At 38.1% G+C, this 72089-nt stretch overlaps 1 long non-coding RNA gene across 1 annotated transcript; it reads right to left on the bottom strand.

Annotated features, from left to right (window-relative positions):
- Positions 1–7256: 7256 nt before the first annotated feature.
- Positions 7257–20427, bottom strand: LOC135577288 (uncharacterized). The gene is made up of 3 exons (XR_010468965.1): positions 19336–20427; positions 15086–15186; positions 7257–12449 (listed from the first exon to the last, which is right to left on the bottom strand). It is a non-coding gene; the product is annotated as an uncharacterized LOC135577288 (long non-coding RNA).
- Positions 20428–72089: the final 51662 nt, after the last annotated feature.

Here is a 72089-nt window from a genome sequence, read left to right on the forward strand (position 1 = left end):
TGCTAGATTAAAATCTGATCTGTGGAATACCTAAGCAGATCTGATTAAATACTTTTTCAGTGATGGAGCAACAATGCTGAGAGACTCTTTAGAAATCCTTAGAGACTAGGCAGAAGGCTAAGTTCAGAAAATGTACATTCACCTAACTGATTTTGAATCAGTTAAAAACAACTCTGAAGTAGACACAGGAGGTAATAAATTTCAAAGAACAAAAAGAGGTGCAGAAGAAAAGGAGTCCTCCTGTGTCATGAAGAGTAGACTAAGCTCTATAGTCCATCCTTCTCTGAACAGACCATGTGATGGAAGAAATGAGCAACTAGGACCCTTTTGCCCAGGGACCTTTTTGCATTTTCAGGCCTGAGTAGAACTTCACTTTGAGATAACACATAACATGTTTTTGAGTTACCAGAAAAAAAAAAAAATACACCTTTCTCTTGTTTTCTATTAAACATTTATCTCTATTCTGTCATTGATATGTCTCTGTATGGAGAAGTGTGCACATTTCTGTGAGGAAGAATTCTTTAATAGCTTCCTAAAAGGTTCTCTGTATGCCAAATTGACAGTAAATGAGTTAATAGATTGTTTTGAGTTAAAGATGTCATTCTTAATCTATCACCTTTGCTTTGATTCCAGACTTTGTTGCTTTAAATAGTGAAAAATTAAGCCCCAAACAAAGTAGCATCAGTGATGGAAAGTGGTAAACAAAAGTTGCTGTAAGTGCCTGAAGTGTTTCCTTAATGTGAACCAAGAGATTTTCCCTGGGCTGCCTCTTTAGGCAAGACACAGAAAACAGAATTCTTGTATGAGTCCTACAGACACATACATTTCACCTAATTGAGTCAACACACTGGATTGCCTAAAATACTGAGTTTTTAACTCTCTTGTCAATTTAAGATTCAAAATCCCCCATGATGAGTTTTAGTACAACCCTATGAAAAATAGTCTTATCATCACATCATGAAGAGTTAATTTCAATTTGCTTATTTAACTACTTTGAATGTTTATGTTTATTGATTATATTTTTAATTGTGGCTTTTCATTCTGTAGGTTAATCATACATGTGTTTGTCTGCTTACTTTTTAATAAATTCTTGAAAACACACATGTTGTCTCACTTCACCAAACTGCAACATGAGTTATGAGCTTTGAAGGCACAAGTTCACTCAGGTATTTGTATTCTTTTACACTCTGTTTCTAAATCAATACTGAAGTGTAACTATAACTACTAGTCTAAGGAGAAGTCAGGGACAAGCACTGCTGAATGAATCAGAAAACCATCATCACATTTTCCTTCCCTAACCAGCAGACACCCATATGAACTCTGAGCAACCCGAGATGACTTCTCATCCTAGACATGTGAGATTAGATTTACACTTGGAGAGCTTAAATCTACCCCTACAGTACTACAATTAATCTTCCCAGGGATTTGACTGTTGAACTTGGTGTAGCCTTGTGAAAAAACACTAGGTCAGGTTTGCTTTAAGGTTTAGTTTTGTCTCAAAAACACTGTGCTTTCAGAAGGAAGGTGGGAGAAACAGTGATGGGTCCACACAGTTTTTCATTTCTGAGCACCAGCAGACTTTGATGCAATAAGAGTGAAAAATTCACAGATTTCAGAGACAGAGATTCTTATGTGAAATACGACAGTACCAGTACTCCTCAACCCTATGCTTTTCTTCCCAAAGATGCAGCTACCCAGCTATTTGTGTTTAAGAAGGAAAATAGCAATGCTGAATCCCATCAACAGCTGCTGCCTGTGACACATGCCAGCCCCGGGTGGCAAGAGCCTCTGCCACCTTCATAGAGCCAACCCAGCATCAGTCCTGGTCTCTGTTCAACACTGCTAGAGAGAAGTCTTTGATTCTAAATCCTGTCACCAAATGTCACCTCTGGCACATTTTGACTCTGTGCAATTGGGTTATGGAACAAGTCCCAGCTCCAGCCTTTGCTACCATGCCATCTCTTTAAACAGATTGAACCTGAGGTAGGAGGTTAGGAGGGAATCTTTCAGAATTTCATGCCCTTAGAAATTATTTCTTCCTTTCCCCCCTCATCTTATTCATAGGGTCAAGAAGACACACACAAACACACAAAATTTAAACAAACCATGCTTTGTTCTTACAAGATAAAAGGGAGAAGCAAAAATTCTGGGCATGCCCATAAGTTCTGAGACCATGGTAAGGCAAAGGGCCTGAATGTTATCAAAGGTATTACAGAATTGCTGGCTGTATCTGTAGGTCACCAAAGGTTTGCCTTTTTCCCTTTACCATCTGTTCCCAGTTCAGGGGAGGGCTGGCTGCTCCTCAGATGCACCAGGGAGGAGGTCGTGTTGCAAAGTGCTGCCTGTGGCTTCTTCTGCGAAACAACAGTCTCTTCTGCTAAGCTAGGTCCATCAGTATCCTGGCTGGTGTTAAGTCTGAGGTGGGTGATGACAAACAACTTTGGCCACAGAAAAGCTTTGAACAAGCTGTCTTTTGGCTAGTTTTCAATGTTTCTTTGTTTATTTTGAAAGCTGATGGAAAACTGCTTAAAAACGGACAAGTCTGTGAAGAAGCACTGATAGGAAACCTGCCGCTGTTCGAGCCACAATGGTCTCTGTCTTGATTCTATAAAGCCATTAGGAGGAACCAAAATCTGCCACAATTATTAATGGTACCAACAACTACTGCCTTCTTAGATGATCTATAAGAAAAGTCTAGTCAAATAAGTAAGATATTTACTGTAGGTTTGTATTTTACCATATCTGGAAGTTGCAGTTGTTGCAGTTGGATTTGTAAAGCAGAGCATACCTTCAGGATGCCCTTCAGAGCAGAGGAGACCAAACATTCAGGACCTCTTTTATTTCTTCTTTTTAAGTATTTATATGTAAAGTATGGGAAATTCTGCTTCATTTTTAATAGACTCCAACTACCCCCTATTTGCAACAAGTTAAAAATTCGTCAACAAGTTTCTAGGTTGGATGCATATTGAAGAGTTGACAGGTGACATTTCAGAGGTTGGAAAAGCACCTATGGACCTAAGAAGTAAGACTAATTATGTTAGGTATTTGTAGATTGAAAGAAATATACAAGAGATTATTTTTCTTTCCAGGCCTACACTTATCTTTAAAAAACGCACCCATATTCTATTCAATGTGAAAGTATGAGTTTGTAGCTTGTTCTTATACTTCTTCCTGAACTTACGCCTCTTTAAAAATAAGCATTTAAACATAACTAACAACATTAACCAGGGGTTTCCATCTTTTTCTTCCTTAAAGTGGATCTCTATCAACACATTAATTAAGTGCTTGTGTTGCTTTTCATTTTTTACTTTTCAACATGGTATTTCTGTTAGCTTTTAAGACTGAATTTCATGTGACCCAGCTAAGTGATTAAGCTAGGAATTTTTCAAACAAACAAGTACAGTACCTTAACACTCTTAGCTGTGACATTTGAGGAAGACGGTGTCATCTGAATCTTGTGATAACAGTGATGTTAGGTTTACTCTGTACAATTGCTTATTCTCATTATTGCCCAAGCAATGGTAATTAATTGTCCATTTCTATTCATGTACTTAACTTTTCGTATTTATTCCTTGTAGAGTTAGGTCTTGAAAAACTCTATATTCTTTTAAATCGATTTGCATCCACCTCATGTTCTCCTTCTCAAAATTCTCTTTTGGTATTTAATGGCAATTGCCATGTAACTCCCTAGATTGGTAAGACAAAAAATTAGCATGTGCCCATAACTTAAAGCAATGGAATAACTAGAGTATTCAAAAGTGCTTTACTTTTAGAGAGAAATTAAAATCTCAGTCCATTCATTCTTGCACAAGTACAACAAAAATTTTTAAAGGGAATTGTTTGGTCTAATAAATTCTAAAGACTGGATCTGAATTTGCAGGAAATGTCTGTTGTTCTCTTTCCTAATTATATTAAAAAAATTATTCTTTCCTCTCATTTTTCCACACTTGTGAATACATTTACACATCCAGAATACTCTCTCTGCAGTAATGTAGAATGAAAACAGAGAAGGTAAACACAAAAAGTTACAGGGTCAAGAGTTTCCAGATAAGAACTGCCATCTCTTGAATCAAAGCTCCACCTAGCCTAGCATCCTGTCTCTGTTGGTAAGCAGGAGCAGAAACAAAGGGAAAATGACACAAAGGGAAAATAAAACAAATAAAATATGCATAGTATGATCCTTTTTCCTAGCATATATTCAGAGCATCGCTTGACTATGGTTTACAGATGCTGACTGCTGCATTTAATAGCTGTATTGGACTTATCCTCCATGAATTTCTCTAATTTTCTTTTATAAGCATGTACATTCTTAGCCTCTATCAAATTCCACAAAATACTCTATCTCCTTGATTTTAACCATTATTGAATTAAAACTTTCCAAATCATATTTTTCAGAACTTCTATTTGGTAACTAGAGTGGACTGCATCATTCTACATGTATTCTTTTATGTCACTACCTTGTTGTAAAATTATTCCACCAACATCACCCCTCTATCCCACAAGTTCATTGTTTTATTGTATAGATTTCTAGGACAAAGTTAAAAAGAGACACAACATTTGGACTCAGAGACAAGTAGATCCAACTATTTCTGTTTTCAGCAATGTCAGGGCTTGCAATTACACTTGTCTTTGTTGAACCATTCCTTAGTATATTACTGAGCAAATATGATGGTATCTCCCATCACCCAGAGACACTGGAACATCCTAAACTATTGCCCTTACTTAGATATCTTTCTAACAAGAAGTGGTGTCATGACAGCATCTTGAGAAGAAATGAAAACTCTTAGCATCTAGTGTTATAGTATCTACTGCTTGAACCAAGATTGAAGTAGGATTGGCTAAGGATTAAACCATGAGACAAGGAGAGTTGCTGACCTAATTTGAAACCTTCTGAAGCCTCCCATATGTATTTAACAAAGCAATATGAGTCGTAATTCAGATTTTCTGAAGAGACAAGAGGGAAAGTATACTGCAAACCATGTATTTAACAAACTGATTCATGTAGCTTTTCCTTTTATGAAGTATAAACAACTACCAAAACTAATGTAGCTTTAGAGACATCATTTTGTCTTGAAACTTTGCAGGAAATATAAAAAAAAAAACCCACACATATTTAAAACCACAGAAATAAGAATATGTATAAAAATATGTTATTTGCTTGTTACTTCTGAGCAGTATCTTCAGAGACCTTTCAGACCACTGAATTATGAATTGCGTAGGCACTGAAAAGAATCCATTTTATTATTCTTTCAAAAGACCATAACAACTCTTACTAAGGTATTTCAGCTTATTGGGTTAAGGCTTCTACTGAGAATCTTTAGCTTATGGATCACTGATCTGCAGACTGTAACAGCTTCAGCCTGACAGGTCAAAGTCAATGTATTATGCCTCTTTACAACCACCTCCAGGACAAAAATGACCACTATGCCCAAGAACAGAAACATTGATTTTATCTGGCTGTGTGCTTCAAGAATTTAAGCCATATTTCAGTCCAGTGTTTTATTCTCTCAATCCATTAAGTGACACTTCACCAGTGAGATACTTTATAAAAGGAAAAGTCAAATATAGCATTACAGTACCATTATGTTAATGCCAATACAAGGAAAATTATTTATTTATAGAAGCAAAGACAAACAAATATGTTGCTTTTAAAGATACAGATACAAGGCTCTGCTTACTTAAAGTCATACAAAGCAGAATTGTTTATTTTTGTACTTGCTGATAAAAGTAATTAAATGTGATTTGGCCTTATAAATTGTTTGGTGATAAATTACCTAATAGTCAAGGAAAGCATTTCCTACTCTCCACTACAGATGTACTTGGTGTTTGCATTTGCTAAATGAGACAGTAACATAGCCCCACTTCTAAGGTCCCAGAAAGTTTTTACCCACATGGACAATTTGTAGCGCTATACCTGTACAATTACCTAATGCAGTTAGCAGTTATAAGACCTTTAAATAGCTTTCTCCTCCCTCTGTCTTGGGATGTCACAAATTACTGGGTGCAAAACATGATTTTTAAAAGAACCTCTAATCCTTTCTGCCAGCCAAATCTGGATAGGAGCGACTCATCTTTGCAGAATATAGCCTTGCTCCTCAGTCCTATAAATGTCAGGACAGCTTTCAGCCCCTTGTTAAACATTTTACAAATGAACTGGCCTAGAAAACACGCATGCATACCCATTATATATTTGCCCTCTAAGCACAAATATGTATATAGCTGTGGATTCCGGTGTTTGTATTCAAGAAATGATGGTTGTATTTCTTTCCAATTTCCCTACCTGCACGAGACTGTTTCTCAATAATAGTATGTATTTAAAGAAAAAGAAAAATTAAGGAACATTATAAATCATTCAGCAAACACCCCAACTCTATTCATAGTCATACATATGTTGCCAGTAATACAGACAAATATAGAGTCATAGAAATATACACACAGACTTTGAGAAAATATGCCTCTAGACAGAAACATATTGTGCATATGCAAATAACTGTCTGGCACTGAAGCTTTGCCCTTTAGCATTCACTTAACTGTATATCTTTCCTACCCGTGTTCCCCCCCTTTTCTTCCATCTGTTTATTTCTTTCAAACCTTCACTTAAGAATACAGTACAACCTCTCAAAAATCAAGAAATATGGTCCTTCAAATATAACTGCCAGGTATAGCATATAATATTGCTTTTGGGAGGTAAAAAAAGATATAGAGGAGGCAACATTCAAATTTTCCTACAAAGGTTACAGAAAATGGGTTTTATCCGTTTCATCCAAACGATGTTCATTTCTGTCTACATTTCAGGTCTGGTTGCTATACTTTAAAGAAATTGTATAATCTAGGCCTTGCCATCAGTTTTCTTAATTTATTTCTCTGAAATGACAGGCCTGGCAAAGGCAGGCTGGCCTCTCAGATGTCTGGATTACACTGTAGCTATGGAAACAGGTGTTAAAGTGTTATGAATTTCAATTTACACTGATATTCTGCACACCATGTTCTATACTGATGACAGGTTATTCTACATGCTGACCAATACAACAGTATCAATCTTACTGATTTATAGGAGGCCACCAGGTAAGAGAGCCTCCGTGATAAACTTGGGGAGCTTTCCCCAGGTTTTACACTTGGTGTGTTCCTGTGCACGTACAGGCTTACACATGTAGATACAGAAGCAGGATGTGCTGCCACACTCTTTCTCAAGTCTTCCGGCAAAGAGGTACAGGTATCTGAAGATGATTTGCACAACCTTTCCAGCTTAATGAGTATTTACAATTTTTTTTTTTTTTTTTTTTTTTTTTTTTTTTTTTTTTTTTTTTTTTTAACCAGCTAGTAGTTCTTCCTCACATGGAGCACCAGTTCAGGGTTGAAGCCCTGCAGTCCTTTCTGTGGATTTGCATGAGGCTGTATAGAAAATAAAAAAATGCTGGAACGGAGCAGGAGACCACAACCAAATAAATGCCTTTTGCTTTAGTACAGAATTGCCTGTGCTAACAATGATCACCCTCCCTGCCTCCCTTTGTGACTTCTGTAGCAACAGCAGCATGAGGCACCAGGCAGCAGCCTACTGCCACTTTCCATTGTCCTGCAGCAAATTCAACTCAAAAAAGGCAGTGTATTGCACTACTACCCTTTCTCAGCACAAACAGTGAAGTCAAGAAATAGTTTCCCTATAATTTTACCTCCAAGCAAATAGCTACAGTACAGAAGTCATAAGTTTTCACAGAAACATTCCTGGTCTCCCCCAGGCTTGATGTGTTCATCTTCTATTTTGATACACCCTGTGTTGTCATCTACCTTCTCCCTGACAGTCATGTTGTTCTGGTGAGAGATTTATGCTGCTCATGTGTGTGGACATTCCCCAAGCAGCTCAACACCTGCTTCTTCCTTGGTGCCACGCAGTCAGTTAAATCCCTCCTGAACTTGCTTCCACCATCAGCATTGCCTTTTTTTCTTTCCTGGTATTTATTATCTTTTTGGTATCTGTTATTCAGAATAACAAAAGCAGTGACGAAGTTAGATTTGGTGTCAGAATGTATCTTCCCTCCTTGAGGTTTTGTAAACCAAAAAGCTTTTTCTCCTTGTAAGAGTCAGAAAAACTCTTTAAAATTATGGCTGAAAATGCACACTGTATTTTGCATATAAAGTGTCAAAGTTTAGTCTTAGATTATTTTCTAAAGTATGATGAAGCAATAAATACACCAAGGAGTTTAAGAAATGTGAAGATTTTGCTATTTAGTTATAAAATTCCTATATAAAAATGTAAGTGAGAAAACATAAGTGAAATTGATCCAAAAAAATAAAGCACATCAGAAATAAGGCAGCAAAACTACATTACCAATGATGATACCAGCTGCATTCTAAATTCCCCTGTCCAAAAAACCCAAACAGAATACATAGCCTGTAGAACTGTGAATAACGATAGCACTTCATATCAGCTCCAAGGCTTCTTATTGCTTTTGAGCAGCACACGCCTGTAACAGCTCAGTTATCTATTTTACATAAACACAAATGAAATAACATAGAGGCAGTTTTTTGTAAGGTGAATACCTCTTCATAGAGAATTGAAATAAGGCCAAATACTTCTGTATAGAGCATAGTTTGACTATCATATGAAAACATTTCCAGGTGTAAGTGGTCTTGAACTGATTTCAGGCTAGAGGAAAACATGTATGCACACCAACAGAGAACTTCAGAGTTATTTAGTTCCCTGAATGAAATATTTTACAAATTAAAAGCAGAAAGGATTGTTTCCAGATTTTTTTAAAAATGTGTGCTGGGAAGTCAAAGTTAAGGTGGTGAGGATAGTCATCATATTTCCCACTCTAATTTCAAGAAGGATAATATATCAACTAAAAGCAGAATGAGATAGAAGGGCCTTGGTCCCTCTTGGAAATTAAAGACGTAATTATTGAATTCCCGCACTGTTTATATTCACATTTGCATTACAAGATGAAAGATGTCAGACAGCCTTTTTCTTTTTTTTTTTTTTCTCCTTTTTAAACCCACTCTGATTTTACACTGAGGCGTCCACTTCAGTATAGCAGAAATGGTATGCAAGTCTCCTTTTCCGCACTAAGTAAAAATGAGATAGTGAAACACAAGTTTTCAGTAGTCACAGCCCTGTCTGATGACATCTGTGAACTCTCTAAGCTAATGATATTGTTTTTTCTCAGTTATTCAGATTTTGAAAAGGGTTACCCACATGACACAGCAGGGTCTGCTTTGACTGATCACAGCAGGAACAAGTGTTTAAAGGCCAGTTCAGTTTTCAGATTCTTTTCCTCATCCAAGGTCTTGAGAGCTGATGTTTCAAAAGATTTCTGTGTGCAGACAAAAGATCTTAGATCTGCTGCCTCTATGGCAACTGAAGTCTTAAAAAGCATTCATTTCTTCTAGTCATAATCCGTCTGAATGGCACTTTTTGCATTATTATATCAAATCAAGCCCTTCTTTAAAAAAAACCTGATTCTGTTACGTCCAGTCAAAATAACTGTAACACATGACACATGGTTTGCTCCAATAATTTCCCATTAATCAGCCTGCATTGGTTTAGGCACAGGTCCCAGAGGCTAATGAATGGATCATTAAATCTACTGTACAATGAATCCCCCAGAGTATACTCATTCTTTTCCATATCACTTGTTTAAGAAAGCATTTCGCTTAATGACAAAGGCAGAAAGATAAGCTTGGGAGCAGATGATGCAAACATATAATCTGTTCGAGTTTTTTTAAAATCCTCTCTGCAAGTATTTGGCAATAAGATGAGCATGAGAAAAAAAAAATAGGGAAGAAATATTTTGAAAGCTGTATCATAAACAGGTTTAACTTTTTTAATTTTTTTTTAAGGCAGCTATTTGATATCCCTCAAACACTCATACCCATTCCCTGTAGGAAACTAGAGATGCCCGGCTGGATTGTGAAAGATCTAACACACACACGAAGTGTTAAGTAAAATGTCATCGTTCCCACCTCCCAGTTGGCATCTTTAAATAGCTCACTTTATTTATGGTGTACATAGTGTTAATGTCCTTCAGTTGCTCCATTTTCAAGGATGGAAAAGCAGTTGCTAAGCATTTCTAAATGACAGCCCCAGGGTTCATTAAAAATATGGCAAACATTTGCTAAGCTCATTAAGTGCAATTTTTGTGTGTGTGTGTATCAGATTCCTCCTCTGCATGTTATGCGTGACCAAACATCTATTAACCCTAATCCCATTGATGAGTCTGATACATTCAAACCAACAATTAGACAAAACAAAAGAGATATTTATTGAGAGACTCATAAATGAGCTTTCATATTGGTCTAAGCTGTTGCAAAATGACAGTTTAATTCCCTTCTGTTAATCCCCACCTACTAGAGTACTCCCTTTGTTTGATTATAGGTTGTCAGATTTAGGGATTCTGATTGAATCAAAATTTGAAGTAAACTAGAAATACACAATAATTACACTTTCTAGGCACTGCTGCCTACTGTATAAGCAGAGTAAATGCAACATAAGTTTAAAAAAATCACAGGAAAAAGTTTTCAAGGATCAATTACTTACAAAAATAAAGGTATACACTGCATCCATTTTAATACAGAAGAAAGAAAACCCTTTTATTTTCCTGTAGTATACCACCTTTTGATATCATCACCTGCTAAATACAATTTTTCTGGAACCAAGAGCATTTCTCCACAGTCACAGAGGAGGCATCTCACCTTTCTTAAACAGAATGACCTTTCTAGCCCACAGGCATGCCCTTCTCACATGTCTTTTCAACCACTGTGAAGTACAGATGTTATTATGGACTCTGCAAGACATTTGCAGTATAAACTGTCAGGCACAGAGTCTGTATGAAAAAAAATCAGAAATATTTTTTAAGAAAACATCTGCCTGTTTATTATGTAGTGCTTACAACACTATTGTAAAACTTGTCGGTAACATTTAAGGGTGTGGGGGTTGGTGCTATTCTATAAAGTACGAACTGGGCTGCTGTGAGTTAGTAAGGAGAGAACATCATTTGCACTGTGACAAACTAATATTATGAAATTTTTGTAGCACAATGACAGTGCTTTGCAAGTGAAAACTCCTGAACTTTAAATAGTATAAAACAAAAACAACAACAAGAACAAAAAGGCAAGAAAACTGATTCAGTAGCTTTTCCTAAACTTTTTTTGTCAAGGAAAACTTGCTTTCTACTTGCTTTCTACTTGCTTTCTACTAATCAGAAGCTTCTAAAAAGTGATTGAATACACAACCTTCAGAGGAAAACACACACAGCAAAGATTTTTAATACATTATTCTAAGTTCTATGAAACTAGGAGGAAAGCATATCCTCACCTCCGAAGAACTGCAATAATTGTCTACACAGAAAATATTTGTGTACCTATATAAATAAATACAGAGATGGCATCAATCAGGTGTTTTCAATAGTATTTTAAAGTAACCTTTTTGCCCCAAAAGTGTCAATGAAATGGATGTTAATTTGCTTTCCTCTAGAAGATGCTGCTTCTATAAGATATAATGCTATAAAGCAGTAGTTTCAATCAACTAGTGTGTACTACTGACCTAAATCTTCTATTTAGTTATTCAAAAGATGTCTAATAGAAAAACATTCTCCGACATTTCTGCTACCCACTTTATATTGTCAAACCCATAGATTTATCCTGTCTCTGATGCTGATAGTTCTGTGATTCCATCAATTGTACAGGAACATCTTCCATGTAAGTTGCCAGCTTTGCCTTCCATTAGTGCAAACAGTATATCACTCTTTCATCAACAGATTTTTAGTAAATATGATAAAACTTTACTGCTTAGCAAAGGCAGCAGAAAGGTCTACAGTACACAGAATCACGGAACACCGGGGATTGGAAGGGACCTCAAAAGGGACAAAGGGACTTATGGTGCTGAAGCATATACTTCAACATATTTCAGTTTTAAAAAATTTCTAGCTTCAGATTGTCCCACTTCTTAACTCAAAAGGAAGGAAAACAAGTCAACATGGATTTCTTGATAAACCAGAATCAATAAGATACACTGAGTATTAATGCCTTAACATTTATTGCATTTAATAGTAGTTATTGTGGCAGAAAAGAATACATACATGTATAGAGCCTATATGTTGAAACAGTGATAAGTAACCTGCTCATTAAGACCAAAAACAACAAACCTTGAAGTCCCAGATTTTTTAAAACCCAAAATATTTTTTTAATATTAATTAAGCTTCTCTATTAATAACTTGCACACTATTCCTTGCCTAATGGTTTAAAAATTGTCTGGATGTGCTTTGAATGAACAGATACTAAGCTGTACACAAATGCAAACATGTACTTAAACCTGAAGACATTTAGTTCTGATGATGACAAAGCTGATGCTGTTTTCTCCTCTTGCAAGGGCATGTGCAACTGCTCCAAATCCCAGGCTCAGGAAAGTTTGTCTTTGACAGAATCTCCAGAACTCAAGAAGACTCTGACCGCTCCTGAAGGAAAGAGATACAAAAGATCAGTGCCTCAAAGGCCATGGGATTATTTTTTTCTAGTACTTTAAGTTTTGTCCTTTTTGAGTTTTAGAATAAAACTGGAAACAGAATCTTCACTGGGTATTCTTTATCATTCTTTACCAATTCTTTATGCTGTATTTTACTTTACATAGAACTTTCAAGTCAAGGTAGATTATTTACTAAACAGTTTATTACAAGGCACATGTAAAAGTAAGGTCATGTCAGTAGCACGGAGAACAGGATGTGTAATTGCTGTTAAGGGTTCAGATTACAGTTTAAATGTCTTCTATTTGCTATCTTAACCAGTCATATCTCTTTTACTTTTTGTTGTTGGTGGTTTTTTTTACTTTTGTCTTTTTGTGAGTTGAAGGAGATGGTTAACAATGAAGGAAGTCCTCAATCATATAAAATTATCTAATTGCAAAATCCAGATGATGTAACAGCACCTGTATTTGTTTAAACAAGCCATTTTTCAAACCGGTTACCTGTATAACTAAATGTTCGAGTTAGCAGGCACCAAGGGGCAAGCAAAACTCCCGAATGCTACACTCTTCAGCAGACAGAAAAGGTATGATGATATTTTAAAAGGAGAAACAAGAGAATCCAGACAATTTTAGTCTACAGAGCTTTCCTTTCAACTTACTCTTTAGCCGTAGGCAAAATGTTCCACTAAGAACCATGAAAAGCAGGTTCTGGATCCATCTCTATGCTGAGAGAACTTACAACCTTAGTTATCTGTTTTGCGAAAAGCATACAGAAAAGAGAACCTCACAGATTGAAGTTAGCTATTAACTAACTCACTTTCTGGATGTAGTAAATAACAAATTGGCCTAAATTAACTAACCACAAGATTGTTCCAGAAGGAGATAGCATATTTAATACAATGCAACAGAAAAAAAAATTGATAAAATGCTTTCTTTAATTTTCACCTACTGTTTTTAATATTTATCTTAAAAATAAATAAGCATGTTGAAAGACTAGATCATAAGATTGTTGTCTCCTGGACCCCAGAAAATTATTTATAACATATAATCTCAAGAATCACAAAATGGTTAGGGCTGGGAAGGGACCTCTGGAGATCATCTACTCTAACTCACGTGCTAAGGCAGGGACCGCTAGAGTAGATTGCACAGAAATGTATCCCGATGGATTTTGAATGTCTTCAGAGAAGGAGACTCCACAACCCCTCTGGACAGCTGTTCCAGTGCTCTGTTAACTCCAAAGTAAAGAAGTTTCTCTTCATAATCAGATGGAACCCTCTGTGTTTCAGTCTGTGTCCATTGTCCCTCATCCTATCATTGGACACCACTGAAAGGAGTCTGGTCCCATCCTCTTGACACCCACCCTTGAGATATTTATAAACATTGATGAGATCCCCTCTGAGTCTTCTCTTTTCCAGGCTGAACAGACCCAGGTCTCTCAGTCTCTCCTCACCAGGAAAATGCTCCAGACTCTCATCATCTTTGTAGCCCTTCACTGTACTCCTTTCAGTAATTCTCCGTCCTTCTTAAACTGGGGAGCTCAGAACTGGATGTAGTACTCCAGATGAGGTCTCACCAGGGTGGAGTAGAAGGGGAGGATAACCTCCCTTGACCTGCTGTTCACACTCTTCTTAATACACCCAAGGATGTCATTGGCCTTCTTGGCCACAAGGGCACATTGTTGACTCTAAGAAACTTATTTACAGATACATTTCAGTTATGATATTTTAACAACTATAATTTTTTTTTGTCTTTTGTGATGTCAGTGCTGGTTGGGACACTCTTATGTCTCACTGTTTCTTTTTTTCTTTGTTTTTCTTTGCTTTACAGCATCCTTTTGAAGTATTTGCCATGGGCATGGCTCACAGTACGACCACATTAGTCATTGCTTTCCACTGAGACTGTCTTTAGACTCTTAACAAACTGTCAACAAATAAATATCTTTATGGGCATCACCAAAATGCAAATTCTTAAAGTATATCACTACAGATATACCTTCTCAGAACTAAACATCTGAAAAGGTCTGGGTTAATGTCTTGGATGTCCCCTCCCTTTCTACTGAAGAATCTGTTCATTCCCAAATGATTTGTGGACATACTTTTAAATATTTCTAAAGTATCTGAGGTGCCATTCCTAATCTTCTGACAGAAAGAGGATTCAAAACATGAGCAAGAATCTATTCTACTGGTTTTCACACATAGGGATGTGTAAGAAGCACCACTGAGGATAAACAGAACTGTTCCTGAATTCTGCAAACTATTTGGACACCAGTTTCTCTGCTTTTCTCAGCAAAGAGAATAGCTTCACTGGGCTATTATACAGCTTTCACAAGAAAATCTTCCCATTTCATGTAATGTTGTGTTTGACACTTTAACACAGTTACATTTCAGTAATAGAAGATTTAAACAGGATTTTTGAACTCCAAAGGGTTGGTCCAGTATCAAGTGGGACTTGTGGACAGAAAGCCTGATTTGGGAATACTGAAAAGGTAGGAATATACATATACATGTAGATAACTCTCCTGTTCAGCAAGTGGTGAATTTTGAGCTGTGACTCCTACTGCCTTCCATTTCCTTCTTACCAGATACATCTGGTACTACTACCTGTTATTATTTTAGTGAAAGAGCATCTTACATGTAATGGAGAAACTTGGAGGCTTCCTCTGCAGATCCTTGCATTAGATGTTGTATTAAAAGTATTTGTGTAGCTGATTTTTTGAGAATCAATTTCCCATCCTGCTGGAATGATGATTCAATTAAAAAAAAAAAAAAAATAAACATTAGAAAAAATGCAGTAGAAAGTAAAAGATCCCCCTCCAGATCAGTTGTCTCAAAAGGGTAACAAACTCTTACATGGAAAAGCCCTCCATTGTATCTGCGTACTGATGTGTCCACAAACAACCAACTGAAGTCTAGCTATTAAGAATAACCTTTATTTTATTTTATTTTATTTTATTTTATTTTATTTTATTTTATTTTATTTTATTTTGTCTTTTGAGGTAGATGTTGTCCAATTTCTTGGCAAAATCCAGCCAAACAATCTTGCTTAAATATATATATATACACACACACTACTCAAAAAGAGCAAGAGATTGCATTTATTAAAACAACAAAACAGTAATATCTTACATTAAGACGCATATAAGGGAGGGGAGGGGAGGGGAGGGGAGGGGAGGGGAGGGGAGGGGAGGGGAGGGGAGGGGAGGGGAGGGGAGGGGAGGGGAGGGGAGGGGAGGGGAGGGGAGGGGAGGGGAGGGGAGGGGAGGGGAGGGGAGGGGAGGGGAGGGGAGGGGAGGGGAGGGGAGGGGAGGGGAAAAATTGTCCTGAAAAATTCAGATTTAGATACTGAATCTAAAGATAAAACAAGCAGTATTTCAAGAGCTAAGCTGCAGATGGAAGTCCACATTTTAATGTATGATAAAACATTTTTAAAAAATAATAATACAGCACTGAGATAGGTATCATCCAAGAAATGTTAAGCTTTAAACCCAAACTTTGGAAATAACATCTTACTGAAACTATAAGTGTGGAAATAATATGTTAGAAATGAATGAAAAGTAATAGGATTTACTTACTTGCAATGTTTTACTGCTAGTGGCATGGCAGAAACAAAATATCTAAATTAAATATACAGTGTTCTTTGGCAGCCTGTATCCAGTCTCTAAGGCCCCTTCAGGCCCAGTCATTCAGGCAAGATTTGCAGATTTTCCACTGGATTACTTAAAATGATGGTAACATAAACATCCTTCAGCTCACAGAGATCTAATATAAATGTATATCCTATTACAATGGAACATTTCTAGATCTTGATCATGTTGACACTTGCTCCACAGAAAAACAGAACAAAATGGTCCACAAATGTCCCATTCATGTTAAACCGGCTTTTGCTAAAATCACAAGTGGCTTGTTAGTCCCTGAGTTAGGCAGCAGGAAGCTCACGGTCAATGAGCTCAGGCTGCACTAGCCTGTGTCAGGGCCACAGCATTACATTCTCAGCCAGGTGCTTTTGGAGCCTCAGCTAATTAGTCAACTAAAATAAAAATAATAAAATAAAATAAAATAAAATAAAATAAAATAAAATAAAATAAAATAAAATAAAATAAAATAAAATAAAATAAAATAAAATAAAATAAAATAAAATAAAATAAAATAAAATGCTAAAATTAGATGCTGTAGCAGAACAGGTCTCAAATGTGCTTTCTGTTTAGATACAGATGTAACATTTCAGATGTACATGTCTCAGGTTAAATTTTTCTCAAAAGCGTGCACATGGAGGGTTACACATTAACAACCAGACTCAGTTACTGCTAATGGGATTTGTGCACCCTGCTTTGAAAATGTAGCCCTTTTAGGCTGCTATACAGTTAGCATACCAAGTAGCTGCTACAAACAGCCAGGGCGACTGAATGCACAATTAAATAGCTGTGTTTTCTCCATCAATAAGAACTGATGGAAAAATAAACACTTGAGCTTAATCTATTACTGTCATGTAAAATTGGCCTTCTTCCTAAGTGGCATTATGAAACTTGGCCTGACCTCTTATGTCTATGTGGATAAGTGTCTTTCAAAGAAAGGAAAATCTTCAAACTCTCTCTCCTCCAGAGTAGAACAATAACAAAAATTGCAGCATTTGACTGAATTCAGGTCTGTATGCTAAGCATATTGCATCCATTTGTGGACTTTGATTAACTGAGCCAAAACACTGTTTCGCCAGGAACAGTATTTTCTATTTACAAGCTCATCAGGCCAAAAAAAACCCTACTGTCTGAAATTTGTGTAGCCCGTGGGGTATTCATATTATGTCCAAACCTATCCTACATAACCAATTGGCACATGGCTATTAGCAAAACAAATCACTATGATTTTGCCTGAAACAAAATCAAATACACATAACAGGGAAAAATAATTTCTAGATTTGCTTAAATAGACAGCAATTTCTTTATGAGATCGAGAAGGGAATATTCTCTTGCTTGTAACTAAATTAAAACACCAAAGCACATCCAAAATGAGCCTGATATCTTTGAGGGTGCAACAGGAGCAGGAGATCAAACATCTTTTCTTTCTTCAAGAATTCAAAAAAATGCTTTAATCATACTATATGCCCAAGTAGCTTTCTTTTATCTGTGCATATAGAATAAGAAGGGAAATTATAGTGAATTAAATAGTGCCTGACTTAGGGGCAATAGAGCACATCATCATCCAGAAAAACATCCCATGATGGAAACATTTTGAGAATGAAATTATGCTCACAAAACTAAAAATTGAGTCAAAGCAAATGAAGACATACTAGCCTTTGAAATAGCTCTAAGATCCATGAGCCAGATCAGTAATTAGTAGAAATTTCTGTAGGTAAAAGTTGGAGGATTTTTGCATAGTTATCACATTAAGATACAGGGTGCACATAGCCTAGGGAAAGAAGACTTTGCAGCCAGTGGCTGATGACACCAAGCCCAGACCACACTCCTCATAAAGGCTGATAAAAAAAGTATTTTGACTCCCAAAAGGGGCTTTTTTTCCCCCTGTTTTCACAGGTCAGCCCCAACAAAAAAGACTGCATCCCAGGCTGGGCAGCATTCAACTGCCCATCATATCTGTGAGACAAAAGATATGTTTTGTGAATTATGTTGCAGGGAGCTTTCTCACTGGGTCAATAGGATTTCACAAGCACTGTAATACAGTTGCTGAACTGAAGCCATAAAGTTAATTAAAGTAAAAATCATACTGTGGCAGCTGCCTTCTTTTTTTTTTTTTTTTTTGTTTCTGAATAATGGTGGAAGATTAGGTTCTGGAGGTAAATTACGTTTTTTTATATTTCTACAAAAATGTTTCAGCATTTTAAGCCTTTCTTAAGTGCCAGAGACTTAGAATTTCACTGTTTGAAGTTTAGTAGCACAGATTTCTGTCCTTATTTATATTTTACAGGAAAATTATATCCTACAAAGAGAAACTGATGCTTGATTTATTTTTTAAAACAAAAGAGAATTCTTACTCTTTCAATGCAGTGTTTCTGTTTAAGTGGAAACCAAAAGATTGTGAGACTCAAACCCTCATCCAATACCAAATCTTAAATTACTGGAAGTCTATCTAACAGTTTGGGTTGTTTGCTTTGCAACTGGATAGAAGATTCCAAAGCAGAGTAATCATATATTATGTTTATTGTATTTATCTTTTTAAAACAGACTGACAGTCCTTAATGGCTTCATTGCTTCTCTAACTTCACAAACTCTTATCTGCAATGAGAGTTTTAGAAAACATAATAAATACTTATCAACATGTATGCAATTTTAATATAACATCTGACTTTTTATGAATGGCTGAAATAGAGTAATAAGAAATATAAGTATGCCAAAGAAGTAGTTGTGTTTCAGGCCTTATAATAGGATTTTCATATATTCGAGTTAATTATGGAGGGAGACAATGTCCAACATTTACAGTATAAAACCAAGCTATTTTTTTAAATCATCAGAGACATAACAAGAAGCCAGGGGATAGGGAGTTGGAGAATCAAGTAAACTTAAATATGGCATCAATCAAATTTCATTTTTTCTTTTTTTATTTTTTTCTGTTTTCACCCTGGGAAACACAGCACTCAGTAATTCAATTTGTAAGAGCCCATGCAGCATGAAGATGCTGCTTCTAAAGAAAACTGCCCCTCCTTTCTTGTTTGCACTCAAATGTTGCAGAGTGGCCTTATATCATACAAGGAGATACTTGTGTAAGTGTAAACTCCTACTGCATAAACACCAGGCTTGAGTACAATTTCCTCTTAATTATTCCTCCACAACAATTCTTTCAGAGCTGTTGACAAGCTTTCCCTGTGATTGCGAGGAAGTGCACACGGACAAGTACCAGCATGCATGCAATAAAATGTAATGGATGAAATACCTTCCAATCTTTGCACCTTTCCATAAGCAAGGCTCCTGAAGTCCTTATTCAGGCAAATTCCCGTTAAAGCCAATTTACATTTTGCAAGTTAGAGACATTGCCGTACTAGTGTTAAAACAGAGAGGAAGCAGCTTGTGTCTCCACTCTGAGACTGCCAGACAGGAACTTTACTCTTAGCATAATCTCTTACACTAGCCTGTGTGATGCTGGAGAGATGATGTGGAAGGAGTTTCTGTGCCAGGTCTCCACATGGTGTCTCAGACTAACCAGAGACTTAAGCTTCAGGAATTTATAGCCACTTTCTTTTTTTTTTTTTTTTGGTAGAAAATCCAAGTTACTTTTGCAATTTTTTAAAGCTCAATTAAATTTGAAGCATGCCAAGATCAGATGTGATTAACTACTGCACTGAGAGCACAGATGCCATTCAAATGTTGAAGAAGAGAGGACTTATTCATTAAATAACAGAAAATGCATCTTAAATACTAGGCAGAAGTGTGAAGAAACATCTATATTGCCACCCACATGTACGGAAATGAAAAAGAATACTTATGAATGGTGGAAAAAGGCATAGTGAAACCAGAATTGTTCTGGTGTAATCACACAGAGCCCAATATCCGTAAGGGACAGTATGTCTGACTATAGTTTTTGGCAGGTGAGAGAAAGCTTCAGAACGGCTCCCAGGGGCATGCTGGAGCAAGATCACGACCTGGGGCTCAGAGAAGCAATTTGGTCGTTCTTAAATAAACAAGATCTTTCATAATCAGCAGCTCTGTATTCTTGGCTTGCACTAGGTGCACTGTTCTTGCCAGATGCTCTGTTCCCCTTCCAAAACTCTGAGGTTTTAGCCTTTTTTTGGCTTTCCTCTCACACAGAGAGTTCCTCTGCACCGCTTCCAAATCTCTGCGTGACAGTCTTCATTGTTAGTAACTCAACTATATTTACCCCTATAAGGGATTATTTTGAAACAGATTTTCTTAACTAAAACATGAGCACAAGAAGAATTTGTGTTGTTTTGTTACATAACTAGAGACTAAGATTGGTGTACACATGGGCAAATACGGTGCACACTGGCGTTCCTTGAGCAAACAGCACTCCCAGGATATATTAACATATCTTTGAGGCAATTGGAATACGTGGGCTTAAAACAGAGAAATACTCAGGGAATACAAGTTTCAATGAGTAAGCAACCCATTGATGAAAAAGAAATATGTGGAAAGAACACAATAAAAAAAAAAAAATTATTACCAGCATCATCAAAGACAATATTTTTAATTAATGCAAGTACAGAGGAAAATATATATGCAGTACTAAAATGCCTGACATATCAGATAGATGTCAGTATCATAGTTCTCAACAATAGCTGTATACTGAGAAGAAATTCTGTGATGTTGAACTGTTAGCAAATGTGCCAGTTCACAGATTCTGTTTCTCTGATAGTCACTATGGGCATATACAGAAGGAAATTACAATTTTACAGTCATAGAATGTCCTGACATGGAAGGAACCCACAAGGATCATCGAGTCCGACTCCTGTCCCTTCATAGGACAACCCCACAGTTCACACCATGTTCATGAGAGCATTGTCCAGTCTCTTCTTGAATACTGTCAGGCTTGGGGCCATGACTGCCCCACGGGGAGCCTGTTCCAGTGCTCTGCTAACCCCTGGGTGAAGAATATTTTCCTAATATCTAATCTATACCTCCCATGGCACATCTTTCTGCCATTCTCTTGGGTTCTGTTATTGGTCACCAGAAAGAAGAGATTGTTGCCTACCCTTGTTCCTCCCTTTGTATAATGATGACAACTTTTTGACATGGCCGATATATTCAAATAATTGCTAATCCTTTGTGGCATAGGATATAGTGTGATTCTTACAAATTGTAGAATGATAGAGTTGTTTGTCTTGGAAGGGACCTTCAAAGGTCGTCTAATCCAACCCCACTGCCATGGGCAGGATCTTTTATCAGTACATCATTTTGCTCAAAGTCACATCCAACCTGAACTAGAACACTTCCAGTGATGGGACATCCACAACTTCTCTGGGCAACCAGTTGCATTCTCTTACCACCTGCATCCTTAAAAAAATCTCTTCCCTATGTCCAATCTAAACTTCTCCTCTTTCGTTTTAAAACCATTGCCCCTTGTTCTGTCACTACAAGAGCTGATAAGAAGTCTCTCTTCACCTTTCTTATATGCTCCTTTTGTATATTGAAAGGCTACAATAAAGTTTCCTCCCAGCCTTTCCTTCTCCAGCCTAAACAATTCAGCTCTCAACCTTTCATCATTTTGATGGCTCTTTTCTTGCCCTACTCTAACAGGTCCCTGTCTCTCTTCTACTGGGAACTCCAGAGCTGGATGCAATTACTCCAGGTGGTGTCTTTTAAGAGCACAAGGGGAGAATTATCTCTCTCGACCTGCTGACCTTGCTTCTTTTGATACAGCACAGGATATGAAGGACTGGCTTTCTGGGCTGCTAACACATATTGCTGGTTCATGTTCAATTTTAAATCCACCATTACTCCCAAGTCCTTCTCCACAGGGTTGCTCTCAATCCATTCATCCTGAAGTTTGTATTGATGCTGAGGGCTGTTCTGAACCAGGCACAGGACCTTGCACTTGGCCTTGTTGAACCTCATGAGGTTTGCATGCATCCACTCCTCAAGCCTGTTAAGGTCCCTCTTGATAGCATCCCATCCCTCAAGTGAATCAACTTCGCTACTCAGCTTGATGTCACCTGCAAACTTGCTGAGGGTGCACTCAATCCCACTGTCTATGTCACTGATTAAGATATTAAATAGTATTGGTCCCAGTACAGACTCTGAAGGGGCAGCATTGGTTTTTGTAACTTTTTGGACACGGCCATCTAGTCTAGTCCTTGTCCATCTAATAGTATATTCATCAAACTCACATCTCTCCAATTTACAAGAAAGAATGTTGTGGGGGATGGTGTCATATGTCTTACAGAATTACAGGTAGGTGACATCAGTTGCTCTTTCCTTGTATACTGATAGAGCCACCAAATCAAAGAAGGCCCAATTTGCCTTCAGTGAAGCCATGTTGGCTGTCTCCCTAACCACCTCCCTGTCTCACATATGTTTTGACATGTCTTCTAGGAGGATCTACTCCATGATCTTACCAGGCACAGAAGTGAGGCTGACCAGCTGGTAGTTCCCAGGGTTTTCCTTACTACTTTTTTTAAAAAATGAGTTGGATGTTTTCCTTTTTCCAGTTACTAGATACTTTGCCTGACTGCCATGACTTTTCAAATATGGTGGGGAGTGGCTTGGCTGCTACATCAGCCAATTCCATCAGGACCCTGGGATGCATTTTGTTGGGTCCCATGACTTGCTCGTGTTCAGTTTCTTCAGGTGATCTCAAATCTGTTATTCTCCTGTTGTGGGAGCCTTAATTCCCCCAGTCTCTTTCTTGAGTTTCAAGAGCTTGGGATATGTGGGAAGAGAGATTATCATTAAAAATTGAGCCAAAAAAAAATTGTTGAGTACCTCAGCTTTCTTCATGTCATTTGTCACCAGCTGTCCTGTCTTATTTACCAGAAGGTAGTACGTTTTTTTCAATCTTCCTTTTTTGGCCATCCTGTAAAAACTATTATTATTATTACTGTTGCCCTTCACCAAATGCAGCTTCAAGTGTGTCTTAGCTTTCCTAATCTCATACTTACACATCCAAGCATAGAACCTATATTCTTCCCAGGTTATACATCCCTGGTTCCACTGCCTGCACATTTTCATCTTATACTCTACTTTGACCAGAATGTCCTTACCTACTGACCCATGTCAGGCTCCTGTCCTCCTCGCCCCATTTCTTGCATGTGGGAATCAAGAGCTCTTGTTCTCTAAGAAAAATGTCCTTAAAGAGCTGCAGGTCTATTCATTTCCTGTGCTCCTGAGCGCAGTTCCCCAGAGGGTCTTACACACTAATTGCTTAAAAAAACTGAAAGTTTGCTCTCTTAAAATTTACCACCCTGACTACTCTTCACCTGCCTCATTTCTTTCAAAATTGGGAATTTCACCAGTGCATGATCACTGCAGTCCAGGCTACCACCGATCTTGTTATCCCTCGTTCTTCCATGTTCATGAGCAACAGGTCCAGTACTGTGGTGAGGTCTTCAAATTTTAGGTCTTCATTGTTAAAAATAGGAAGAAAGCACTTAAAGATATTATTTTAGACAAGTTTCAAATGAGCTATGTTTTATAGTTGAGAGTTTGTAACACAGCGTAGGTAAACAAAGATTTTAGGGTTTCTTTCAGTAAAAATCTATATACAAAATCAGTTGCAAAAGGTTGTATTGAATTAACTGTCTGGTCTTTAAATAAATTAATATTTCAATTTCCATTTTCAAGTTAATGGAAACTGTAAATCTAAATTTTTGGATTGTGGGTTTCCCTGATGATCTTATAGCAGCTATTATTCACAGAAATTACAGGGGTTTTGGGCTGACCAGCATCCAGTTTGCTGAGTTACAGGTCTTTTTCCAAGAGCCTTGCTGTTACAGAGAGCCCTCCTGGAAAGTATGGCCTCAGGGCATGTATCCCTTTTATTCCTGTAAAAAGTGGAAGTGTCACCACCTTCTAATTAACAACCTTCTGGCAACAGAATCAAGATAAAATGCACCTCCAGGCACTTTGTTTTCTAATATGTTCCCCACTTTAAATCATTCCTAGGAAAATCAACTGTAGAAACCATTAATACAAATCAGATCTCCTTCCTCTTTCTCTTTCTTTCTTGGTGCCATTTGGAAGTTCGCTTATGGCTCTGTGCAGAGGGCTGTGAGCCGCTATGGAGCAGAGGTGGCTGGGGGTGTTCTGCATGCCTGGGGTGGATGATGGCAAAACACTTTAGGGGAGGATCCGAAAGAGTGTAAAACCCACCATCACTGTCTCTCCCTTCATGAGGTACACAGCAGCTGCCATTTGTTAGGGGACAAGCAGAAGGACCTGGTCATGTCTGTAAAGGTCAGGAGCCTCTATGCTAGTCTGAGAGGGCATTACCTTCCAAAGCAACAGGAAAGTACAGTGTGGGACCATGTACAGTGGTAAAGGAGGTGAGGAGGAGGTAAGAAAGTCATTCTGGCAGCTGTTCACATTACCTGCTTGGTCATGTCACACACAACACACAACATACATTCTTGAATGTACCTTTTCGCGTGTGTCCTCTTATTAGTTTTTCAGTAGGAGGAATTAGCTGTAATTTGAATTGATCATTTAAGCAAACAGAATTTATATAGAATTTTACTCTGAGCTTAGACAGCTTCAGAAATAAAAAAAATTAAAAGACTGTGTTAGATCACCATTATTACATTTTCTAAGCAAAACTTTTCAATTTCTTAACTTTGAAACCAGTTTTCAAAGTTGGATTAGATTAATTTTTAAGAACTGTTGAAATTGGAGAAATCCAATGCCTTGTTTTATTTCAGATTAAATGAAATATTCTTATTGGGTGATTAAATTTCTCCTTTGCCTCACTTGTTTGTTTATATTTGATCCAGTTTGCATCACAAATAAATAAATAAGTGAAATTGCATGGATCTTGAATTCACCCTGACTAATCTGGTTAAAAAAATAAGTCTTTGTCAACTTTCTCAGAGAGCAGACATGCTAAATGTCACAAATTTACAGACATGGTTTGTATCTGATTTAAATAAGAAAAAATGCATAGCATTTAATGGTTATACAAGGACTTGCCATAGCTATGGTGCTCTAAGTATTAAAATGAGGAAGGGTTTATAGTGTCCGTGGCAGAGACGGTTGCGGAGTGGGCACAGCCCTTCTCCCTGCCCACTTCCTCCGCAGCCCAAGAAGTCCCTGGCACCACAGTCCCAGCCCAAGCACCATAGCAGCTCATGTCTTTGAGAGTAGTAACCAGGCCTGGGGGCCAGGGCAGCCTCTAGGCAGCTGGCATGAGGGTGCCTGGCTGAGCTGACAATCTGGTCGAGCCTCATTTTGGCATCAGCCTGCAGCCACTCCAGCACACATTCAGTATGGGAGACCCCAGTACAACTAGCCCCTTACCAAGATTCTCTCATTGCAATTTCAAGTTCAGCAATAAATCTGGTTTTCATTAATGAGAGAATTAACAAGAGAGATAAACTCATTTCAGACCTATTAAAAACAAAATTAGGTGTATTAAACAAGGTATATAAGGTGCTATGGGAAACTTTTTTCACCAGTAACCATGACGGCACCTAGAGTAATCCAATCTAAATTGCTATTGAAAAATTGCATCCCACAGTTTTCCTATTTCTGAAGGTCATCAGCTCCCTCAGCCTAGCCCTAGCTTAATTTCACTTGCATTAGTTTTACAAGACTGTAAGTGAATGGTCTTCAAGAGAGTTACTTATTTCATAAACTCATTTTAATAAAATCAGGATCTAGTTAAGAAGGTTTAATCACACAGATGTCGTTCTTGTCTCATTGACTCTGACAGAAGTTTGTGGTGTAAAGCAATGCAAGAAAAATCAGAATCAGCACCTCTGCTCGCACTGTGGTGCTAAGCATATCTGATTATGCTGAAAGGGCTAGTAGTTTACGTAGGAAAGGCTGGATTGCAAGCCGAAAATTATGTCTAAACATGACATGTAATTAGTTGCAGTTTCCCATATCTCATCTACATCCATTGCCAGTTCTGTTTTTTTTTCTTTTTTCCTTGTTACAATGAGGAATAAAGATATGGCAAAAGCCAAAAGGTTGAATTTTCAAGTTACAGTTCTTATGCAGATATGCTCATTTGTTAAAGCTTAGCATTTAACCACAGGCCATGACTGGAATTTATTAACTCACTAAAAAATGATAGTATTAGGTCCTCAGCCATTGTGTAGTGACTGCTTACTTAATTATCCATATCTAAAGAGTTAAAATGGTGGCTTTAGCTGATCTGATATTCTTCCAGCTTTCTGCAAGTGTGCAGTGTACTGTGTATTAACAACACAGGTCATTGAGTACCCACTGAAAGCTCACTCTGGAAATACCTGAAAGGCACATTGAACTCTCCAGAAATCTGTGTCATAATACTTCATGTGTTAACAGAATATGTGACACAGTGATAAATAGCAAAGGATCAGCCTGGGGTGGGCATCTGAAGTGCTCTGTCTTGCTGCTGAAAGCTAGAGTGAAGCATTGTAATTTTATTCCAATTATACTTTTAGTGCCATGATGTCACAGCATAAATTTGTACTTTCGCATGCAGCTCATGCTGGTGTGATGACAGCTCTTAAAATATTGAGTGATTGTGGGCCCGTCAGCATAAAATTATCCTAACATGGTGCCTTTATTAGTGCTTCAATAAATGCCTTTCTTCTTGTGTTCCAAGGTGGCATTTGCAAATGAGCTAATTTCTTGGCAGTAAAATAATTGTGTTGCATTTATTTTGTGAGGTGGGGGTGGAGGAGGGAGAAGAAAAATGCTGTTACATAAAAGGGGTTCTTTTGCCATCAAAACTACATTCACCGTAGTTAGGCAAGTTTAAAAAAGAACACATTAACTAAATGACTGTACAATTATTTAAATGAGCTTGGTGCTTTATAGAGCCATAGAGGGGTATAAACACTTTTTCAAGCCATATAACAAAAGATGTGACAGCCCTCTCAGAAGAAACATTACCTGAAAGTCAAGCACAAACTATGTTTGCTGACTGATGACAGGTATTTTGGGGTTCAGAATGCATCTCCTTCAACAAACTAAATCCAAACCTGATGTCAGCTATCCTAATTCACAGTGCAAAACAGATAAGAAGATAAGGTGAGGGAAGCTGGTTTTAAATTGTACCTGTTGTCTTTTGCTGTTTGTATCATGTTAAAAAATAGACAAAACGACGGAAAGAAAATGATGCATAAATGGAACTGTGCAATCATAGTGTTAGCAGGGAAGCCTCATATTTATCATTTCCTTGCTGCACACATCCAACAATTTATTTGAGAGGATTTGTGACATGGTATGGTTCTTATTTCTTGTTTAGTTATATAGTCCTAAAAAAAGAACTGACTTCCTGAAGTTGTGCTCAGTATGCATCATTGAAATTAGTTCAGCCATGAAGAGTACTCAATTTTAAGTATGTAACTTAAAAAAGATCTCACCATATGCATTTTTAAATCAATTATTCCATGAGCTAACTTACAACTGTTTTCAATGTCATAAGACTTCCTACCTTTCCTTCCTCCATCCCCAACTAAAATAAAAAGGTTATTAAATTTAGAATTTATTCACAGTCAACAAAATCTTCTACTAAATAAAACTTACAAAGTTTTGAAAATCCTTCATTAGAAAACTATCATCATCCAGCATTTCAAAATGCAGTGTTTCATAATATCTGCTCAGCTGTCCTATGGGTCTGAATTTCAAGGATCTGGCTGTTTTTAAGCCACAGCTACTCAGAATACACCTCCAGTAAATGCACAACAAGCACTTCAAATAGAATACATCTTCAAGAACTTAATTAAAGCACATTAAAGAAGAAAGTGGAAGTTCAACAAGTGAGGAGTTTTGTTTTTCTCTTACTGATGCTCGACATGTGTCTTTACTTAAAATATCAGATACTGAATAAGGCTGGATTTAACCAAAGCATAGAACAGTATTTTTTACTTTGTGACAGTCAATTATATTCTAGACCCAATGAAACACAGGCATAAAAATCAGAGAAACAGAAAGAAACCAATACGATACCTCTATTGCGTAATGCAAAAAAATTGCAGGAGGCATTTTGAGAAACAGCACAGAAGTCAGCAATCACATCTTAAGTGCATTTCTTTAGCCACTTGGCGTATCTACCTACCACTAGATATCAAAATTATTCGCATCTTGTAAATGTTAAGGTACTGCAAATATAAAAGTAAACCAATCAGGAAATTACTTTACTGTTTAATTAAATTGCAAGGCTTCTGCTACTAATTCTGCAATAACATAGGATGTTAATGACGTCTTTTATAAAGAATATAGCTTTAAAATGAGTGTAACTGTTCCATAGATAGCTGAAGTATTCCAGTTGATAGTAACACTAATAGATTACAACAACTGGCCACGAGTTTCCCAAAAAGTGTTGATTTCTGACTGATTCAGCTCTGTAAGTCTTCTGAGACTTTTAGAGTGTCAGCTACCAGTAGCAGAAATACCAATAAAGAGTGACCTTTTCTGTCATATATAATGAGTAAAAATACATAGGTAGCTATCAGTCAGTCCAAATAAGTCTGTCAGAGTTCCTATAGCATTTTTAATATTCCTTATGCAAAAGGAGAAAATTTTACTGATTAAAATGTAAACAACCAAGCTATATAAAAATACAAAGCTACCTAGGAATTTTCTCTTGACAAACTAATGAAATAACAGGTTGTCTTGCCTCCAAGATTTCAGTTTAGACATCTTGTATTTTTCCCCCCCCACTCTATATTTAACAGTATTTTGGAGCTGGGCTTAGGTACAGGTGTTTTAGTATCCACACAGATGAATCATCTGAACAGCAAGTAAATTGCCTTTTTATTACCCAGTGAAAATATCCGAGAAGGTATTGTTCCATTCCACAGCTGAGGAAAACTTGGAAGAAAGGGGGAGCTGGGACATGGGGAGGAACAAAGAAAAAACAGAATAGCTCTCAGGGGCACTAGAGTTATACTAGAGGCATTTCTGATCTTATTGTTCATACCCTCTAGTCTGCAAACTACTTAAAAACAGGCAAGGGAGCATTCAGGTCATCAAAGAAACACAGACAGGGAGAGCTTCAGTCAGTGCTTTATTGCAAATAGGGAACAAGGGACATGGAAGAAAACAAACACATAGCATGCATGATTGGAAAGATCAAGTGTAGAAGATTAGCAAAGTTATACATCCTGGCAATGCAGTAATCCAAAACTTATGCACAGTGAATAATGATGGTGTACATAAACGTGATTAATAAATTATGTATTTTTAAACAGAATAAAATTAATAAAAATTAATGTTTTCCTTGGAGTTGAAGGAAAATATGAAAGAAATTCTTCAGATGACACTCAATTATTTAACCAACCTACAAAGAAATGTTTCATTTAGATTTCCTTTTCTACACTTCTTATTCACAATTAACTTATTCTCAAATTTTATTTGAAATACTATGATGTTTGATTCTGTAAATTCTGAAGTAAGATCTTCTGACCTTTAAAAAAAAAAGTCAAAGTAACTAAAACTATTTGTGTTGAATTATGTATCTTTGTGAACATATTTTCATCTGAACTGAAACCATGTTTTTTCAGTAAATAAGCTTTCCTGCTGAAAATGATAGTGAGCTTTGGTTCACCGGAAAAATAAATCTGCAGCAGAACAAGCACGAGACTGAAAGAGTTGGGACTATTCACCCTGGAGAAGAGAAGGCTTGAGGGTGACCTTATAAAGGTGAACAAATGAGGGTGTAAAGAAGACAGAGTCAGGCTCCTACCAGTGGTGCATAGTGACAGGGTGAAAAGCAATGGGCATAAACTGAAACACAGGAGGTTCCTTCTCAGTATCAGGAACCACTTTTACTGTTAGAGTGATAAAGAACTGGCAAAGGTTGTGCAGTCTGCACCCTTGGAGATGTTCAAAAGCTGTATGGACATGTTTCTGGGCAACCTGCTCTAGGCTGCCCTGTTTGAGCAGGAGTGTTGGACTGAATGATTCCCAGAGGTCGCTTCATAAAACAACCATCCTATGGTTCTGTGATTCTGTGAATATGGAGAAAGGGAGTCCATTCCAAAGCTACAAGGTGGTATTTACCAGGAAATGGTGACATTTCCCTTGCTTTGAGAGACTGAAGTTTCCTACTATTTATGTAAAAGAAGGTGATGACCAAATGCCCTAATGATGAAGTGGTTAGGGCAGGCCATTTACAAGCCTCATTGAAGTGAGAGACGGCTGGAGATGTGCCCAAAATAAAAGTGGAATAGCAGGGGACTCCTCTGACAAAAGTTTGCCCATTCGGGAAGGCCCAGCCCAGCCATTTATCCTTAGAAACTGGAAACTCCTAGCTGGTCACTGCCAGCTGAGACACATGTTCAGGATGGGGCTCACCTGTGTTGAATTAAGGGCATTTTTAGGTGACTGAAAAATATGTGATGGAGAAGGCTGCTAGAAGAAGGAATTTAGATAAGCCAGCAATTTGGGAAGGAAAATAGTATAACCCCTGAACAAGAATGGGTGTTTACAATCCAAGAAAAGGATCATATGAAATCTTGAATTTGTAAACATCTAAGTGTCTCAGTTTGTAAGAGACTAAAATATTTAAATATTTGGTGGGTTTTGTTTTTATTTTTTCCTAAAAAAAAAAAAAAAATGTTGTGGGTCACACATGAAACACAATTGCAAGCTGCAAGTGACACTCTAGGATAGACCTAATCTGTCAGCCACAGTGTGACAGCCTTGAAGCACCCCACACACACACCTTTGCAAAACAAAAGACTCATTAATGGTATGTTATGCCTTAAACATCTGGGTTTTGCAGCTTTGAACAGGAAAAGATAGGTGGCTGGGTGGCTGGGCAGCTGTGGAGGCAGACAATCTATCTTTTCTCTTCCAAGGTTTCTGTAAAACAAAGGCATAAATTTTTGAGAAAAAGACAATTAACAGTGTTGCTGTCAAGGTCTTCTGGGATTGGGATGACCAAGATGGGTCATCTAGAGAAATCATGAACCACTAGCTAGCCCTGACGCACAAGACAATTCATTCCTGGTCAGCACTGCAACCATTCCTCTGATTTTTAGACTACCAACTCATTTCTGGAAAAATCTTCTTAATTAGCACAAAGAGCAGGCAGAGGTAGAAGATGAGCTGTCACTCTCCTATGTTACATGCAAATGGACTGGGTTATAAAACCTCACCTGGGACATTTGCGAGTCTGCCTGTTTGTGTTTTGTGAGTTTGTCTTATGTGTGTGCTGCATGGACTAACCAAGTTTTGCATCCACCACCAAGACAAAGGGTGCTGAGATCTTACCTTTTCTTCTGATACCTTAACCTATCTCTCTCCTTTTCCTGTCTCTCTCTCTCTAACTTTAGTCTAGGCACACAGGAGTAACATCTTGCAAGTTTTGTTTTTAAAGTCTTGCTAAGTTTTTATTATATAGTTCCAAACTTTGTGTTACTGGGCAGAGTATTCAAAATTAACTCATCCTTAATCTCACCTGGTGGGACAGAACACCGTAGTGACCTGCAGATACGCATATAGTCCTTTGTTCGCAACTGACTTACTGCATAAAAGGAACAGAATGATTTAGCAATGTCACTTGGCAAAAAGAAATAAAAACATCAACTCCACAGCTGCCAGGACAAATGCAAGTGGAAGAACAGTGTTAGGGCACACAAACTGAGCCTCCATGCTATTAGTACAAGAGCAAGAGAGACATTGTCCATTTTGAAGATAATATGATATCCTCAAGCTAAATTTTGCTCTAATGAGTGTAGTGAGCCTGCCTTTTCTAGTAAAGCATAAATTAAAATAGCTCTGCATTGCAAATGGGAGGAGGACGGCAGGAAGCTGGTTCTCAGTCAAATTCGTAGTCTCATCTTCCCACTTGAACCTCCTAGGAATCCACAAGCCTCTACGTTCCTGACCTAGTGTAGTTAGTCCTTAAGTTATTTTTCATTTAAATGGCAACTATTCCCCTCTAGTATAGCTATGAAGGATTGCCTTCACAGCAGAGCTGTAAATATCTAACTTTTTCTCCCACCCAATGTGTAGAACTTGCACATCGTTTTACAGGTAGAATACTAGAATATGTGCTGCTTTGCTTTGTGCTACAGAACTACCCTCCACTAATTGAGAATGTAAACTGAGCCATCTGAATGCTAACATCTCCTAGTACTTGCCCAGAGTTTTCTCTCTACTCTTCTGCCCAGAAGAACAAACCCATTTTCTGAAGACTCACTGGGAAAGAAATATTAATAGGTACCATTGAAATAGTTCAGATCAAAGGTTCTCCTAGCCTAGCAGCATGTCTCTGACAACAACCAATACTGGATGTCCAAGGAGAAGTATGAGGCAAATACGCTTCATCACAATAATCCCCTAATTCCCACTGATTTGCAGTCTCGGGACTTCATGATCAGATGGTTTTGTCTTAATCTTTAATAACCCACATTGGATTTTTTTTTTTTTATGGATTAGTACTGCAAAAGTATTCATGGAGCGACTCAACTTACTATACTAGCAAGATCCATGAGATATGGGCCTCAAAACAAACAACAAAAAAAGATACACTCTTTTGGCAGCCACTGTTAAAAACAAAACATATAATTGTGACATTTGAAATAGACTGTGGTATCTATTTAACGCTTGATCTTCAAAATGTAGAATATTCATCAATACCATCCAAAGCAGTATGATTTACAGTTGTCAACAATTTACAGAATAAAAGGGCACCTACCCTTTCATTCTTTCAGACCAGACATCAAAAAACAAGCAGATAAAATGCAATAGTGTTCAAAAGCACAGCTGAAGAAGTGAGGATCAGCAGCAGGCAAAAACGAACCTGACTATTAATTCACTAATGAAAGCCTTAGATATGCTATCTCAAAATCCATTCCAGCCCTGTGTCTGAAGGAGTTTTCCTTTTCTTAGCCACCATGTGCCCTCTGCCTTCTTCAGATTTCTCCAAACACATACCTCTTTGTACAGTTCTTCCTCCTAATTTAAATCATGACTATTAATCCTTACACGCTGCCTTTCCTGAACTGTTGTCCTGTGTTTTGCTGTGAATTTCTCATATCTCATTTAGACCATAGCTTTTCAGGTAGGGCATACATCTTGTAAATTTATGGTACTGCATGTGTGTTTAATGCTAATAATGTGCAGTGACAGGGCAGGGCAGATTTGTACGCAATGCCCTAAAAAAAAGGCAGCTATTGAATTCATAATCTGGCACTTCATATTCACAAGAGATAAAAAAGCTGTCATCTCAGAATAGGGGATCTGCTATAAAAGAAATGTTTTTTGCACTAATGGTTATCAAGAATTCATACACTCCACTTCATTATCACTTCCATATAGTAGTGACTATTTCCTAATGTTCCTCATACCATAAAGCCATTGTTTAAGTCCATTTGATCACTCCTACTTGTTAAAAGAAAGGTTTCCCAAATAAAAATTAAATTAGACCAGAAGCATATGAACATAACACCCACACATTCCTGCCCATCAAACTTCATAGTGCAGGGAACAAAACAATTTGTTATGTAAAATGAAGTAGAGAAGTACCTCAGTGACACTTAAAAAAAAAGCATCTGAGTCATACAAAAAGGGAGAAAGGAAGCAGAGTTCTGGGTGGGCTAAGTAGCGGAAATGCTTGGCAGCTGTAGTTTTGGAAGAAAGATGAAAGACTTCATCAAACAATAGGAGGACTTGTAGGAAAAATAATCTCTTTACAAAATCATTGAGGACCAAAATACAATTTTTGAAGAGCCCGTTTAATTACAGCTCTGATCTAACAAGTGCTCCTGGCAAAAGATGTTTTTGCTCGTTTTTTAGTGGTGTTGTCAGCACCAGGTGACTGCCTCTTCCAATGGCAATCTAAGAATTTACTTCAGGGTACTGGGATGATGGCTGAGAGTGCTCAGATGGTTCTTAAAAGCAGTAACTAAAGGTAGCATTAAAATCACGGAATCATGGAATAGTTTGGTTTGGAAGAGACCTTCGAAGGTGACCTAGTCCAACCCCTCTGCGATGAGCAGGGACATCTTAAACTAGATCAGGTTGCTCAGAGCCCCGTCCAGCCTGGCCCTGAATGTCTCCAGGGATGGGGCATCTACCACGTCTCTGGGAACTCTGTGCTAGTATTTTACCACCCTTGTAAAAATTTTCTTCCTGGTGCCTAGCCTGAATCTCCCCTCTTTTAGTTTATAATCATTAACCCTTGTCCTATCACAACAGGCCCACCGAAAAAGTCTGTCCCACTCAAAAAGTCTGTCCCACCCAAAAAGTACTGTGTTGATTCAGGATAACATAAACAACAGACAGAATTTACGTGGAGACTCCATTAAACCTGGCATGAAAACCAACCCCAGCTACTCCATGTTTCTGGCTTCTGCAAGAGTGCTTACATGCTTGCTTGCTGGGACTCCACAGAAAGCAGTGATATCCTCATCTGCCAGCATGAAAACATGCTTGTGAGCCCATAGGAGAACTTCCTCCATGCTCTCCACTCATACCACCCTCCCAAGATGCCTCACAAAGGAGGAGCACTTCTGGGAGGTTCCCACAGACCACACTTCCCTCAGCCTTCCTCCCTGATCATGGCATAACAGAGATTTTGAGATGGAGTTTGCCAGTAGACAAAGCTGTGGTAACTGGATATCTCATCTGTGGCCTTAATGTCATTTTTTTTCCCATTTCTTTTCATTCTCTTCCACTCTGCTAATACCCAGTCCTCTGGAGTAATTGAAATTTTTGTGTTATGGGCTACTGCAAGCTCAAAAAAACATGGAATCACATACACTCTTTCTTCTTTGTTTGTTTGTTTTTTGTTTGGGGGGGTGATGATGGGCTGGAAGTGGATGGGACAATCTGGCATGAAGTTAAAACATTTCTAGTATTCATAGTTGTGTTTTTTTTTTTCTTTTCTTGTCCTCAGATCAAGATAATAATTTGAATGTTTAAAGAAGCCAACTATAGTAATGCCAACGTATGATCTATTGATTGGCATTGCTAACCAGTCTAGATTGTACTGTGCCTCATAGGTACAGTTTTTATCCGCATTGCATACCATGTGTTTCCTAAGGAAAAAAAATATACAAGGCTAACAACAACAACAACAGGGGAAAAAGGTACAAAAAATAAATAAAATCTAGTAACGAAATAAGAATAAAAACAATGGATTGCAGAGGTAGAATAATTAATTTTCATATTACTCTCTTGATTTTCACACTTCCTAAGGCATCCCTCAGGCTTCTGTAATGATAGTAGTAGTCAAATACACACAGTTAAATACAGAAATAGTTTACTGTTCCCTGTCTTTGATACAAGGAGACTTCATTCTTGGCTTCTGCTTAGGTGTCACTGTAATAAACGTAACAAATATTTGTGGTAGTTAAGTTGTAAGTAGTTTATCAAATGTCCCCCATTAATGGCATACTGTTCATGCAATATGCAAAGTGCATCAATTAGTCTCAGTGGTATAACAGGACATGAGCAGAATTTGGTTTCAAAATATGTCTTCAGGAAGTATATGTACTACCAAAAACAGGCACCGCAACTAAACTTTAAAGAAAATAGTTGTCCTGTCTAACCTTTATGGGTCAAATTCAGCATCATGTAATGGCTCTGCAAAAGTGTCCTTGTATATCACATGAAAATATGTCCATAAATAACCTTGATTGTATGTGTTGACCAGGTCAAAAAATGTGGAAAAAACCCCAAACAAAATGAAACAAAAAAATCTTTTTTTTTCCCCTGAAAAGAGCATTTAAAAATACACACATCAAAAGCAGGGAATTTTAATTTACAACAAAGTTTATTAGGAGGCAAAGAATGAAATGTTTATAAATACTGTTCCTAAACCAAATGAACAAAATCAGACAATATTTTTGTGCTTCAGAAAAGACCAACATACAAGAATATTAAAACAATTTTTACAAGATTTTTAAAGTAATATTTCTTCACCAGTTCCGTTAATAAGTTTGCATCTATACTTCTGAAAGAAACATAGAAGTATTGCCCAAAAGAAGAAATAACTCTGCTATCATCATTTTTTTTACTCCTTCCTGAGGTTAAAACATGTTGTACCCCATTATTGCATCTGCTACAGTTTATCATCTCTGTGTCAATTAAGATGGAAACTAAATTTCCCAAAGACAGTACCAAAGTTGCTTATCTGCAGAGGTCTGCAAAAGCTGGAGTTGTGCTCAGATGGGACACTTTTGCTGATCTAACTCTGACACAACCAAAGCTGTGCTAAGGACTAGCTTGGGCTTGGTGCAGCACTAGGAAGAGTTGCTGTCTTTCGGTTCAGCACAGCCAGCCTGTACTTTTGAGCATAATAGGAGAAAATACAAAATGCAGCATAAGCATAGCGAAAGAATGAGGTAAAAAAGAGTGAATCTGCTCAAGAGACAAAAAGTCGTATACTATACTTATTTCAAAATGAGCCATCAATCTTTCTTCATCTGGGAGTTTGGAGTGAGCCAATTAAATGCTTTGTGACCAGGAAAAATACAGCAGGTGGTGGAGAGGGCCTTGGACAAATCCCAGCTTACAAGACAGGTCTCTTTAAAAGGAGGAAAGCTTATGGACATGTTTTTGAGCACGTTTAGGAACTGCACTAGGATAAGCCTGTAGCACTGGCTTGTGGTCTGAAATATAAATCAAGCAGAAGGCTCTTGACATCCTAACTCTCTTCTTTTGAAGGATAAATGGATATAAAACAGCTGAGGTTTAGCATATATGGCAACAACTGTAGGCATTTTACTGCTGAAAATTCCATGTGAAACTTTTATGTCTTTAATCACACTAAGGAGCTTTTTTTCAAGGCTGTGGGTAAAAAATTAACCACGCAGTTTCAGTTAATGTCAGTGGTAGCTGAGCAGCTGCTGGTAATTTCAAGTTAGTTCTCCATAAGTGTTCCTTCTGCAGGAGCCACTTCCATCTGCAGGACACCACAGAATAAATTGGTTCCTTTTAAACTGCAGTGGACTAGGAAATGCCAATTTGTTTTCTTCTTTTGATGGAAGGGACTTCTCTCAGGAAGTTAAAAAAGGAATGAATGTTCCTTAGCAACATATTTTCCTGCTCAGTTAAGACTCCCTATGTTACATAGTCTCAAAAAAACTGTTTCAGACTGTTTCTAACAGTTAATGCAGTCCAGTGCAGATTTCAGGAACAGAAACTTCTCTTAATAACACAAACTCAAAACAGAGGGTAGAACTGAAGTCTTCTGCTTTGGCACCCAAGGCAGCATAGTTTCTGCTACTCCTTGCTCCCGGCACAGCCACTTATTGGTGCCATTGCAGCTTCATGAATTTCTTTCCATAGGTAACAGGTTCTCCAGTCTCTTCTCTACATGAGAAATATGCTTCCACTGTAATACACTTTTTTGTCCCCATCACCACCTCTTCCCTCATGGAAACTTACCATAGTATTTTTATTTAAACACTGTGTGGGCAAGGCAGAGACAGAAATGTGATGGATCAGCTGCCCCATGATGAAAACAGTCACGTAAGAGCTAGTGACAGATCAATTAGTTGGGCTTCCTAAAAAAAAATGAAAGTGAAGCTCCTCCTTGCAATAGAAACAGACAGCAAGTACTGTTGAAAGGTATTGCTCTGCTGCTTAGAAACCCATTCTGTTTGTAAGAGGATTACACTGTATTCTTTCAAGCAGGTACGGAGATGTAGAGAGTCTTCACTGCCATTAGAAAATGAATGTGCATGTGGAAGGCTGTCCTTTTGCTCGAAACCACCCATGACTGCTGTGCATTTAGTTAAAATATGGTGTCTTTACTTTTTAAACAACTGTTTAAGTTTAACCAGGTCTTCCTTTTGAGTAAGGGAATCAGATTAAAAAAAAATCAAAGGACAAAAATGAAATGTATTTTTGAGGTGTTTTCAGTTTACCTCTGATAAGGAAAAAATATCTTCAATCCTGCAAAAAGTAGCACTTGTGGTTAGCTATTGACCTAGACAGGTTTTTGTAAACAAAATGAGAATACACACTTATGAATGCAGTTTACACAACATGAAGAAACAGCCAAAATATTTTCTTCTTCTTTTTAAAAAATGTAATTCTGATTTTATTTAGCACCATATCAGAAACTTTAGTGCATACTGTTCTTTTTTGCTCCAGAGTTATCTTTATGGATGATGAAATGAAAATTCTGTTTATAATGTACAAAGCTAGAATAATTATTTCAGTAATTCCTCTTCTCATGCGCTATACTAAATGAACTAGACCATATGTGTTCAGGACATTACAATGTAGCCTAACATTAGGTATAGCGAAACTTTAACTGTCTTTCAGATTCAGAGGTGTTCTTTATGTTGTTGTAAGCACCATAAAAACAATTAAAATTGTAATTAAAGCCATTATAAAGAGTAAGTATATAATAAGTAAATCTGAGGTAAAGTGAGATGACAGCTTGCCAATGAAGTCAACAGAATAAGGATGTGCTCATATAAATATAAACAATTAAGTAAGAATATTTTTAATAAGCTAGATACAGTACATCGTTTGAGAGTCCGTTATAAAAAACGGTGACAAATTAAGGTAAACCATTTTGCTTTGCATTCTCAGTAGACTAGAGACACACATACTCAATCATACAATAGGTATGAGTGTAGAGGAAAAACGCTTTTAATATCTTAGGAGGATAGGTCTTGACATACGAACTTCGCTGTTTGTAATTATGTGACTGTTTATGCCCTCATAGGAGGATAAAAACCTCTACCATTATGAGTAGGGTTGAATATCTTGTTTGTGTAATTTTTCCTTCTGATTAGTACTTCACTGCATCTATTTTAACATAAGATATACACTCATGAGCTCATAATGAGAACAAGATTCCACTATTGTAAATATTTGGGAAACAGCATGGCTTAAAAAATGCATTAACAGTTATTTGAAAGCAGAGTTGAACCAAACTTTGAACTTTTCCCTGCAGCCCCAACTTCCTTTGTGTCTCACAGGAAATATTGTATTTCTCATCTCACTATCTCATATCATGCAGTTTCTTCAAACACCCAAAGACTGGTTTACTAACCTGATGATGGAGATGAACAGTGTAATAGAGACTGTAATACTACACTAGTCTAAAGAGATGCTGTTCAGTAAACTTTTGTCCAAAGACAAGTTTGTCATTCATGAAGTCTGTGTTGTCAATTAACCTGCTCCAGTGATGCTCTGCTGTCACAGCATAGCAAAACATGAACCACAGACCCAGGGTGTAATCTTCAACTCATCTTCACTGAAGATCTTGTTTGTTGGTATGGCAAAGATGATGACTGCTATGAGAGCACCTTGTACTATCTTGCCACCAGAGAAAAGGGGCTCTTTTCCTCTTTCCTGTGCAGTTTTTTCACAGACAGAAAAAAAAAAAAAAAAAAAAAAAATCCACATACAACTACTTGGAAAGTAAGTAAAGTAAGTACATTCCCAGTGTGGTGGAGTGGGTTGCACCTGGGATTCTATCTGGACTGTAATACTGGAATCAAACCTTGACAAAGTAAAGCCTCTATTCTGTCATTTACCACCTGTCTCTTTTTTATGCTTTTTAAGTGAAGGGGTGAGTACTGAAAAACGAGATCTCCCACTATTATCAGCTCACTGCTGGAGTATTTCACTAAACTGTCTTAATTGTTAAAAACTTGCATCTCAATACCTCATAAATACTATCTAAAATCAATTTGTGTCAGGGAACAGCTGCAATATTCACTGTAACTGGTTTCCAGAAAAAACAGTTAGTTCTGAAAAATGGTAATAGTTTCAGCCTTCAATTGAAAGACATAATAATCAACATTTTAATTTACTCTGCCTTCTTCCCCACAAAAAGTTTTAAGACAAGTTATCCTGTCAAGAGCAGCATTGCTACTGATTCAGCTGAGGCAAAGGAGGTTGTGCATCCTCATTATTACCATAATTGGCATCTGGAATCTGTTCAAAAATTCTGATTTACTTTGTAACAGAGGATTATGGCTGAATTTGTAGTTCGTTATGGTCTGTAGAGGCTTGTGAAATTCAAATATAAAACCTGTCATTTAAACATTTCATGAAAAGCCCTACCTTATACTATTCCAAAGAAACATGAACAAGTGCTTGAGGGGATGAAAATCCACAGTATGTTTTGGTAGCTTACCACTTAGAGAAACATTAACATTGTTGGGCAGGGTTGCTCTGTGAGCTTCTGAAGTAACTTAGGAGCCAGCAGGATTCAGCTCTTAGCAGAATTCCAACACCCTGAAAAAATCGTCAGTCAGAAGCCTCTAGTATTTATGAATAATTAATGCTGGCTTTCTCTTTTTTTTCTTAGTTTTGCTTTTGTGTGGCTGTTAAACTGAGTAATTCAATAGACTGATAGATACATGAATAGATATGCTAACTAGTGCCAAGGCTAACCTTTAAAGTTCGTTAAAGCCGTCAGCTTTCAATGAGGTATTTTCATTTTTCTTTTTCTGAACTGGAATACAAACATTATTTGTACACTTCGTGCCAGCAGGGGTACCCCCAGGAATCTTCTTTTAAGATATTTTTTTCAATGTATAGAACAGGTTCGAGAAAGGTGTCTGGTTTACAATCATTATTTACAGTCCCTTTCATGGGAATGTGTTCATGTTGTGCCAGTAGCTTCTCTCAGTTCTCCTTACAATCATTGTCATCTAAATGAGGTATAGATATATTTGAATATCTCACACATCATCTTCCTGAAACAGCAAGATTTGAGGGGGAGAAATAATAGAGAGAAAGTGGAGGGGTAAGGATCTGAGATGCTACACCAGCGTGTGTCTTAGAAGTTGAAGGAAAATTCCTTACATTTGGACAACAGTTTGAAAACATCTTGACCAACTGAAGAAAATGCACATTCACTTTACAGTCCCCACTTTACTCTTACAATAAGTTGTTCCTTTCAAAGATTTTAATGTGTGAGAAAACAAAAAGGATCTTGTCAATTCAGCAGTTATTGTGTTGCATCCTCACTGGTCATTGTTAAACTGTGGATAGCTGTGAAACACAAGTAATTGACCCTAGAACCTAAAGAAATCACAGTACTATTCCTATTTGGTTGAGTCAGACCTGAAAGTACAGGGAATGGAAACAAAGGGAACAAAGTTACAAAGACCAAATTCCAACTTCTGGTAAGACATAACTGATCTCTTTTGCTCTTTTCTATTTTTTCCGTTCCTCCTTTTTCATTACCTTTGCGTAAGAAGTGTCATCAAATTTCTCCAGAGTTTGACACTGCCATTTCTGCATTCCTGTTCACACGAATGGATACTCTGAAGCTAAATTTACAACCTGCTTCAAGATTTGCAGTTGCTCAGTCCTGTGAGGTACTCAGCCCCAACTGTTCTGAAAATACCTATATTTTAGGTCCGTCTCAAACTGCAGTTGTAACACTTGGAAGAAAGCCTGCATTTTCTTTATAAACCTACACTGTTGATCAGGTTCACAAACAAACTGCCTAAACTAGCTACAGCTTGGACCTGTTTTACTTGATTTTGGTATAATAATTTGATCTCTGTAAAATGGAGAGATTGTGCTCAATCATGGTGATAAAAATTGTGTTCTTTTTGTTCTTTTTTGAATAGAAATACGTATATGTTATCCCAGAAGGGTAACTACACCAGAAAACTGATTCACTATTTCAATTTAGATAGTCAGATTTTCAAAATATAACTTACCTGATTTTTATCATAGTTGAGCACTGAAATCAGACCTCCTAGAGTCAGGTACTGTAAGGACCTCAGATACCAACATATCAGGCAAGTACTAAGTTCAAGACCTAAAGTGACAAGGAAATGTAACAGACAGACTGGGAAAATGTTAGATAACAGCAAGCCTTCACCAAACTCATTGTAATTTATATGCTGTTTTCCTGTTGCAAATATTTTTACGTCAGTTTCTCTGAAAATGATCCAAAATTGAATGCCAGTGTTGGCTATTTTATAATTTGATAACCAATCAGTATATTTTATAGAAATAAAAAAACAGCCATTACACACTGTGTATGACACAATATTCTCATCCTGAACTGTGCTATAACATGGAAGTGCAAAATGTACATACTATATTACATAGAAAAGAGAACGTCAATGAAAAAGAAAAGAAAAAAGCCTGGATACCAAGTGTATTAAAGATAACCTCCATGTCTGAACTCTTTTGTATATAAGAAGAGGTAGTGGGACAGACCCCAAAGAAACAAAGGCTCTTCTTTTCCTCAGGTAACAAATTGATGCTATTCTGTTACTCCCACTGCTATTCATAACAAACCTACTACTGCAGTGAAATGACGGTTTATAAATAGAAGTTTTGCAATAATCAACAGCTAACTTCTTTCCCACCATTATTTGTATTACAAAAACTCCTCTTTCTCAGCACTGTTTGCACTTTATCTATCTGCTGCTCAGGTCAAGTTTGCCTAGTAATTTGTTCTTGACCTTTCCTCCAAAACAATGAAGAAAGATTCTTCCCTAGTTGAATATGTCATTTTGCTAGATCCTTGGCAGTTCCTTCCAACAACTTGTTTGTAAAGGATTTCCTGACCTTCAGTTTGCTCACATTCACTGTGGTTAATTGAACCAAGTTGAAAAATCTGGAAAAGATACCTGTCTCTTCATAGGTGATGTCCAGTGAACAGCTCTTCTTTCTGTACATGCATAGGAACAGTCAGTTCAGCAGACAAATTTTCCTCACGTTTTTCCGCGTATTTCCTCCACATCAGTATGAATAATTCAGTCCAAAACAGCAAACTTCAACCTATTTTGACTGCAGTTGACCCAGGCACTTCTTAGGAACTAAGCCTGGGTAGCAACATCCAGGTTTTCTAGAAATGTTTAGCTCCTGTATGAGTCTTTTTAGTTGTGGTTTATTTAATTAATATTATTTGATACACACTTACTGCCACCATAAGAAATATCTAAAAATATTGTATATTATTGGATCAGCTTATGTCTTACTGTCTCTTAATCCTCTTCTTTTGTACAGGGCAGGGGAAGCAATAACGTATTTCTCAGTAACTCCAAGCTAATAGTGACAATTTTCACATTAATCCACTGAACATCTCAGTGTTGGGGCCAATTTTGTCTCTCAACTTCAGCTATTATTAACATTTCCAACAAAAACCTGACATTTTGCATTATGTTCTTTCATCTAGTCAGTCATATCAGACTGGAAAAAAATGTTACTCTTTGAAACATGAGAGAACCTTCTATAAATCCCACACTGTGCAGAAGACCTAGCAAGGTCTTCAAAGCTCCTTCATGCCATGCTAAGAGAGAAGGATGAGGATGGACCTGGAGAAACTGACTAAGAGATATCACAATGCAACTTACGTTTGTGCACATCTAGAATATAAGCATATTTGAAAATAAATGCTACTACTTTTCTTATCCTTATCAATTAACAACACAAGAAGAGACTGACAAAACTCATAAGACAGAAAACTTGTGCAAAGACAAAAAACCCCCGATTTGACCAAGATCCCGCACCAGCCGATTGCAAAGCCAGTTACACATTGAACAAGCTCTAAATCAACGTTCTCCATTACAACCATTTTGAACCTTTACTCCAAGTGATCAGATGTGAAAAGCACTTAAAACTTCCACGTTGCTCTTCACAATTGAAAGTGTAAAAGACTATGCATTTCCATTACAAAATATAAATGTAACCTCTTCATATAAAATGGTGAAGTTCAGGTGAGAAAATAAAAGTTCTATTTTTTGAAGTTAAGCCAGATCAAACATGACACCATGTCATCACTTATTATTTTAGTTTCACTACCTACCATGGGTTTTAGTTTGAATTTACACCAATGACAGGAATTTCTGTTTTGGAGCAAGGAATAACTCATATTTCAAATATCTGTGTGATATACCTATATGCAAGTCTTACAACTTTTTATGGATATGACCATGTATGCCCATACCTACAGTCAGATATCTAAGGTCACTGTTGATTCTCTAGCGTGACTTGAACTCTTGGTCCCTCAGAGGCCATCCAAAGCTATATGATTTGGGAAGTGGGTAACAGTTAGATGATTAAGAGTCCTGAAGTCATAAAAGTCAATACTCTTGTGAAGTGTTGCAAAGTCACATAGTTATATGCAGGGTTCAAGTATTCTTTCTCCTGCCCTGTTGCATTCCCGGAAGTCTCTAGACTCTGTTGACCTCCAAAGACATAATTTTTAAGGACTGCAGTCCCTTGAACAACGCATCTGAGCAATTTACTATTTCTCTAGCCCAACATGGCACAACTTCCTCTGTTCTGCAGAACTTGCAGAACTCATTATCTCAATGAAGAATGAGTTGAGAACAGGTTTGTCAAGACTGAATAATTGCTTTCCACTTTGCTTTTCTCAGCCCTTGCATATCTCCTTGTGTTTGGGAAGCTGCACCAGTTTTTTTGGATTTCAGTTTCTCACCTCCCAGGGAAGCACTGGCCTTTAGGAGTTTGTTCTTTTTGCTCGAAACATTATTGAAGGGAAATTAAAGAGTTCACCTCTGTCATTTGTGATCAAGAACTTGTGTTCAAGCAGAATCATTTGAAACAGAAATTGCTAGTTGACGATGCATAGTTATGAGCAATAATTTTCAAACCCTACAGTAATCTTCTCCTACAAGTTCCAGATGGGCACACAATATTGGAACACTGTGGTTTTAATACAGAATTTGCCAGGTCTGTAAATCATCATAAAACCCTACACATACTTAGTTCTATGAAAACATATCGCATTAGGCGGAGGCAATGTATAAATAAATATATTACACTTAAACTCTATCACAGCTGTGAGACTTCACATAGCAGGTCACAAGAAGGAGCAAAAATGTGTGATTGCTAGAATGCTGCTAGCATTTGAGTTATTCAAGAAATTGCCTGTTCACTCATCTTGCTTGTTAACTCTGAACTTCCAGACATTCATTTCAAATCAAATTGTGTTATTCCAATCGTGCTACCAAGATCAACATTGCTGTAAAAAGAAAAGTCATTAATCTGACAAAATCTCAGCATTAAGATCTCCAATCACATATGCTTTGTACCCCTATAATATGCTAAATGATATGATTTGTTATCATTCATGTCGCATAAAACAGTTATACTTTACAATTTATATTGACATGGTTGCACCAGGCAAGATGGATGAGATTAAAGGATGAAAGTGTTTCAGTATCAGTAACTGAAAAAAAGTCACGTTAGAAAATTGATACTTTTTTTTTCTTCTTCCTAAAACCTACAGACTCATAATCCTTTCCTTAATGAAAGCTTCTGCTGCCTGTAGTGGAGTCATGGAACAGAGCAGAGAAAGCACAGGAACAGACTACCTGTTAAGAAAATGTATGGGTTATTTGTCCAAGCAGGGCTTTATTGGCAAGAAGGGAGGTTCATTACTTCGTTCTTAAATGAAAAGCCCGAAGAAAATTTCTGAACATGGACCTAGAGGAAGTCAGACTTTGAAGGGGGCAAAGAAAAAGAAAAAAAGGCAAAACAGTAAGAGAAAGACATCATCATACAAGTACAATCTCATTGAATGAGAATCAGTGTCACAGCTCAGCCTCCGTAACAAAAGGGGCAACCTCTGCTGGTCAAGGTGAGGGGCTGAGGTCACCTCACATCAACAAACTAGATTTTGGTCTTCACAGATCCTCTGGTGATGTTGGTTTGGAAAGCAGATAAATTTTAGTTTGAATAATTACTTTCTGTCTTTCTAAAATCCTCAAACTCTAGTTTCAATTAAATATGGTAGCAATCTTCCTGCCTTGGCTCCAGCAGAGAAGTATGCTGCTGAACAGCTACTCTGTCCCCCCAAAGTGATGGTTGCATTTCACTGATCAGTAGAGTTAATTGCTTAATGTTCCTTACATTTTCCAAAAGAATTTTCTAACATTTAGTTTGGTGTTGTAAACCACTTTAAAATTGTAACCTGCAAAACACAATGCTTTAATTTACAGTAATCATAAATGTACTGGGTACATACAACTAAGAAAAAAAATTAAATAGATGTATGTACAGATCTCTTTGCATAGCAGAATTCTGTACACTGTATAAATTAATGCATGTTATTCAGTTTCAAATTCCTAGATGTAAATTAAAAATAAACAACTTCATAAATTAAAATTACATTCAAACAACTTAATTAAAGTTACGTATCTAATGATCCTACTGGATATATCCATAGAAATCTCTCTGCAAACTAGTAAATTGTAACAAATTACTACCTAACAAGAATAGTATAATTTATACATAGTTCTTATATTCTCTTTTTCACATTCCTTTTGCATGGGGCAACAAGAAATTGAATGTACAGAGATTAATTTAGGTAACAATTACCACAATTCACAATTGCATTAGCACCTATTAAGAGTCATTGTTCTGTGGAAATTTTAATAATACATTCCTGAGTGAAGAAAAGCAGAAGATAATTAGGAATAAAATTGTTTCTATGTATGCTGACAGGACTGCTGAGCATAATTACACATTTCTTGGACGACCTGTTTGGAGTTTACTCCATAATTTTATGTAAATTTTAAATAACTTCATTTTTTCAGGTTAAATGCTAACATGCTATTTCATTGCTCAGTTGAGTTGTATGAGTACTAATGGACATGTATTACAGTTGATGTAACTGGCATCAGATAAAAGTCTAGAGCATTTCAGAATGACAGCCTTTAAATTCATTGTTTTCTTCTGCTGCATTCTTGTTCCTGAATGAGCTGCCAACAATTTGAATCAGTTGCTGCATATTAGCTTTATTATCTATATCCAGAGCAAAAATCCATTCCAAGGAAAATATTATTTAGGGCATTTGAGTGTTGTTTTTTTTTTTTTTTTTTTTAATTTTCCCCCTCCTTTTATTGATTTATGCACTGCATGATGCAGGCCTAAATCTGCTTATATAACTTCATGTAATACAATTGCAGTAAGCTGTACAACATAAAAAGACAAGCAGAAAAAAAAATCAAATACACTGAAGACAAATGAATCAGGGACGTGCAAAATCTGCCTGTTTAGATTTAGTCAGGTTTCAATGAACAATACAGCAAAACTTCTGGGAGAACTGGTTGATTCTCTTTTAGGTTCACACTGGAAGACAAAACTAAAGAAAACTTTAAGAAGCTTGCGGGTTATGGGAAGGAAGGAACGAAGGAAGGAAGGAGGAAAGGAAGGAGGGAAGGAGGAAAGGAAGGAGGGAAGGAGGGAAGGAAGGAGGGAGGGAAGGAGGGAAGGAGGGAAAGTGGGAAGGAGGGAGGGAAGGAGGGAAGGAGGGAAGGAAGGAAGGAAGGAAGGAAAGAAGGAGGAAACACCTCACTTTGCACCTATTTTCTCCAATTCTTTTTTAACTCCTGGCGTCACACTTTTCTTCAGTGTCTTCCACATTGGGCTTAAATGGGCTCAAACTGAACACGGATGCCCACTATTCATGGCCTGACAGGAAGATGACACTCTCACCTCCCACCAGAAGAGGTGTGTACTTTATTTTTAATGATCAGGTGTCATTCTTGTTTCTCCATACCTACCTTATTTTGCTCACCTTGTAGAGCTGCTTTCAGGGTGGAGAAGGAAGGGGAATTCTGCAGTAGAATACTCTAATTTCTCCATTATTATTTCATATTAACATGTTCCAGACCAAGTTCAACAGCATTGCTTAGATCTCTGTAACCTGAATTCTTTCTTGGACGTTATGAATTAACACAGAGACCTTTCAGCAACATAAATTTGACTACCATGAACAAACAGAAGGGAACTGATACTTTGACAAAAAGCTCTTTACTGTCAGGAAAATAAGACTTTAAAAACTGTAAAATATTAGACTACAAAAGGATACTATGTGAGATTACTCCAGCAAATGCTGGAGAGCAAAGATCAGTCAGCTGTTCTTTAGGTCTTCATGAAGAAAGGCTTGATCAAAGTCACTGGACAAGAAGGTTGTTGGGAAATGATCCGTGATTCCTTTGCAAGATTTCACCTTACATGCTGTAGGTTTCTGATGTTTCCCAATTATGTGCGTGTCTTTCTTTCCCCTTTTGCTACCAATGAATTCAAGAATCTTATCTGTTCCAGTAACAAACAGGATCTGATAAGACTCTCTAGGCTGGTTTTTCTATTGTGCTGGAAGAGATATGCAGAAGTGAAACTACAGGATGTTTCAAAAAGAAGGAACTCATTTCAAAGCAGTGCAGATTTCAGATTGGATCCATCTTTTTGAAACATCCTGTAGTTGTTCCATAAGTGAGAAAAAAATAAGCAAGTGTGCAAGTGTAAATATGATGCCCAATAAAGAAATAATCTATTTTCCTTCAGCAAAACAAAAAAAATCAGCAATTTAGTCACCAATGGTTGCAACTGCTCAGTAAACAGGAATGTGATTTTTGCTTCCCCTAACCATTTTTTTTTTTTTTTTTTTTGCCTTGTGACATAGTATGGATCTGCATCTAAAGTTCTAAGTTGAAATCCAGCTTTCTCCAGCAATTAGCATCAACCCATCTGCCATTTACATGATCCCAGATTTTGTCATCATGAACCAGAGTGGTCAAAAGAGGTTATCTGAAAACTGAAGAAGAAAAAACAAAAGAATAAAACTTTTTGTGCTTTGTGCTTGCTCCAATTCCTGTTCAAGTGATGTTCAAAATAATAAGAGATGATGCTAGGTAGAGGATAATATTGTTCGTATATGAAGCCCTTTTCAAGGGAATTAATTTCACTTCAATTGCTAAATTTTTTATAATTTCTCATTCTAAAAATTGTGATTACTGACAGCACAGCAGAACCAAGCAAAGAATTTCTAGCTAAACTTCCTTCCCTTACTTGTATTCACTTGTAGTTTGCCACCTTTAATTCTATCTCTACTGTACTCCATAGAGTACTTTATTCTAAGTAGTAAAACATATTTACTAGCACTGAGGATTTTTAGAGATAATTTGATTTTACATTTAGTCACAAACAGAACTGCTTTGTTGGTATGGCAGCTGTCATGGACTTAAAGAAAAATTAGTTTTTGTTGAAAGTTCTTGGTGGAACTTGAAATCTTCTCTGTGGACCAGTAGGCAAATGAGAACACATGCTTCCATGAGAGGACTTTGAAAGCCACAAATAACATTTTAAGTTATTTCATAAATACTATATCACAGTAAGAAAAAAAAAAAAAATCCAAACACAATAGCCTGGATTGCTCATTGTAAAGCTGCTAAGCAGTCACTTCTATTTCACTTTGGTGTGCACTCTAGTTTAATGTTGAGAGAAACTGATGTCAATCTTTTAATTTCTGTATAACATCCTTATCCTCATTCTTCTCTTTTCCTCCTCATTCCTGAACCCTTATGACAACACAAACCAAAATAAAGTTCTTAGTTCTATTTCAATTCCATAAATCATTTCCCTGTATTTGCCACTTGTTTGCACCTTGTTTGGCCTCCAGGCAGAACAACCACAGCCTGCAGACCTCAAATATTTTCTAGTCAATCTCTCTTGCTGGTGATGGAATCAACTGTACCAATGCTATCCAGAAGAAATGTTCTTTAATCTACTTAAGAACAGTCAGTAAAATTTTACATTAGTACATAGTTTGTTTTTTCTGACATCCATCTTCCTTACTCCAGTGCTATTCTACTGTTTCCTAGAATGGAAGTTTAATAAATTAAAATAAAATATAATAATAATTAATTTTTAATGAAAATTAAAATAATAAAGAGAGATAAAACTTAAGAAAAACAAGTGATGCAAATGAAAACAATTTCTCACCATCAACTGACCAATGCTCAGGTCACCCAAGCAAGTGACTCACAGCCAACCTTCCCCCTGATTTGTTGCAGAACTTGGTGTCATATGATCTGGAATATGCCTTGGGTCAGTTGGGGGCATCTGTCCTGGTTCTGTGTTCTCCCAGCTTTTCGTGCACATCCAGCCTATTTGCTGGTGGGGTGGTATGAGGAGCAGAACAGGCCTTGATCCTGTATAAGCACTTCTCAGTAACCACTAAAACATCCCTGAATTATCAACACTGTTTCCAGCACAAATTAAAAGCGAAGTCCCATACTAGCTTCTATTAAGAAAAGTAACTCTACTCCAGATAAAACAAGCACAGCATCTTGTATTTTCTATGTGTTTTTCCACACTGACACACATGTATTTGTCTTAGGTCATTGCTTCCCATCAAAGTTTACATCTCCTTTCACCACTCTCATGTAGGCCATATGTACCAAACTTTTTCATTAAAAAGTGAGGTAATATGTCCAAAGTTTCACGATCTCATTTTCTATCTGGATTTAAGAGCAAATCTTTGTACAATCGATCACTGCTCTCTCCAGATAGACAGAATCAAAGGCTGGCAGCTCTGTTTCTCTGTATGATGATCTAGAAAAGGGAGTCAAACTCATTTTGTTAAGACAGTTAAATTACATCTTTAAAGACAGGCAAATGTAGGTCAGGGAGAAGAAAAGCATGTACAAGTGAATATTATTTATGGGATGACGGTGTGCATTTTTTTCTACAGAGAAAAGATAATATGGATAGTTAGCAACTCTGCTTTCTTTCCATAAAGCCTTATCTCATAATACATTTCTTATACACGTGGGATGACATGTTGGCAAGATACAACACAAACAGGACTTCACTGAGCACTGAGGCAGAAAAATCACAGAACAAGCTTTCACTTAAGCTGCAATATTAGGTTAAAAAAAAAAAAAAAAAAAAAAAAAGAAAAGAAATTAAGAACCCTCAGAAATTTTCAGATGCACTATAATAAACCCACTACTGCTAATAGGTGTAAACCAAAAAAAGTACAGCTGTGGGTGCTCTCATTGCTGTCATTCTGAGTATGTCACTATTTCTGCTTGCTCTGCACTGTTTGGATGTACTGCATCCCCAGAGCTGAAACATGGCACAGAGATTGCCAACCAGGACACTATCTTTAAAAAAGTCCAGTGGACTTTTTTACAATGGACTTACCTATGGGAAAGCTCTGTTCACAGTGCAGTACAATTAAAAAGTTAAGAAGTATTCACTCATGGGTACACGTTAGGAATAAACATACTCCAGGGTAAAACACTGTAAAGGAACAGAGTGACAGAGGGTTTCAGTGACACAAAGGTGCATGTAGAACCTCAGTATCTCCTGTGAACGCTTGTCTCTGTACTACTTTTGCCTAGGCTGTATACAAGAGATAAGGTGCTAGAGACAGGGCAAAAGACTGTCTGCAATTCTGTGATCATACAGATTCAGTTACTACAGGACTAAACTTAACAGAGTCACAAATCAGGCTAATTTCAGTATGTAGAATCATAGATCATAGAATAGTTTGGGTTGGAAGGGACCTTCAAATGTCATCTAGCCCAATCCCCTGCAATGAGCAGGGACATCTTAAACTAGATCAGATTGCTCAGAGCCCTGTTCAGCCTGACCCTGAATGTCTCCAGGGATGGCATATCTACCACATCTCTGGGCAAACTGTTCCAGTATTTTACCATCCTTGTTGTAAAACTTTTCTTCCTCATGTCTAGCCTGAATCTCCCCTCCTTGAATTTAAAACCATTAGCCCTTGTTCTATAGCAACAGGCCCATCTAAAAAGTCTGTCCCCATTTTTCTTATAGTCCCCTTTTAAGTACTGAAAGGCTGCAATACAGTCTCCCTGGACCCTTCTCTTCTCCAGGTTGAACAATCCCAACTTTCTCAGCCTGTCCTCACAGGAGAGCTGTTCCACCCCTCTTGATCATTTTTGTGGCCTCCTCTGGCCCCTCTCCAACAGGTCGATGTCTTTCCTGTACTGAGGGCTCCAGAGCTGGATGCAGGACTGCAGGTGGGGTCTCACCAGAGCAGAGGGGCAGAATCACCTCCCTCGACCTGCTGACCATGCTCATTTTGGTGCAGCCCAAGATACAACTGGCCTTCTGGGCTGTAAGTGCACATTGCTGGCTCATGTCCAGTCTTCTGTTTACCAGTATCAGAAGTATTCACAAGTCCTTCTCTGCAGGGCTGCTCTCAATCCCTTCATATGCCAGCCTGTATTGATACCAGGGGTTGCCTCAACCCAGGTGCAGGACCTTGCATTTGGCCTTGTTGAACCTCATAACATTGACATTGGCCCACTTCTTGAGTTTGTCCAGGTTCCTCTGGATGGCTTCTTGTCTGTCAGGCATGTCAACTGCACCACTCAGTTTGGTATCATCCACAATCTATGTCATTAATGAAGATATTAAATAGTACTGGTCCCAGTACAGACCCCTGAGGGAAACCACTTGTCACTAGTATCCATCCGGACATTGAGCCATTGACCACTACTCTCTGGGTGTGACTATCCAGTGAGCTCCTCATCCACTCAAAGGCTTTATTGAAGTCCAGATAAATAGCATCCATAGCACTCCCTTTGTCCATTGATGTAGCTACTCCATCATAGAAGGCCACTAGGTTTGTCAAGTAGGACTCGCCCTTGGTGAAGACACACTGGCTGTCCTCCATGTGCTGTAGCAGAGCTTCTAGGAGTATCTGTTTCATGATCTACCCAGGCACAGAGGTGGAGCTGACAGGTCAGTAGTGCCTGGGGTCCTCCTTTCTACCCTTTCTAAAACGGTGTGATGTTTCCCTTTTTCCAGTCACCAGGCACTTCACCTGACTGCCATGACTTCCCAGTTATCATAGAGAGTGGTTTGGCAACCACATCAGCCAGTTCCCTCAGGACTCTGGGATGCATCTCCCCAGGTTCTATAGACTTATGTATATTCAGGTTCTGTAAGTTGTCACAAACCAGATCCTCACTTACAGTCAGAGCTACATTGCTCCCCCAGTCTCTGTCTTGTAGTTCATTTTCCAACTGAGAAGTGTGACAAGCGTGCCATGTAGACCATTGTATTATCAAAACACCCAAAACTTCCCAGAGAATAAGGGAGGAATGTTTCTCTCAACTACATTTTTTTGGGTTTCTTGACAGAAAAAAAAAAAAAAAAAAAAAAAAAAAAGACGTTCTTACGGCAGACCAATATTGCAATATTGTAAATGTACTTTAATGGATTCAGACCCATAATAGCTGCAGCACATCTCTGTTGTGGCACTGGGGATATTTCACCAAACTGAAACTCCAGTGATTTCAGGCATTTCCATTAGTAGTCTTCCTTTCATGTCTAAATGGACTGCACACTTCTAAGTAGAGACCATTGCACCTGTGATGTGGAGACAGGCACGTTGTTTTGCCAAAGAGCCTTATAATATCCTTGTGGTTTGTAACAGTTTTTCAGATGGCCTCTGGACCAAAACTGTTGATTCTGACAAATAAAACTTCACAGGCAGTTAGGTTGCAAGGTAAAGCAAATGCTTTCTAGTGTTACAGTACATATTTAAATAGCCAATTCATCTGAAATGCAACTATACATAGAAACTGATGTTTGCTAAATGTAATGCACATAAATCAGAGAGGGCATGCAGGAATAATATACAGAGGTGATCAAGGCAGATCACTCTATTTTCTATCAACTCCACTTGTATTAAAAGGAAGGAAGTGCCTCCAGTCATTATGAAAAGAAGAGCCTCCAAACAATAATCACTAGCCATCCAGGCTTGTCCACCTCACTTTGCAAAGAGGATGAATCAGTAACCCTCAAAGACAAACTATCAGGTTTGTTTTACCAAGCCTTACCACAAATATAATTACCTCACATCGCCAGTGCTAACTGTTCAACATGATGGTGAAAAGGGCAGTATTATATCATGACTTGAGGAAAAACTGCAACAGGCAGGTTGTAGAGAAGAGAGATGAGATACAAATTATGCTAACTAGAGCCTGAGTGAATAGAGTGGACTAGCAGGGTGTAATGGAAGAACTCTTCACTTTTCACAAGCTTGAAGAGGCCAGGAATCAGCTTTCAAACACTAAGGATATATTTGAGCTAAGATTCCCTACTGAGAGCAGACTGTACATCGCTATGAGATGTGGGACTGCAGCATTCCCTGCCCCACAAAGCCTCGTAGCTAGGAGTTCTTGGTACTCGAAACAACATTTCAGGCACATATTCTTCCATTATTTTCTTTGTGGGAAGTGAGTCACCTCCTGGTCCTTGAAGCAGAGCAACTAATACAGTTTAATGAATGATGAGTGAGCAAGGAGCACAGTGGAAGTTACATAAGTTTTGCTGCAGAGCACAGATCAAGGAGAGAAGAGGGGCAGACTAGGCAGAACCAACACACCGCAAAGCCTGGCTGTTGCCAGAAGATTTAAATGGCCCCAAGGGAGTGCAGGTGACCAGGAGCACAGTGAACAAGGCCAGCAAACAGGGATGAGGCAGTTAGCATGGCAGTTCACACAGAGGGTGAGTGGCAAAGGCAATCAGGGAGGGCCCTGACACTTCAAACAGAGGCCATGACCTGCTAGCAAGGAGTTAAGTACCGCAGGAAGCATGGTATCCACCTGGAGAAGAGAAGTGCCTTATGCATCCCTCATGGTCCCTCTGGCTGCAAGAACTGATGCAGCCACCCAAACTGAGCTTGGGAGAGCAGATGCAGCTGTTCAGGTCCTGGGCTGCAGAGTGTGCCCGACTTTCTGGTTGGGGAATGACGGCAGCAGCGAGCTCACCTGTTAGTGATGTGCCCAAGTGAAATGACTGCTCAGCATGGTGACAAAGCTTCAAGAGGAGGTGTCCAGGCTGAGGAGTATCAGGGAGTCAGAAAACGAGATTGACTGTTGGAGTCACAGGATGGTGATGCAGGAGGAGGAGAAACCAATCATGGCACCAGATACAAAGGATCCCCTGCACTCTCCCCACCAGGCTGTAAGGGGTGACCCAGAAGATGGGGAAGAATGGAAATGGGTTACTACTCATGACAGCAGGCAAACACACCCTCAGCCTGCCCCACCTTCCCAGGTATCTGTATACAACAGGTATGAGGCCCTGGAATTGGATGGGCAAGCAGCTGATGCTGCTGTTGCTGAAAACCTTTCTGGGCAGAAGGGGTCCTCTAAACAACCCACACCCCAAATGAAACCCTTTAAAACCTCACATGTAAAGAGAAGACAAAGGCTAATTGTCACAGGCGACTCCCTTCTGAAAGGAGCAGAGGGACCGATATCCTGACCCAACCCAACCCAACCTACAGGCGCCCTGCTGCCTCCCTGGGGCCAGGTTAAGACATATGGCTCAACAACTCCCCAGGCGGTTTAGGTCCTCTGACTGTTACCCACTACTGGTATTTAATGCTGTCAGGGCAGAGACAGGACAAAGTAGTATTAAGCAAATCAAAAGGGATTTCAGAGCTTTGGGGTGGTTGGTCAATGGTTCAGGTGCTCAAGTAATTTTCTCCTCCATCCTTTCAGTAATGGGCAGGAATACAGAATGGAACAGGCAGGCCCAGCAAATCAACACATGGCTATGTGCCTGGTGTCATCGATGGAACTTAGGGTTTTTCAACCATGTTATAGTCAGTCCTTCGCGAGGTCTCCTGGCACCCAGTGGAATGCACCTCTCACAGATGGGGAAAATGGTGTTTGCTCAGGGGCTAGCAAGGCTGATTGATAGGGCTTTAAACTAGATTGGAAGAGGGAATGGGGCAGTACCAGGCCAGGCAGTGATTAGCAATGGGATGGCACACCAAAGCCTGAGGAGGTGCTTGGCAGTGAGATTCCTCAGGATGTGCCATGAGGTGAATGGCATGATCAACCAAATTTGCAGTGCTTCTACACCAATGCACGCAGCATGAGGAACAAAAAAGATGAATTAGAAGCCTTGGCCTGGTCCCAGGGATACGATATAATTGGCATTAGCGAAACCTGGTGGGATGAATCCTGTGATTGGTACACCATGATGGATGGCTACAGGCTATTCAGAGGAGACAGGCAGCGCAGGAGAGGTGGGGGCTGGCACTGTATGTAGGGAGGGGCTGGAATGCGTACACATGGCAGTTGGCGATGGCAATGTTGAGAGGCTCTGGGTAAGTATTAAGGGACAAACAAATAAAGCGGATGTTGTCGTGGGTGTCTACTATAGGCCACCCAGCCAGGATGATAATACTGATGAGATATTCTTTAATGAACTAAGCAAAGCCTCCAAGTCATCTGCCCTTGTCCTTATGGGGAACTTCAACTTGCCAGACGTCAACTAAGAATATCACACAGCTGGCAGCAAAAGATCCAGAAGAGTCCCAAAACATCTGGATAACTTCTTGGTGCAGGTACTAAGGGAATCAACCAAGAAAGGTGCTTTCCTGGATTTGATTCTCACTAACAGAGAAGTGGCAACTAGTGGCTCCCTTGGCTACAGTGACCATGAAGCAGTCAGGTTCAAAACCTTTGCTAATAGGAAGAAAACTGCCAGCAAGATCTTAACGCTAGACATGAGGAGTACAGACTTCAGGCTGCTCAGAGAACTACTTAGTAGGATTCCCTGGGAAGAAGCTTTTGAACGTGTTGGGATCCATCAGTGTTGGTCTTTTTTTAAGTACCACCTACTAAAAGCACAGGACCAGGCAATTCGAAAATGCTGAAAATCTAGCAGGCAAGGCAAAGAGCCAGCTTGGATGAGCAGGGATCTTTGACTTGAAATACAGTGAAAATAGAAATTACACGGTCAGTGGAAGCAAGGTCAGGCAACATGGGAGGACTACAGAGATGCTGCTTGGCATTGTAGGGAGGAAATTCATGCTGCCAAAGCTCAATTAGAATTGAAGCTGGCCAGTGCTGTGAAGGACAATATAAAAGGCTTTTTTAAATATATATTAATGGCAAAAGGCAAACTAGAAATAGCATGGGCCCATTACTTGATGAGCATGGTCACCTTATTAACAGAGATATAGACAAAGCCAAGACATCTAATGCTTCCTTCACATTGGTCTTCAACAACAATGGTGGACTTTGGGGCCCCCAAAACCCTGGGCTACAAAACCACGGCTGTGAGAATTATAAAGTCCCAAAAAATCCAGAACTTGTATGGGATTTGCTGCTACAGCTAGATCCCTACAAGTCAATGGGGTCTGAGTGTGCTTAAAGAGCTGGATGACATCACAGTGAGACCTCTCTCTGTGATTTTTCTGTGCTCTTGGAAACCCAAAGAGGTCCCAGATGACTCAAAGCTGGCAAACATTATCCCAACCTACAATAAGGGCAACAGGGATGACCCTGACAACTACAGGCCTGTCAGTCTCACTTGTGTTCCTGTCAAAATCATGGAGAAGATTGTTCTGGGAATTGCTGAAAAACATCTGAATGACAGCACAGTCATTGGTCCCAGCTAGCACATGTTCATGAGGGAAAAGTCTTGTTTAACAAAGTTAATTTTGTTCTACAAGTTTAACCACCTAGTTGACCAAGGGAAGTCTGTCGATGTGATCTTTATAAATTTCAGTAAAACCTTTGATACTGTCTCTCACAGTATCCTCCTGGACAAGATGTCCAACATATAGATGGATAAACACACAATACAGTAGATGAGTAATTGGCTGATGGGCTGGGTTCAAAGGGTTCTAGTAAATGGGGTTATGTCGTGCTGGTGACCAGTCACTAGTGGGGTTCTGCAGGGATCCATCTTAGGGCCAGCACTCTTCAATGTCCTTATAAATGCCTTAGGCTCAGGACTTGAGGGAATACTTAGTAAGTTTGCCAAGGACACAAAATTGGGAAGAGCTGTCAACACTCTTCAAGGGTAGAGAGGCCCTGGAGGCCTCTGGACAAATTGGAGAACTGGGCAATCACCAACTGCAATAAGTTCAACAAGGACAAGTGCTGGATTTTTCACCTGGGACACAACAACCATGGTTGTACATACAGACTGGGGGATGAGATGCTGGAGAGCAGCTCCACAGAGAAGGATCTGGGGGTTCTGGTTGACAGCAAGTTGAACATGAGGCAACAGTGCCCTGTCAGCCAAGAGGGCCACCTGTGTCCTGGGTGCATCCAGCACACCATTGCCAGCTGGGTGAGGGAGGTGATTGTCCTGCTCTGCACTGCACTGGTGCAGCCTCACCTGGAGCACCGTGTGCAGTTCTGGGCAACACAGGATAAAAAAAATATATTAAGGAACTGGAGACTGTCCAGAAGAGGGCTATGAAGTTGGTAAAGGGCTTAGAGAGGAAGCTGTACGAGGAGTGGCTAAAGTATCTTGGTTTGTTCAGCCTGGAGAAGAGGAGACCACATTGTGGTTACGGCTTCCTCACAAGGGAAGGAAGAGGCATAGGCACCAAACTCTTCTCTTTAGCAAGCAGCAATAGAACCCAAGGGAATGGCAGGTAGAGGTTCCAGGGAAGGTTTAGGTCAGACATTAGGAAAAGGTTCTTCCCCCAGAGGGTGGTGGAGCACTGGAACAGGCTCCCCAGGGAGGTGTCATGGCCCCAAGCCTGACAGTGTTCAAGAAGAGGTGGAACAACACCCTCAAACACATGGTGTGAACTGTGGGGTTGTCCTATGCAGGGACAGGAGTTGGACTTGATGATCCTTGTGGGTCCCTTCCAATTCAGAACATTCTATGATTCTAACAAAAACTCCAAACACACTATTTTGCAGCTTGAGGATTTGGGTTTTGCAGAGTGTGAGAGATGAACTACTATTTCCCTGTGGCACAGGTTTGTTGAGGGTTTTGGTAGGAAACTGGTGGTATTTGCACTTCAGTCTAATTTAGATTCCCTGGCAGCTAGGTCTTGTAAAATCTCAAGAGAACATTACAGCTTGACCTTCCTCACACTGGAGGTCAAGGTGCACAACCTCGAGAAAGCAAGCCATAAGCTGGACTGCTACTCTCTGCAGAGAGCCAAGGGACCAGCCTTTGTCTCACACTTTCACCGTGTCACTTAAGTTTTTCCTTAAGAAAGTGTTCATGGGAGAAATGAGTGAAATGCAACACTGATATTACTGAACAGTCCACTTTTGGTCCCCTTCCTAAACTGTTTTCTTTACAGACTGATGAAAGGAAAAGGGCTATCCTATGCGTGAATCAAGGGAGTGTCCCTCACTCCACTTCTCCTGCCCCGCCAAGCACAGACACTGAGCAATATAAAATGTTAAAAAGGCAATAATCAAGCAAATACAACCACATTTCCTTACCAATTGACAGGGTGCTCACATGCCCTATCATTGGCTGTGGTTCAAGGGAGTGGATGAAGAAGAGTAGGCTGACAGAGGATGTTGGAGCAGGCAGCTTTTGCTGTAAATGGTATGAGTTGGCAGAAGCAGCTGATCACTCCTCCAGCAAAGGGAAAAGGTGAGAAGTGGTATATCAGATTTCCTTCTACAGGCTCTTTAACAAACAGACATGTCCTTGTGTTGTCAGCCACCAGCAAACATCCACTTTCCCTGCTTCATAAAGGGCCTCATTATGTTAAAATAATTTAAGCAAAGAACAGGTGTTTCATTTGTTTTATTTTGTTTTGAAGAACAATGCTAAACAAAACAAAACACAAAAGCGAGAGAAAGACAAGAGTTTTGCTGCAGGCACTTGGAGCAGTGCAAAACACAGAGAGAATACCAACAAAGCCTGACTCAGGTTGCTCTGCCTGCACTGGGTGACAGACAAGGTTTTCGAAGCCAGTTCAAAGAGGACGTGAAAGGGATGTTTTAAGATCCACCCATTTCAAATAGTGCTATTATCTGTCTAAGGATTACATTACTTTAATCCTAACCTCATACAGATGAAAAGTAATATATTCATCATCATCAAACAGGATGGCTGTATGTGTGTGTGTTTTCTATGAGGAAATTTTATTGAGGTTAGACTGAGAATTCACTATTAAATAAATAAATAAATAAATAGATAGATAAATAAGGATGTTGTGGCTTGCTTTATTTTTTTTTTTTTTTTTCTGGGAGATTCCTTTCACAGAAGCAGAAAGAAAACTGTCATCTACACAATGTGGGGGGTGGGGGGGGAAGGGAAATCCCACAAAACAGGAAAAACATATATGGAAAAAAATTAGACTTCATCAGTATGCCACTACAATTGCCTGACCTCACTTCTGCTGTGCATTTCTTCTCCACATTATATCTTGTCTTTTTATCATCAATGAGGTATATACAAAATATTACATGCAGTATAATTTGAGGTTCTAATGTGTGCTTGGGTAGGATGACTGTGTCTATCGAGACTCCTAGATTACTCCTATTAGGGGGTGAATGTCATGCTATTTGTCATCCAAAAGGTAATTTTCCCTAGACTTATATTAAGGTCTCATATTTTATGATAACCTCTGTATTATGTTGATCTGGGCATTTTTCATGAACCCATTCGTCAGACAGGTATCTCCAGTGGTAACTGCAGCCTTGCAAAATTTTACTTGCTTTCAGGGTGAATAAAATATTATTTTTTTCAGCTTCCTTAGTGATACCAAAAGAGCATTTGACTCCCTGTGAGCATGCTAATAAAATTCCAGGGCAAACTTTGCACATATTAAGAAGCATATATATAGGAGTTAATTTATTGATCTGAGAAAACACTATATCAGAAGGGAATCAAATTTAGCCTGGACTAAATGTTATTATCTGGCAGCTGTCTGTATCCACTGATCTCTAACTGGGCCAGAATTTAACACTAAATTAATACAGCCAAACAGTTAAGAGGTATAGCGTTTGGGATTTTTAATGTGATTCACTATGATATATTTTCACATGGGTGAATGGGCAACAGTGTGAGAAGGATGACCAGGTTTGAATTAACTGAAAATTCACTTTTACATGTGGCATAACATGAAGAGGAGACCCACTGAAAGAGAAAAGCTTGCATATTATAATTAATAAGCATTAAAACAATTTGCAAGATGTCAAATATTGTTTAGAAATTGTATCAAAGCTTCACAGGATAAGGGTCAGGGACTGGCCCCAAGGATGGCATACTCAATTATAATTAACCTTTCAGATTACTCTTAGGTTTCAGAGAAACTTGTGATCCTAATTGAAATTAAATTGAGGGAGGTGGAGAGAGATGGCTCTTGCCAAACTATAAACTGCAATAAAACGCATCAGATTTAGCTGTGCATGCTAATTTCTTCTTGTGGAGCACTCTGAGGAGCTTATACAGACACTAAATCAAATCCACAGCTTTATCTGACTAGGTGAGGCCTCAGCACTCCAGTCAAGAAGCAAAACAGATGCAGATCCTTTTGCCAACAGCATGCATTTCTCGTGGATAAAGGGAGCAATTTTCTGTTCCCTCAGGTTCTGGTCTATGCTAGCATTCAGTAAGCCTAACAAAAAATCCCAGCTGCTCTCACCTTGGAGGAAGAAAACACAAACAACTCTAAACAAATCAATCTAACATTTCCTATAGCCTCTAATGTGGAGCACAGTCAATTCTCTTCTGTCTCCTCCCCTTTTTTACATAATAAAAATCTGCCATTCCTGTCATCCCCAATATGCTGGAAGCCAGCAAGTGTAAATGCAGCCATTCATATAATTTGAGTGATAATCGAAAATAAGCAGAAAAGGAGGATAAATTTATCAAACTTGTGAGAATATTCTAGGAAAAAAGGAATTTCCTGAGGTAACTGTCCTTGACCTGGCTCTTTAATCGAGTGAAATTTCATCACTTTATCTAATATCATGCTTCATGCTTCAGGCTCCCAGCAATTCTATTTTAGTGTGGTCTAATGGGCAGCTGACACATCCACTCAGCACCAGACTGCATAATATGTGCTGACACACTGTGTGGTGAGCACCCTATTGAGAGCTGTTTATTTGTGCCTGGCAAGGAAAAAATCATCCAGTAAAGTCTCTTTATAACAATTTCAGCTTCAGTTTTCAGGGCCTCCATGGACTCTACATTTTGAGAGGTTCAGAAGCACTTGCAGGGAAATTCAGTCGCTTATTTGGGTGGTTGTACATTATCTGACTTTAGGTGAGAGGTTTTGAAAGCACTGGTTATGGTTGTCTGAAACCTGAATCTAGATAGTGTAATGAAGAGTGTCATTCTAACTGCTTTGGAGCCAGCTCTTCTCAGAACCCCTGATTCAACTTGATATTCTGAGGTTAACGCACTGTATTGGGACTGAAAATAGGAATGCACAAGAAAAGCTTTTATATTTGTTCAGTTCAGTAAGCATGGCAAACTCATCAACAGCTATTTGTACAGTGTATCATGGTGGGACTTACTTTGATGTTCTGATTTATGCTTGCTATTTTTCCTACAGTACTACTTTAGAGTAGAAATGAACTGAAAAAAAAAAAAAAAAGGCAGATGAGGCTCTCAACATAATAGCAAAGGACATTTTCATAAACAAAGCAACATGAGAAAATAAAGGAATTAGACAATCATAGCAATCCTGACCTCTCAAAATCATGTAGAAATCAAATCCACTATATAGAGACCAAGGGGTACATTTTCTATACATATATGAAGATCTAACTTACTAAGACACTTCTCTTACTTATTAGCTATGGATAAATAGGTAGTGTGTAAACAAGTTATAAGTACACCCAGGTAACAAAAGAATAAATGCACACAAATAGAACTGATTAAAACGTATGCCTTATCAAACCATCCACACTGAATGGTATACCCAAATTAGACCTAGACATACAATTACTGATCACCTGAGTACTTGGAGTGGAAACAAAACTTATTTTGAAAACATTGTGGGAAAATGATTCTATGATTCTATGAAAGGTATTTCTACTCTTTCATCTAACCTTAATATGTGTTTTATAACTCATACATTTTCTACAAGGAAACACATGAAATGGGCAAATAAAGAATGTACGTGTATTATCCACAAGTGTACCTTGCAGGAAGTGTGTTTTGACCTTGATAGTGTTACAAAAGTAACCGTGGCTTTTTCAGTTTCTTACTTTGCAATATTCAAAGTCAGATCTTTTAATAATTGGCTATTTGGGAGAAAATCACTTGAAAATTCTGTAAACAGGAAAAAGTTCAACCCTTATAATAAACTTACAGACATAAACTATGTTTGACATTGATGATACATATACATTTATAGAATCAGAATTGTTGAGTTTAAAAGCTGTTTTACTAGAGACTGTTCAGACGCAGATTGTTTTGGTGAAAAAACTGTGTATATTACTAACACTTTAGAACTGCAGTTTGCAAGGAACCAAATGTAGAAAAACTGCTCCTTTTATCTTTATTTTTCTTTTTCTCCAAGAAAATGAAACTGTGAAGTGGTAATTCCAGTTTTCAGTGTTTTAAATTGTGTCAGGTTCAGATTCATTATTATCTGTGCCAGTTTTATTCATTTGTTTGTTTTGCATGACTGGGTACTTTCTTGAAATACTTTAAATCCTCCTTCTTCCCAAGTAGAAAACAGAAGGTAACAAAACAATTTGTACCAAGACAGTGTTTGTCCAAATTGCCACTCACATAGTTCAAAGTTATTGATGTGTAAGAACATATTAAATAACTAAAAACTGAATTTTCTTCCAAAAGCTGATTGTATGTTTTATTTGCTAGCAGTATAGTTGATATGTGCACTCAGTAAATATACACACATTTGTATACGAAGGTGTACGTTTATCTACCCACCCGTATATAAAAAAGACAGTACGTATACGAGCATGAAAGTCTCCATTATGAAAAAGAAAAACAAGTCTCTTAAAAATAAGAAAACATTAGAAAGGCAGCAGTTTCAGTCACTTCAGAAGTATTAACTTTGCCATCTTATACAGACTAGGAACTGTGCTTTCAGTGTATGTAAAATACTTGCCAATCTTTAGCACAAAGTAGAGAGGGTGTGCCATGAGCCAAATAATAATGTCAAAAAGAACATAAGTCTCTTAATTTCTAGACATTTTATTTTACCTGGGTACGCTTTCTTGCAAATTAATATAATTTAATTTCAGTGTGATTTCCAATTATACAGAGCAACCTTTCAGGGGAACTGGAGGAAGGAAGACCTATCTTTTAACGAAGAATGCAGCTACATGTGATGATGTCTGTAGCAGTTTTTCTGTACATGCTCTGGAGATAAGCTGCTTCTCACACCACAGTCCTTGGTCTCACCTTTGCCTCACAGGTGTTGTGCACAAACTACTGCAGCATCAATATGGCAATTGGTATGTAGTTGAGATAGTAGAGTGAAGTGAGGAAAGAAGTGAAAGTTATCACCCAGAAAGAGTTTTCTGGGCCATTTCTGAGAACTGCCTCTCCTTCCAAACAAGCATCTCCTTATCTGTAAGAAATGGAGATGGCTTAGCTTGGCCTTGGCAGCCAGACCATCCTTTCAGGTTAGGGGCAGCTCCCTTCCAGCTCATCAGCTTCAGAACAGCAACATTTTGTAGCAGTGTCACTTCCAGGACACTATTCCCAAACACTGGGATAAATCTCAGGGGCATGAGAGGGCGATAAAAATGTGAAGATGAACACAGGGCAGATGTGCACAGATTCAGTGTCAAAGAGGCTGAACTTGAGCTCACTAAGTGTAGCCATATAGCCATGAATGTCGGCTATCATCCCTCCTAAAAAGAGTAAGAGTACGAGAAAGTACTCCCCATGTGCGGCTTTAGGTCTACAAAGTAGCCACCAGTGATACTAAGCTAGTATTTTATCAAGTAAGACTTCTGTTTCCACCTGCACCACGTCCAGGAGCAAGCTACCCAGGAACTATTTTTCTCTCTGAAGTGATCGTTTCACAATTGTTGAGACTTACACAAACTGAAGAAACCCTACCAGGAGAAGACACACAGAAACTTTCAGAAGATTCCTCAATAGCTTTCTGTTAGGAGAAAGGTACGTTTGTTTCAGATTCCTTCGTCTGTAAAGGTGAGTCATAGCATGCTTCAGCCTCCAGTCAGATAATGTATTGATCTTTGCCGCTCAGCCAAAGTATTTAGGAGTAGATTCCAGTTTTCAAGGTAGAGAGCAGTAATTGTGCACACATGTCGTGATCTTTGGAGGATGAGGTAATGCAGAGAGGTTTTTTAATGAGCTTAGAGAAGGAAAGAGGAACGCAAAGAAAGTAAAGGAGTTATTATAGTTCAACAGTAAGCCCTATTCATGCACAGAATTCTAATAAAATCTGCATGTCATCTATCCAAATGCAAAACAAAGAAACATATAAGCTGTGGAAAAAGAGCCAAATCAACAAAACAGTTTCTAGCCTTGTAGGTACTTGTTTCCCAGAGTCAGCATTCAAATAAAAACAAATAAAAAAGACAGAAAATTCTGTCCTTGTAAGGCAGAAAATTCTAGCGGTATCTTCACACGAGTTCATGTGTGATAAAAAGTAGAAATACAGTCTAGCATCAATACACTTAGAACCAACAGGACGGCTTGCACAGAAATCTATTTTGATATATTTATAAATGTGTGTATGTATGCATGTATATATTCTATATATAAATATAGATATGGATGGATGGATGGATATATATTTCATTTAATCATTAGGTAGAAATTTTCCTAGTTTTGAATTTTACCTAAATCTAGTAATTCAAAATGTGTTATGTAAAGCAATTTCTGATGCCTGATTGATCTTGTAATTACAATATTTCTCTTGCCCTGGCTGTGGAAATTGCAGCTAGTATAGGTTTTGGACTACAGTCCCTGAATTCTAGACATAAACAGACACATAGATTATTTGCAAAGCTACATCTGTTTAGTCCAAGAACAATTAATAAGGCAAAAACCTTGAATAATGCGAGTAGGACCTTCCTACAGAAACACAGAGCTCAACAAGGACCAGTGAAAAATTCATTTATTTGCTGTTGAAAGCATGTTTCATAGCAACACACACACATTGCATTGTTCCTGCTTTTTGGCTAACTAATTCCATAAGTAATGAATTTAAAGCACACAATTAATTAACAAGGCATAGAGTTCAATGTGGAATCAATAACAATCTTTCCTTTGTAGTACTTTTGGTTAAGTTCCCCAAATAAACATTTAATTTAGATTTTCATGAGGGAGTTACTGTGTATATACCAAACAATTATTAAATGCTTTTACAGAATAAGAGGTTAACTATATAACAGATGGAACATCTGTTAAACATGTTTTAATTCCAATATCAATTTCTCTCACTTTTTAATTCTATTATCCATTTCAAGGTACTAAACTTGTTTGAAGTTGTATTATTATATTTCACATAGTATGTAATTGTAAACAGCTATTTTATTGTATAGTTAGTAGCAGCCTTATATGAATAAGGCTGTATGAATGACCATGATAACAGTATAAAAGCATGCACAGAAGTACCAGGCCCTCACATAAAACATACCAGAGGATGGTGTAAGGGCTTGTGCATGGAAATACGCATGCATATATGGGACAGGCTGGAGGCAAGTATATAGATGCTCCTCAGCCTTATCCCCTTGGGATTTTGCCACAGCGGCTGCACAGGAGAAAGCAGGGGCAGGGCATAAGGCCAGGCTGTGGCAGAGCACAGAGTCGCTTCACAAGTTGTTACAGCCATTTCCACCTCCATTCACTGTAAGCAGCTGTGAATAGCGGGACAGGATTCTGTTTGCAAAGACAAATGAAATTAGACAGAAATATAATTGTACTTTTCTCAAGATCGTTGAAGAAAGCTGCAGCTGACTGCAACACTTCGTCCTTTAAGATGCAACACCACTATTACTCCTGCCCTAACAATAATATGCCTGTTAAAGATTTTTGATTGGCAAACGATGAAACAGCAATTAAACAAAGCAGATATTACATAACTTAAAACTGAAGAAAATGATTTTTTTTTCAGTGTATAGAGGGAAGGAATAAATCACCTTCCAGGCCCTTAATTAGACAGGTGCTGTTGCATTTTAAATAATGCAAGAATCAAGCTACAGATCTCCAGGACATGTTTAACTTTGTCTAGCGTTAAATTGATTACTGAAGATGTTGAAGCAATTTGTGTTAAATGAAAACATTTGGACATGGGTCATGGGTCAGACTGCCCTAGCCAAATGGTTATTTCGTAATTGTCCACCATGGGATTTCTGGCATTTTACTGAAGCATCTGGTACTAGCCATTGTCCAATGTAGAATATAGGGTTGGATGGATCCAATATTCTTGTTAGCTATGGGCATTTTTCTGTGCTAATTATAATTATCTTTTAATTTAAATAAATTTCGACCCTTTACCTCCATCCACACCCAAATTTTGCTCAGCTTTCCCGAAAAGTTCAGGACAGCCCAGTGGCTCAGGCAAGGTGCTAGAGGTATGCATCTCTAGCATTCTGGATAAAAACAACTCACCTGCATGAATATGTCTAACAGACTAGGAATTTGAAACCCCTCAGTCAAGGAGGGACTCATCCTGCTCCTCTTGTTTTCCCCAGAAGTTGCATTTATTTTTTCATTCTGATCTAAAGGGCTAATTTCACCTGTTTGTTAGTAACCTGGTGGCCGCTAAACTATCTTATTTTTCCTTTTCAGTTAAAAAAATTATAATAATTCAAAACCATAACCACTGAGATAAAAAAATAAAACAAATGACATTGAAAAGTAACTATGAAGCAGTTCATTTAAGAAGTTAAATCAATCAGGATACCAAGACTATGAAGCTAGAAGGCAGATAAGGGTCTCCCCAAATGCCAGTTTTTCAGCCTGGACCCATTCTTCTCATATATCAAAAGTGAAAAAAAAAAAAGGCTTGGCTAAGTTTGTCATCTTCCGAAAACCCTTCCTAAGTTTCCCAGCTATCCTCACTGTGGCTGGGGAGGTAAAGCTGATTGTAAAGGGCCTGACACATAAAAGACACATGCAGACATATCGGTGGGGCCACAAAGAGAAACAAAACCACAGACACACTTTTCCATGCTTCTGTGTTTTGTGGTCAGGGACATTTTTGCTGAGAACCTTGACAGCTGGCCTGTAACAATTAAGATATCCAAATTTATTTTTTAAAATGAAGAAATTACATTACCCTAATATTTATTAACCCAGAATATTTTGAATTTCCTTTTTCAGAGAAGATGTGGTTCCTTAGGCTGAGCTAGGATTAGACTTGTTATTGTAGATTACTCAAACATGTTAATTTGTGTGTGTGGAGAGCGATAACTTGACCTACAAAATCAAGAAAATGTACAAGGTTTAGAAAGGATATGTTGTGCAGAAGACAAGGAAGAAAGTTGATGCCAAGAAACAAATGCTCATGTTCTGAGAGCTCCTAACGTGTAAATGGTTCAACCTGATGCGGTAGGATGTGGAGAAAAGATATGAAAGAGAATTCAACCTTCTCTTATATGGTTGAGATCACTTTAAAAAAAATGAATAAAGCATCCAAGAGGTCACACCATGAGAACAGGAGCTCATCAGAAGTTTAAGAACTCTTTAGACAAATTCTTAGAAATGTCCATTGTATTTTAAATTACTAGATTCACCATGGACAAGAGTCTGAAATCTTTAATCCAGACAAATTACAAAACAACCAAAGAGACCCATAATCTCCAGGGGGGCTGGATAAAGCAAGAGTAAGGATCTTTGTACTATTAAACATACATAAAAGAGATAGGATTTAATATATTCATTGTATCCCTGATACATCCTTTTCTCTCATCAAAATACTTCAACACTCATTATGGCTCTTTTCATGCTAAAATAATATCAATAAACATAAAGCATGATCAGCTACAGTGGCATTTCACACCACCCATCAGTTACAGAGCCTGAAACAGGAAGCTCCATTTTATAAATTGAAAATGTTTGAATGGGCTGTCAAAAAGCCTTTCAGTAAATGTGTTCCATCCAACAGAAACAAACCCTGTGCAAACAAATCAAGTGGTGCAGAAATCCTTTGCACAAGATGATAGGCGAGGCCTCCATGCTGACACTGTATGCAAGCCAAGTTTTCATGTACTTTGATGGCTGACCTCCAACTCCTGACATATTCATTATATTCCAGCATGTTGGGTGCAGATTGCATTGAAGTGATGACAGCTACAAGACAGCCAACGAGGAATATGGGCATTCTGGCAACAGGTGGCCTTTCATTTGTACTGGGAAAGTTAATCTAGTTTATCATCAAAGTATATTATGCTCAAGGAGTGTCATGTTTTGAGAAGTCTAGTGACAGATCAAACAGAGGAAGCATTCTTCCAAAGACTGTGACATTTTTTGTAGACCAAACCTTTCAAATTGCTATATTGTTTACGCTTGATTTAGGTCAGTTAAAAGTTATTCCATTGTCTTGGGGTTTAGACTGCTGGCTCCAAATTACAGTTTCTGTCTTATGTCAAAGGCTGATGGAGGCACACCGTAAAGTATGCAGCCCTGGGACCACCATCAGCCACACGCTGGGGAATACTTGATTACCTTGCAAAAGGTTATTTTAGAAAGATGATACTCCTCAAGGAAAAATAAGAGATAGAAATACTTCTGGGAATGTGCGTGTCTTTAGCTCTGACAACCACATTAGCTGCAAATCCAGACCTGAAAAATCTTACCCCCCTGCCCACTTCACTTATCTATTTCAACAGACTGAGGAAAATGATGTGTAAAATTGAAATCATGTCAAAGTCTCATAACTCAAGTGTTTGATATGAACTCTTGGTTTAATTTCACTTCTGCTTTTGGAGGTAGGTCAGAGAAATACTGAACCACAGCTAAAGAAAATAATTTATTTTACATGTGAGAATATGGCCAGAGAGCTGACACCAATTTTTCTGTTGAAATAGTTTTGGGGTAACAAAGTATTTTTTAACTAAATAAAGATTTTAAACAAATAAATCCACTTGCCAAAGAAATCAAAAGAAATATAAAGCAGAAACAACCAAATCCCCCAAAAAAACTTAAACCAGAAATGGAAATCTGGAATTCCTGATGCAGTCTTCAAATACTGCAGCTTTAATACCCTAAATCACTTTTTCTCCTCTACTGATCACTTTCTGGGATACAGAATTACCTGAGGATTTTGAAAGTAAAACTAGACATGTCAAGGGAAATGTGATCTAACTAGGGAAACTAAGACACCAATAGCACCAGCAGAATAGCAGGGTTTGAACTACAGCTCCTGTAGGTTAGCATGGTAACATTTACAAATAAACATATCAGGCATTTGGATTTTGTGACCTTCTATCAAAAATAACAGTTTAATGGAAAATTTAGACAAGGGACTTCACTTCATAGAATGAAATTTTCCAAATAGAAGAAAAAATAAAATCATCTTTTTCTAGCATTTGTTTCTACCCATGTAGTTAGGCTTAAGGTATTGCCAAATAAGGATCCAAATGTAGTTTGACAGAACAGCAGTCTGAAAAATCCAGGCATGTATGTAAATATTATTTTTGTAAAGGCTAATATTAATCAGGAATCTCATAAGAATATTTGGTTTTTGCATCCATTGAACATAACGTTTGAAAGATTTGAATCAATACAGATGCATGGATGTTTCAGTTGAGGTAAAGAATGTGTTCCCAAAGTCATCCTCATTTCCTTCACTGTGGCTTTCATCATAGAGTTGTCTTTGAGCATATGAACCTAATTAATTTGAGGTGCACATTCATGAGAAAATGTGTTCCAGAATAGCACAGGTTAACTAGATCCTTTAATCCTTGCAACCAGACCAAAGTTAAAGCAAAGACATTTACAACCAGTTCATAGTTTTCCAAGCAAATAATTTCTTGGCATGTATATTTGTGGGTTTTTTTGACTGAAATATACTAAGGAGAAAATTTCTCAGATAACTGTGCCTTTAAGACATATCAGGAACCTCTAGAAACTGTGGCATTAGTATACAATGTTTCTGACATGACCAATGAGAAATCTGAATTGTCTTCCCATATGGCTTTCATATACATATTTACTTGTTAACAAAGTAAAGTATTTTAGGATGAGTCCTGAGAAAATACGGGGTTCTGATAAATAAGGACTCCTCTTTCAAGTTAGGAGAATCAAAAATAAACATCATACTGAAAGGTAAATATGGCTAGGAAAAAAAATAAAAAAGGTGGGAAATAAATTACACAAGTTTGCGGAACGTGACAGGTGGAACAGGGTTCAGGGCGTTATCTAATAAGTAAAAGCAGACAAATGAACAGCAAGTATGCTGCTTTTCATAGATGAATACACCCAGATCACCACCTCTCACTGTTACAATGGCCATAGACACCCATTAGTTGACAGTTGTGAACATCTTTACTTCTGTAAGTCCTTTCGTGCATACAAGAGTGGCTCCTGGTTCATCAGTTGTTTGCCCAACCTGTCTAGTGGATTTATGATTGCCTTTACAGTGTTTCACAGTTAATCAAGATATATGTGCATTCTGCTCCTTGTGTGACTGAGACCAGAATCATGCTCACAGGCTCTAATTTCTTTCGTGTTACAATAAAACATGCTCTATCACATGTTTTTGAGATGAGCTGCCATGTTTTGCCTCATATTCTTTGCCTATTGTTCATGTTTGCCTAACTCCGTAAAAATAATTTTACAAATGTCTTTTAATTTAAAAAGATGTTATGTAGTTCCGTGTGCTCGTCTCTTATTTTTCTCCTGTGATCCTAACTGTCAGAAAAAGAATGTTTCAGAATTTTAATTTAATGTAATGGCATAGTTCTTCCCAACTTTGTCCTTAATTCCTGTAGTCAGTGAGTAGCTGGAAAAAAACATGTAATTTGGTTAAGCAGGTGATTTTGTAAGTCTCCTACATCAAAGAACACATGGCAGAATTATGCCATACAGTGTTGACTGAGCTAGAAGTTAAATAATAACTATGTGTTTTTTTTATTTTATTTTTTTTTCCCTGCTGTTTTACACTTCCCCTTCTCTGCTTTTATGGTATTGCAGTTAGCCTGCAAAAGCAGATCTACAGAAAATAAGCTTTGAAATGGCTTCCTGGCTCTTGAAAAAGGGAAAAGAGGTGGTCCAGATAGGAATTTTTAATGTCTTATGTGCAGGGTAGCTGTTGCGCTTAAGGAAAAGGGCAGATATAAAATTTATTGGAGGTACGCATCTCCTTCAGCTTAAAACAAGGTGGAGGGGAGGGAAACTTGGTCCACAATATTTTAAGAAGAAACCTAAAGGCTAAATTTGCTTCCTTCTTCATAGCTACTATTAGTCTGAATCTCTGGATGCTTGGTGCAATGTGAGAGAAGTTTAAAACAAAAAGTTCTGCAGTCTTACAAAACCTAGGAGCAGGACTGCATGACTTTCAGTGTTGCATACAAGCATATTAGCCTTCTGTGCATACCTAGACCCTACAAAGTATTTACTTTTACAGGCTGCTCCATCAGCAGAAACAACACTGCGAAAAGTAAATTTTATTATACACATCTC

The sequence above is a fragment of the Columba livia genome, chromosome Z (assembly GCF_036013475.1).
Source record: "Columba livia isolate bColLiv1 breed racing homer chromosome Z, bColLiv1.pat.W.v2, whole genome shotgun sequence".
NCBI classification, from domain to species: domain Eukaryota; kingdom Metazoa; phylum Chordata; class Aves; order Columbiformes; family Columbidae; genus Columba; species Columba livia.